This window comes from Sorex fumeus, unplaced genomic scaffold, assembly GCF_029834395.1.
Source record: "Sorex fumeus unplaced genomic scaffold, SorFum_2.1 ptg000019l, whole genome shotgun sequence".
Classification (NCBI taxonomy): Eukaryota; Metazoa; Chordata; class Mammalia; order Eulipotyphla; family Soricidae; genus Sorex; species Sorex fumeus.
In genome coordinates this window covers 17,173,835-17,245,923 of record NW_026606076.1, presented here as the reverse complement: position 1 = coordinate 17,245,923, position 72,089 = coordinate 17,173,835, and the positions used below count along the sequence as shown (strand labels likewise).

General features: G+C 46.6%; 1 pseudogene; it reads right to left on the bottom strand.

Moving 5' to 3' along the window:
• Nucleotides 1-36,749: 36,749 nt before the first annotated feature.
• LOC130021998 (zinc finger protein 420-like) lies at nt 36,750-65,257 on the bottom strand (annotated as a pseudogene).
• Nucleotides 65,258-72,089: the final 6,832 nt, after the last annotated feature.

Sequence of the window (72,089 nt, the reverse complement as noted above, 5' to 3'; positions counted from 1 at the left end):
ACTTTCAAAAGCTCCGCGCCCCCAAAAAGACTCCAACATACCTCAGCAACCGCCTTTATATCGGGGACCACAAGAAAAACAAGCTCGAGAGGCCCTTTGAGCTAGCGCGGTGCCGCGGCTCAGTGTGGGGACGGGGAGGCACAGGGAGCTCACTGGAGGCCACCCCCGTGCTGCAGCAAGACAAAATCGTCCTTCAGAGTCCTGCTTCCTCGCTAGGACCCACTTTGTCCTTCACCCACCTGAATAAGGACTCTCTGACACTGTTTCCAGGAAGAGAAGCCTCAGGAAGACCCCCGCTGTGATGTCACTTCCGGTCCTGCAAGCAGCCTAAAAGGGCCAGACTCCAGATGTGCAGGTAACCATTATCCCCACCCATGTGAATCAGTGGCTTGAGGGGGATGGATTCGCATAAGAGAGTGGAGAGGCAGCTGCTGGATTGGGAGCTCGGGTAAAAAGAAGTTCCCTGATGCTTTACTGGTCAGTCAAGTGTAAAGTCAAAGCTCTCACACACAAGGCCATCAGGAAAACTAAAACAGTGTTGATCCAGGTAAAACAGGCAGGTAGGGAGTGGGTGGGGCACAGGACAGTGAGTTTCTCAGGGAAGTAACAAATCAAGATTGGGGTGAAAGACAGCCCTGGAGAGGAACTGGCACAACCCAGACAGAGAGCAGCCACCTGAGAGGTGAACAGAAACTGGAAGAGGAAGAAAGGCTGCGAAGGACATCTGAGAGCACTTTACGCGTTAATGCTCTACCTCTGACAACACAGGAGCAATGGAAAATCACCGGCAAGGAAAGTTCGATTGGGGGGGGATTCAGAAATACATTTCAAAGCCAGAGTATGGACCAGGAGTGACTGATACAGTGGTTTAGAACTTGCACTGAACTTGGTCTACTTGAGTTCCATCCCTGGCATCCCAAATGCTTGCCGTAGCACCACCAGAAGTGTCAGGTGTGCCTCCAAAATCAAAAGTATTACTGAAAGAGTATAAGGACCCATCCTAGAATGGAGGTATATACTGATTCACAGTTAGCAAACTTCCCTGGTAAAAAGGCCTTACTTAGCCTTTTCAACAACCTAAATGATTTATAGTATCATATGACTACTAGATTATTGGGATTTTTACTACTTCCCAAAAGAAAAAGTTTCAGACTTTTTTTCCTCTCTAATATTAGTGAAGTGAGAAGTGCTCTTCTTTAACTTTTTTTTTTTTTTTTGCTTTTTGGGTTACACATGGCAATGCAAAAGGGTTACTCCTGGTTAATGCAGTCAGGAGTCACTCTTGGAGGTGCTCAAGGGGCCATGTGGGATGCTAGGAATTGAACCCAAGTCGGCCGCATGCAAGGCAAACTCCCTACCTGCTGTTCTATCTCTCCAGCCCCTATTTCATTTTTAGGTTTTTTTTTTTTTAGGAAGAATAAAGACAGCGTTAAGAAAGCAAATCACAGGGTCATTCCATGACTAACTCCCAAGAGGCCAGGGAGGAGGGCCCTGTGTGCAGGTGAGTGTCAGGGACCCTCACTGGCTCGGGCCCTGGACAGTGTGTGGGTGCCCTGAGCTCATGTGAAATGTGCTGCTGACCCCTGGGGCCTCAGGCGCCTGGATCCAGTCATCTGTGCCGTGCTCTTTCTGCCTTTCACTACCTTGGACAGTCCATCATGGAATGACCGTTTGATTTGCTCTCTTGACTCTGTTGTTATTCTTCCTCAACTGTCATTCCTCAGGGCTCCTCCTTCCAGCCAGAAGATTACCACAGGCTTCAACCTGGAATACCCTGCTCCCAGAGACAGAGACATGGATTGGTGACAAGGAAAAGGCGACAAGAGAACCCCGTGTGAACCTGACATAATGGGCCAAATTACTGAAAGGGCATGAACAGAATATCCACGCACAGCCTGTGTCGCTGAATTGACAAGTCACCCCAGATCAAAGACAAAAAAAACCCCGGAAACACATGACTTGTGTCTGAATCATGGCAGCTGCCAGGGTGCGTATAGGGCTACCACACCCTGGTGGTCCTGATGCCTGTCAGGGGTGAATCCGCAGCACAGAGCCAAGAGGACATCCTAAGCACTCTTCAGTTTCTCCTCAGCCCTTCCTACGCATATGAAAAGTCATTTTAGAGTGAAACCTTCTGTATGCCCAATATGCGGAAAGGAAAGGCCTTTACTGGATCTGCAGGCCTTACTATGCATAGGAGAATTCACACTGGGGAGAAACAATATATATATATATATATATATATATATGTATATATATATATATATATGCACACACATATGGAAGAACATGAGAAGTCCATCATCTGTCATTTAAAGGCACTTGCAGCCTTTTAAGGCATAAGAGAATTAATTCTGCAAAAAAATCTGTGGGTAAGGAATAAAGGAAAGCTTTCGTGTTCCCCTCAAGCTTTAGTAAATATAAAAGTTATATTGGATCAATCAATTCCCTAATAACAATGGCCAGGGTCAGAACATGGCCCTTAGGTAAAACAGTTTTAGTTTCGACAAGTGTGTGGTGGATTGCTACAAAAGTACAGTCCGGACGGAAATAATCCTGGTGCGTGTGAAAACTTCCTGTCACATTCTGTTAACTGGTAAATAATGAGTCGGACGGAATTAAATTTAACGTAAGTAGGTGGGGGCTATAAGATGGGAGATGCATGATGAAAGTAGACTCTAGACCGAACACGATTGCCACTCAGTGCCTCTTTTGCAAGTAAAACTTCCTGTGACATCAGTACCATAAGGGAAAGGTACTTGCTGATTATCACCTGGGCCATGGCTATGACAGTGTCCTGGCATTTGGACTTCACATTATGTTAACTGGTAAATAATGAGTTTTAGTGATAAAGCAAGGTGGAAGGAATTAAATAAAATGTAAATAGGTGGGGACTATAGGATGGGAGATGCATGCTGAAAGTAGAGTCTAGACCAAAAACGATTGCCACTCAGTGCCTCTTTTGCAAACCACAGCACCCAAAAGGAGAGAGAGAACAAAAGGGAATGCCCTGCCACAGAGGCAGAGTGGGATGGGGGGTTGGGGGATGGGAGGGATACTGGGATTAGTGGTGGTTGAGAATGGGCACTGGTGGAAGGATGGGTACTCAATCATTGTATAACTGAAACCCAGGCACAAAAATTTGTAAGTCTACAACTGTACCTCATGGTGTTTCACTAATAAAAATTAAAAAAAAATAGGTGGGGGATGGAGTAATAGCACAGTGGTAGGGTGTTTGCCTTGCTCGTGGCCGACCCGGGTTCAATTCCCAGCATCACATATGGTGCCCTGAGCAACACCAAGGGTAATTCCTGAGTGCAAAACCAGGAATAACCCCTGTGCAATGTCAGGTGTGACCCAAAAAGCAATAAAAATATTAAATAAATAGGTACGAAAATTGCATTTTGCTGGGTATTGTCAAGGCACACCATGGTTTCATTCGTCGCTGTGACTCTGGCTTGGCTCAGACATCCTGGTTTGTGGGGAAACATGGCAGAGATTAACCACGATGCTGCAGAGAACTTTTTGACTCGGTTAGACAGCCAAACCTTCATTCTTCAGGCCCTTCTGTGTTATATTTCGGGGAGCCACATCCCGCTATGCTGTCCATATATGGTGTCCAAGTCAACCGCGTGCAAGGAAGCACTTTACTTGCTGTAGCATATCTGAACTCCTTGTATTCAGGTTTCCATTAGATTTACACAAATGTTGAGGATAAATGCTTTGAGATTTTTACTTTGGAAGCAGTAAAATCCTAACAATCTAATATTCACCAGAATGGTAAACACCATGTTGATATGTGCAAAAGGCCAAGCCAGGCTGCAGAGTGACCAGTGTGGTTTGCTGGCTGTTAGCCGCTCCTTTCTGGGTGTTTGTCTATATGCTGTGTTTTATATACTTTTGTTTTGGAGGAAACCTTACAGTTCTTAAGAGTTACTTCTGATGGTTCCCATTGCCACCATTTTGGAATGTCTGGGATTGAATTAAGGTTGACCGAGTTAAAGGCAGGTGCCCAAACCACTGCTCTACCCTTCTGGCCACGTACTAGATTTTTTTTTTTCTTTTTGGGTCATACCCGGTAATGCATAAGGGTGACTTCTGGCTCTGCAATCAGGAATTACTCCTCGTGGTACTCAGGGGACCATATGGGATGCTGGGATTTGAACCCAAGTCAGCTGCATGCAAAGCAATCACCCTAGCTACTATGTTATCACTCCAGCCCTGGCCACATACTCTTGGTTTGAAATCTTGTTTCTGAAACTGCCTCCTAGGTTTTTCCTTGTAGGCAGGTGTCCACTGCTCTTGTGTTGTTAAAGGGTAGAAGCCTTTGCTTCTGTTCCAGCGTCTCTCCGGCTCTCAGGGTTGTTACTAGATCAGTTGGTCTCTGCATCTCCAGGGCTGGCTACAGAGTCACTGCTAATACAGGATTGGGGGACTTCTCCTTCTTCCAGATCTCCACTTTGTGACCCATCACTCTGGCCGCCACCTCTCCACTCCTTTATGTGAGCCCATTCCACTTGCAGTACACTTTTTTTTTCTTTTTGGGTCACACCCAGTGATGTTCAGGGGTTACTCCTGGCTCTGAACTCAGGAATTACTCCTGGCAGTGCTTGGGGGGCCATAAAGGATGTTGGGGATTGAACCTTGGTCAGCTGCATGCAAGACAAATGTCCTGTCCACTGTGCTATCGCTCTGGCCCAGCCAGCAGTACACATTTACCTGCTTTGTTCTAGTGGTTTTCTGTGCACCTAGTGGTTTTCTGTGCACCCTTTAAGGCTGCTTGCAGAAGTGGAAGTGATATCCCAGCAGGTCTTTTAGGGTGCTTGCTTCAGACACTGGATCAGGTCTCCATTTGTCACACCTGTGAAGGGAGCAGTGGCTGTCCTGCGTTGAAAGGGGTCTGTGAGGGCTGCTTTTGTGGCAGGGCACAAGTGGCCTCCCATTAGCACCTGGCGCCTCCCCATCTCGTCACTGTGAGTAGAGTGGCAACGCCAGCTTGAGGGCACTTTCACGCTTCTCTTCCAGTCATTCCTGTGGCGCAGCGGTGACTTTTTGGGGACGTGGGGCTTTGATGAGTATAGCAGGGACTGTACCGGGGCGCAGGGGTGGAGGGTGTGAGTGAGTGATCCTGGGGATCCACTGTGACCACAATCTCCTCCAGCTCCGCAAATGGGCAGTGGCAGGTGGGCGTGGGTATGAGCGAGGTGGTTACAGAGAGGGGAGGGGAAGCGGGGCAGTCTTAAACCACCCAGCACTGGGCTTCACTGGGCCCTGTCCTGGATCCTTTGACCCGACATCATTGCTGTAGAATCTCCAGATTCACTTAGAGGACCGGAGCGATAGCACCGTGGTTATAGCGTTTGCTTTGCATGTGGCCCACCCAAGTCCTATCTCCACACTCCATCAGGACGGATTCCCAAGCACAGAAACCGACGTTTCTCTACTACTGTGTTGCTAGGAATGCCCTCCTTAAAATCTGTGAGCAGGTGTTTTAAATATTTAGTTGTTCCCTCATTACGTGTGCATACATTTAAGTGTGTGATTTCTTCCTGTTGTACGTATCCCTTGATGAAGAGAATATAGCCTTCGCTGTCCCTTCTAATCTTTTTTAACCTGAAAGTAGTGTTGTCGGATACTCGTATGGCCACCCCAGCTTTTTGAAGGAGCTGTTTGCTTGCAGGATTGTTTTCTATCCTTTCACTTTGAGTCTGTATTTGCTCTTACTGTTGGGATGAGTTTCTTGTAAGCAGCAGAATGTTGGGTTCTGTCTCTGAATCCATTTTACACTCTATGTCTCTTAATTGGTGAATATAGACGGTTGACGTTGAGAGAGATTATTGTTATGGGGTATTGTGTCATCTTTTTTAGGGGTCAGTAGTGCTTGTAGGGTTTGTCTTGTCTTATAGTAGCCCCTTTAGGCCTTCTTTGAGGTTTGGTTTTGAATCTATGAAGTTCCTGAGCTGCTGTTTATCTAGAAAATAGTGTGCCATTCCTTCAAGTTTGAGTGAGAGTTTAGCCGGATAGAGTATTGTTGGTGAAGTATTCATTTCAGTGAGTTTTTTCACTATATCCCGCCATTGCCTTCGTGCTTGGAGGGTTTCCTCTGATAGGTCTGCTTTGAAGCTAAGGGGTGATTCTTTGTGTGTGATTTCCTTCTTTTACATTGCTGCTTGCAGTATTGTGTCTCAATAGGCAGCATCGATCATTCTAACTATGATATGTCTTGGAGTGTTTTTGTTAGGGTCTCTTTTGGATGGCACCATTGGGCTCCTTGAATCTGCATAGCTGCATTGTCGAGCTCTGGGAATTTTTCAGGAATGATTTGTTTAAACGTGACTTTTTTATTGAGATTGTTTCCCTCAGCTTCTGGTACTCCAAAGATTCTAATGTTGTTCCTCTTGGAATCATCTCCTAAGACTCTGATTCGCTCTCGAGCTATTTTGAGGTCTCTTGCCATTGTTGTTGCCAGTTAGCTTGTTGCAGCTGATCTTCCACCTCACTGATTCTGTCTTCAGCTGTGGTCATTCTACTGTTGAGGGCACAGCTGAGTTTTTTTTATTTCATCTAACGGAATCTTTAATTCGTGACATTTCTCTGCGTAACTTTCCAATTTCTGCTCTCCTTTCTTCCTGGATTTTCTCGATTGTCCCATCCATTGTATCTTTCATGTTCTCCTTCAATTTATTGGATATCTGTCTGACTGTTTCATTGAGTTCATTGAACATCTTCATGACTTTATATCTGAATTCTTTGTCAGAGAGTTTCCTTAGGTGAGTACTACCTACTGAGGCTTCTGGACTCTTTTCATCGTCCTCCCCACATGGTGAGAATTGTGTTGTTTCATCATTTTGGTGAGTGGGTATGGGAATTGTGATGTTACTCTAGATTTCTTGGTATGAGTAACTACCTACATTCATGTGAGCATTGGCCTGCCTAAAAGTAGACCAGGACCACTCCTACCAAAGTGACGCCCACTTCTGAAGAGGCCACTCCCCCACGGGAATGTGGTATGTGTGGGGAGGGGTAAAGGTGGGTGGAGGAGAAGACGGGCACAGAGTTGGGGATGAAGAGGAAGAGGAAGTGGCTCAGGGCTGCTTTTGTTTCAGGATCCTAGAGGACGCCTGGGTCGCTTGCACAGAGAAAGCCAAATCCCAGGTTCAAGTATTGGCAGATAAACTGACCTGGGTGGGGTAGAAGACCGTCACAGAGTTGGGGACAAAGAGGAAGAGGCTTATTTAAATTTTTTTAAAAATGAAAACTTACCTTCTTGTGGCAGATGAGGTTCAATCCTAGGCATTTCTGATGGTCCCCAGAACCTCGCAGGCCCACGCCAAACCCCCATAAAAATGAAAAATCCTCAGCAGTGGGGCTGGAGCGAATGCTCAGCGGTTAGGGTGTTTGCCTTGCACCTGGCCGACCTGGGTTCAATTTTCAGTATCCCATATGGTTTCCTGAGCACCGCCAGAAATAATTCCTGAGTGCAGAGTTAGGAGTAACCCATGTATATCGCTGTGTGTGACCCAAAAAGCAAAAAAAAAAAAAATTCTCAGCAGATTAGGTGTGTTTAGAATTTCCAGGGAAGAAAATTGACTGCTGAGGCTCTTTATTACCATTTTAAATAAAGTTCTTCCCACCCCACCCCAAGTTCCTCTGACGGCAGGTACCTTCACCCCAAACTTCTGGAGATGTTGGAGTTGGACCTGGCCTCTGCCACCCTCCTTATGGAAAACAGAGGACTTGGGACTTTCCATTTGTATATGAACCCCAAAGATCTCTTAGGGAGGGAGGAAGATACACTGTTAGAATTGCGGGGTGCTGGGGGATGGGATGATGGGGCTGGAGACCTCTAAGAACTGGTTGGTTTGAAGAGATCGTGCTGTGGGAAGGCACAGTCATCTTCTGTGCTCACTCTGGGTTCTGACTCAGGCACTATATAGGGTCACGTGAGCTTCCCTGAAAAATGTTGCGGCCATCCACAGCCCACACCCCAAAATAATTAAGCCAGAGTCACTAGCTTATCAAGTCAGCTCTGGGGGCTATGGATACGGCTCCTCTGCACAGAAATATTTTTTTTCCTGCAGAAATTCTGAGGATCTGGGAAGCTATCGCAGGTCCTGAAAGCACGTCAGTATCAGGAATATACATTTCTTAGAGAAAAGTTCCAGAGTAAGGACAGAGACGCCCCACAGCTTCCTCTCGCGGTGGATTGGTGGAAGAGTTGTGGCCGGACCTCTCCTGCCTAAAGATTTCCAGCCCTTGGGCTCGCTTTCATGTTACCCTGCGGGTCACTAGGATCCAGCAGTCCGCCTCAGGGCATGGACTGGTAGCCGAGCATCCAGGGCACTTGCCTCGCATGGGGCAACCCGGGTGTCTGGATTGAACCCAGCAGCGTGGCAAGTGCTTTGGCCTCAGTAGAATCTCTCCCTCTAACCCCCCTTTCCCAAATGGTTCCTGTCCTGGGCATCCCCACACCTTCACGGTCTTCCCGTCTTCCATGGAAGAAGGAGGTGGAAGCAAGACTCAGCTCGGTATCCCCAATTTTGGCACGAAGGAATCCTCCATGAAAGGTTATTGTTTGTGTTTTGGGAATCACATTCAGTGATATTTTGGGGTCATCCCTTCCCCTGCATTGAAGAATCACTCCTGACGGTTCTCAGGGGGAACATATGGGGTGCAGGGATAGAACCTGGATCGCACATACAAGGCAAATGCCCTACCTGTTCCGTTTTCAGTGTTTGTTCCATGGTCTTAGGCTACTCAGACCCATACTTTTATCTTATTATTATTTGTTTTCGAGCCACATGCAGTGGTACTCAGAGCTTCCCTCTGTTTCTGTGCTCGGGGATCACTACTGGCGAGTCTCAAGGATTCTCTGGGGTGCTAAGGATGGTACCGTACCCTCTAACCTATCTCTCTGATCCTCAAGGCAGAACTTTTTGGGATGGAGCCATAGCACAGCAGGTAGGGTGTTTGTCTTGCATGTGGCCAACCCAGATTGAATTCCCAGCATCCCATAATGGTCTCTCGAGCAGTGCCAGGAGTAGTTCCTGAGCTCAGAGCCAGGAGTAACTCCTGTGCATTGCTGGATGTTACCCAAAAAGAAAAAAAATATAATTAAAGTAGTTATCTCCTAATAAAGTAGGAGAGTGCTAAGGGGCTGGAAACCACCAAACTCCTTGGCAAAGCTGTTTTTTCGATGATGTTTTATCCTTTGCCTCCCTCACTAGCACCCAAGTGGAGGAGAGGGGGAGACCATGATGCTTTCTTTTGGGAGGGCAACAGCAGTGCTCAAGAAATTGATGGGGGTCACCACTGGCAATTCTTGGCCAATTGGTTGGCAGTTCATTGCAAGAAAGGTCTTGGGGATGAGGTGCTGGATGTCACCTGGGCTGTTAGATGCCAAACTTTGTTAATTTGTGTTTGGGCCACTGTAGTGGTGCTCAAGGGTTACTCCCAGCTCCATACTCAAGGATCACTCCTGCCAGGCCGGGGGAACCCAGTGGGCTGACAGCAATCCCAGGCTGATCTTGCCTTGTTTTGTTTTGGAGGGTGCTGATGGGGAGGGGCCACACCCAGTGATTCTCGGGTTACTCCTGAGTCTACACTCCTGCATTGCACCTGGCAGTGCCTGGGAGGCCATATGGGACGTTGGGGATTACTAGACCTACCCACTGTCCCTGCATCCACTGTCCCGTATTCCAGCCTGCCTTTTTTTTTTCTTTCGTATTTTTTGTGCCGTAGTGGAGTGTTTAGGATGTCCTCTTGGCTCTGTGCTGCGGATTCACCCCTGACAGGCATCAGGACCACCAGGGTGTGGTAGCCCTATACACACCCTGGCAGCTACTATGATTCAGACACAAGTCATGTGTTTCTGGTTTTTTTTGTCTTTGATCTTGGGTGCCTTTCCAATTCAGCGACACAGGCTGTACGTGGATATTTTGTTCATGCCCTTTCAGTAATTTGACCTATTATGTCAGGAACACACGGGGTTCTCTTGTCACCTTTTCCTTGTCACCAATCCATGTCTCTGTCTCTGGGAGCAGGGCATTCCAGGTTGAAGCTTGTGGTAATCTCCTGGCTGGAAGGAGGAGCCCTGAGGAATGACAGTTGAGGAAGAATAACAACAGAGTCAAGAGAGCAAATCAAACGGTCATTCCATGATGGACTGTCGAAGGTAGTGAAAGGCAGAGAGAGCACGGCACAGACGACTGGATCCAGGCGCCCGAGGCACCAGGGGTCAGCAGCACATTTCACATGAGCTCAGGGAACCCACACACTGTCCAGGGTCCGAGCCAGTGAGGGTCCCTGACAATCACCTGCACACACGGCTCTCCTCCCTGGCCTCTTGGGAGTTAGTCATGGAATGATCCTGTGATTTGCTTTCTTAACGCTGTCTTTATTCTTCCTTAAAAAAAAAACAACAACTAAAAATGAAATAGGGGCTGGAGAGATAGAACAGCGGGTATGGCGTTTGCCTTGCATGCGGCCGACTTGGGTTCAATTCCTAGCATCCCACATGGCCCCTTGAGCACCTCCAAGAGTAACTCCTGACTGCATTAACCAGGAGTAACCCCTGTGCATTGCCATGTGTAACCCAAAAAGCAAAAAAGTGCAAAGACCTGGAGAAGTCAGAATAGTGAGCACCAGAGAGGAGTACCTCCTCCCACCCCTGAGCTCGGACCAGCCAAACCCTTGGGTAGAGGCTCACAATCCCACCTCAGGGAGACCGTGGCAGAAGCTCCTGTCTCCGCTAGGGATGCAAATTTTGCTGGCATCTGTGCTGAACTTCAGGATAGGAGCTAGGGCCCAGGCTGCAGGGGTGGAAACGGCAGCCTTCTCTGACTCCAAAATTCCTCCCTAGATACCACAGGAAAGTCCCTACAGGCCCAGCTAGGGGCTGACTCTGAGCCCAGCAGCTCCCGAAAACCAGCGCCCCCTGCAGGCTCGCAGAAGTGCTACCCCTTGAGAACTATAGCCTGGAATGTGTCTTTTCCACTGGGAAAGACACAGGGACTTAGAGTGGACAAATGTTCAGCCACTCTCTTGCAGGGTGGACAGAACCTGAGCCTGAGCACTCTGTCCCAGGAACCGAGATCACTTCTGGGTACAGTTGGGTCAGAGACACAGCCCTGCTCTTTACCACTGGACCTGAGCCCTTATAGGTCCTGATTCACTCTAACCCTAAAATGGCACATCTGCGTGAGCATCAGCCAACACTTGCTCCTGTCCTGCAAGAATACATTAGAAAACCGCTCAAACAGTCGGTTATACAGCAAAATAATTCAAATAACCAGGGCATTTACTAAGGACCATAATATGAACTGTCAGGAATTAAAACCTGAGCACTGTAGATTATGAACAAAAATACTGCAACAAAAAGGCAAATTCGAAGCACAAGAAACAATCAGAATTCATGTGCAAAATAAGAGGGAAGAACATTTAAATAGTCAAATAGCAGGACCTTAAAACTTTGTTTTTCTGCTCTTCCTCTTCACCCTCCAAGCTGTCCTGGTCTTCTTCCCCACCCAGTCTTTACTACCCCCCTAAAACCGGTTCCGGTGGGGGCGTCGCCTCTTCTGAAGTGGGCGTGCCTTTGTTAGAAATGGACGTGACCTGATTTTAGGCAGGCGGCCCCTTAAGAAGCTGCAGGTATTTTAGACATACCAAGAAACCTAGTACCCATACCTACACAACAACATGAAGAAACAACGCAAATTCCCACTACATGCGGAGGACGATGAAAAGAGTCCAGAAGCCTCTGTAGGTGCGACACACCGAAGGGAACTCTCTGACAAAGAATTCAGATATGAAGTCATGAAGATGTTCAATGAACTCAATGAAACAGTCAGACAGATATCCAGTAAATTAAAGGAGGACATGAAAGAAACACTCGAGAAAATACAGGAAGAAATGAGAGTAGAAATTAGAAAGCTACGCACAGAAATGTCACGAATTAAAGATTCCGTAGATTAAATAAAAAACTCAGTCTGTTCCCTCAATAGTAGAATAACCCACTGATTCTGAGGAGAGAATCATTGAGTTGGAAGATCAGCTGCACCAAGTCAACAGGCAACAACAAACAATGGCAAGGGACCTCAAAATAGCTCTAGAGTGAATCAGAGTCCTGGGAGACGATTCCAAGAGGAACAACATTAGAATTATTGGAGTATCAGAAGCTTAGGGAAACAATCCCAATGAAAAAGCCACGGTTAAACAAATCATTGCTGAAAAATTCCCAGAGCTCGACAATGCAGCCATTCAGGTTCAAGGAGCCCGAAGGGTGCCAGCTAAAAGAGACCTTAACAAAAATACTACAAGACATATCATAGTCAGAATGATCAATGCTGCCAATAGAGACACAATACTGCAAGCAGCAAGGTCAAAGAAGGAAATCACATACAAAGGAGCATTCCTCAGATTCACGGCAGACCTATCAGAGGAAACCCTCCAAGCCCAAAGGCAATAGGGGGATACAGTGAAAAAACTCACTGAAATGCGTCACCAGGAATACTCTATCTGGCTAAACTCTCACTCAAAATTGAAGGAACAGTACACTATTTTCTAGATAAATAGCAGCTCCAGAACTTCATAGACTCAAAACCAAACCTAAAAGAAGGGCTAAAGGGGCTATTATAAGACAATACAAACCCTATAAGCACAACTGACCCTTACAGAAAGATGATACAAAAGCCCACAAAAATAATATCTCTCAATATCAACAGTCTAAATTCACCAATTAAAAGACACAGAGTGGGAAAATGGATTCAGAGACAAAACCCAACATTCTGCTGCCTACAAGAAACTCATCTCAACAGTAATAGCAAACACAGACTCGAAGTGAAAGGATGGAAAACAATCCTGCAAGCAAACAGCTCCCTTAAAAAGCTGGGGTGATCATACAAGTATCCGACAACATTAATTTCAGGCTGAAAAAGATTAGAAAGGACAGCGAAAGCTATTTTCTCTTCATCAAGGGATATGTACAACAGGAAGAAATCACACTCTTAAATGTATATGCATCTAATGAGGGAACAGCTAAATATTTAAAACAACTGCTAATCGATTTTAAGGAGGACATTGCTAGCAACACAACAGTAGTTGGAGACTTCAACATTGCCTTATCACCTCTGGATAGATCAACAAGAACAAAACTCAGCAAGGAAACATTGGCTTTGAAAGAAGAAATAGAAGAGAAAGGGCTTATAGACCTCTACAGGGCTTTACACCCCCCAAAAAAAGAATACACATTCTTCTCCAGTGCGCACAGAGCATTTTCCAAAACAGACCATGTGCTAGGCCACAAAACATACCTCAATAGAATCAGGAAGATAGAATTAGTATCAACAATCTTTTAAGACCACAATGAGCTGAGGATAGAAATGAATCACACACAGACACGGAGAACCAAATCAAACACCTGGAAATTAAACAACTCAATGCTGAACAATGAGTGGGTAAGGAAGGAAGTCAAGGACGAAATCAAAAGATACCTGGGAGTGGCTGGAGAGATAGCACAGCGGGTAGGGCGTTAACCTTGCATGCGGCCAACCTGGTTTCGACTCCCAGCATCCCATATGGTCCCCTGAGCACTGCCAGGAGAAACTGCTGAGTGCAGAGCCAGGAGTAACCCCTGTAGATCTCCAGGTGTGACCCAAAAAGCAAAAAAAAAAAAAAAAGGATACTTGGAAACAAATGAGAATGAAGACATGAGCTACCAGAACTCATGGGATACAGCTAAAGCTGTATTAAGGGGAAAATTCATAGATCTGAAAGCATTTTTTTAGAACAGAAGTAGGATGCACATAAACAACTTGATTTCACAGTTCAAGATCTTATAAAAGATCAACAGAATGAGCCCAAATCAGGCAGAAGGAAAGAGATCATAAAACTGAGAGCAGAAATCAACGACATGGAAACTAAAGAAACAATCCAAAAGATCAATGAAACCAAGCGCTAGTTCTTCGAGAAAATAAACAAGATAGATAAACCACTAGCAACACTCACAAAGAAAGAGAGAGAGAACCCTAATAAATCGAATCAGAAATAAGAATGCGGATATCACAACAGAAACCAAAGAAATTCAAAAGATCATCAGGGACAACTTTGAAAGTCTATATGCCACAAAACAAGAGAACCTAGAAGAAATGGATAAATGTCTGGATTCCTATAATCTCCCAAAGCAGAATCAAGAAGATCTAAAGTACCTGAATAGACCTACGAATATCAAGGAAATTGAAACTGTAATCAAAAGTCTTCCCCAAAACAAAAGCCCAGGTCCAGATAGATTCACTAGCGATTTTTTCCAAACATTTAAAGTGGACCTATTTATTGCCAGTTATTCTCAAGGTTTTCAGGAAATTGAAGAAACAGAAACTCTCCCGAACAGTTTCAATGAAGTCCATATCTCTCTCATACCAAAAGGAAACAAAGACAGCATAAGAAAAGAAAACTACAGGCCGATATCACTGATGAACAAGGATGCGAAGATTCTCAACAAAATACTAGCAAATAGAATTCAACAATTCATCAAAAAGATCATACACCATGACCAAGTGGGATTCATCCTGGGGATGCAAGGATAGTTTAACATTGGAAATCAATCAACGTAATCTATCATAACAACAAAAGAAAAGATAAAAATCATATGATCATATCAATAGATCAGAGAAAGCATTTGACAAGATCCAGCAGCCGTTTATGATGAAAACCCTCACCAAAATGGGGATAGAGTGGACTTTCGTCAATATAGTTAAAGCCATCTACCACAAGCCTACAGCAAGCATCATCCTCAATGGGGAAAAACTGAGAACCTTTCCTCTAAGATCAGGGATGAGATAAGGATGCCCACTCTCTCCAATATTGTTCAATATAGTACTGGAAGTACTTGCAATAGCGATTAGGGAAGAAAAAGATATTAAGGGCATTCAGGTAAGAAAGGAAGAAATCAAGCTCTCACTAGAGAACCCTAAAGCCTCTACCAAGAAATTCCTAGAAACAAAAGACTTCTATAGTAAAGTTGCAGGCTATAAAATCAATACCCAAAAGTCCATGGCTTTCCTATACGCAAATAGTGAGCGAGAAGAAAGTGACATAAAGAAAACAATCCCGAACACAATTGTGCCCCAGAAAATCAAGTATCTAGGAATCAGCTTAACTAAGGAAGTAAAGGACCTGTACAAAGAAAACTACAAAATGCTACTTCAGGAAATAAAAGAGGACACGAGGAAATGGAAAAATATCCTCTATTCATGGATCAGGAGAATTAATATTGCCAAAATGGCAATACTTCCCAAAGCACTGTACAAATTCAATGTGATCTCTATTACAATACGCATGACATTCTTCAAAGAAATGGAGCAAACACTCCTAAAATTTATATGGAACAATAAGCCCCCACGGATAGCTAAAACAGTTCTTGGGAAAAAGAAAATGGGAGGAATCAATCTCCCTAACTTCAAACTCTACTGCAAAGCAGTAATAATTAAAACACCATCGTACTGGAACAAAGGCAGAGCTGCAGACCAATGGAAGAGGGTTGAATATACTGACATCTCCCCCCAAGCATATGATCATCTAATCTTTAATAAGGGCCAGGAAAAATGAAGTGGAGCAAGGAAAGCATCTTTAACAAATTTTGTTGGCAAAACTGGACGGCTACATGCAAAAAAGTGGGCTCAGATCTCTGCCTAACACCATGTACAAAAGTAAGATCAAGATGGATTAAATACCTCAACATCAGACCGGAATCCATAAGGTACATTGAAGACAAAGTTGACAAAACCCTCCATGACATTGAAGCTAATGGTATCTTCAAACAGTATCACAGCACTGGCCAAGCAAGTGAAAACAGAGATAGACAAATGGGACTATCTTAAACTAAGAAGCTTCTGCACCTCAAAAGAAACAGTGACCAAAGTACAAGACAGTCTACAGAATGGGAAAGGATATTTGCCAAATACACATCCCACAAGGGGTTGATATCAAGGATATACAAAGTACTGGTTAAACTTCACAAGAAGAAAACATCCAACCCCATCAAAAAATGGGGCAACAAAATGAACAGAAACTTTCTCAAAGAAGAAATCCGAATGGCTAAAAGGCATATGAGAAAATGCTCCACATCATTAATCATCCAGGAGATGCAACAAAACAACAATGAGATTTCATTTCAATCATTTCACACCACAGAGACTGGCCCACATAGAAAACAAAAAAACAACTGGTGTTGGCCCAGACGTGGCGAGAAAGGGACTCTCCTTCACTGCTGGTGGGAATGCTGACTGGTTCAGCCCTTTTTGAAAACAGTATGGACAATTCTCAAAAATTTAGAAATTGAGCTCCCATTTGAGCCATCAATACCACTCCTGAAAATATAGCCCAGAGAGGCAAAAAATTATAGTTGAGGGGCTGGAGCAATAGCACAGCAGGTAGGGCGTTTGCCTTGCACGCGACCGACCCGGGTTCAATTCCCAGCATCCCATATGGTCCCCTGAGCACTGCCAGGAGTAATTCATGAGTGAATGAGCCAGGAGTAGCTCTTGTGCATTGGCAGGTGTGACCCAAAAACCTATATATATATATATATATATATATATATATATATATATATAGTCGAAGTGACATCTGCACTTGTTTGTTCATTGCAGCATTGTTTACAAGACCTAGAATCTGGAAAACACCTGAGTGTCCGAGAACAGATGACTGGTTAAAGAAACCTTGGTACATCTACACAATGGAGTACTATGTAGCTGTTAGAAAGGAAGTGTCACGGTCCTCCCGTTATTTGTTAATTTACTCGAGTGGGCCCAGTAACGTCTCCATTGTGAGACTTGTTGTTACTGTGTTTGGCATATCAAATACGTCACGGGTAGCTTGCCAGGCTTTGCTGTGTGGGCAAGATACTCTCGGTAGTTTGCCAGGCTCTCAAAGAGGGGCGGAGAAATCAAACCTGAGTTGGCTGGGGTGGCTGCATGCAAGGCAAACGCCCTACCGCTGTGCTATCGCTCCAGTCCGTTAGAAAGGATGAAGTCATGAAATTTACATACAAGTGGTACTACATGGAAAGTATCATGCTAAGCAAAATGAGTCAGAAAGAGAGGGACAGACATAGAAGATTGCATTCATTTGGGGAACATAAAGTAACAAAATAGGAGGCTAACTCCCAAGAATATCCAAGATAAATACCAGAAGGTTTACTCCATGGCGTGGAGGCCAGCCGCACACTCTAGGTATAAAGGCAGCTCAGATAGAGATGGGAGCACCAAACAAAGGGTGTTGGGAAGATCCACCAACGATGGGAGAGGCATGCTGAAAGTAGACTATAGACTGAACATGATTGCCACTCAATGCCTATTTTGTAAACCACAGCACCCAAAAGGAGAGAGAGAACAAAAGGGAATGACCTGCTACAGAGGCAGGGTGGGATGGGGGGATGGGGGCGTGAGAGGGATACTGGGATTAGTTGTGGTGGAGAATGGGCACTGGTGGAGGGATGGGTACTCAATCACTGTATACCTGAAACCCAAAAATTTGTAAGTCTACAACTGTACCTCATAGTGTTTCACTAATAAAAATTATAAAAAAATAACTTTGTATTTCTGCCATGGTTTTCCATGAATTATTATTCTCTTTTTCTGCGATCACACGTTTTCTGCGTGCATGTGGGTGTGTCTGTGTGGGTGTGTGTGAATGTTTTTCTTCTTTGAGTCAGAACCAGCAATGCTCAGGTAATATTCCTAGCTCTGCACTCAGGTTTCACTCCCGGCAGGTTTGGGGACCAGTGGGATTCAAGATACAGAACTTGGGTTGGCTGTGTGCAAGGCAAGCACTCTACCTGCCGTACTTTTGCTCCACCCCTTTCTATGTAAGTTTCTTCCAAAAATACCAAGTTTCATGAACACAGCTCTCCCTCTCCAACCAAAAAAAAGTCTTCTTTCAAAAAATAAACATTTAAAACTCCTTTACCTCAGGGAGAGATGAAGGGTGCTTTGCAGCCTGATGTGAGGGAGCTGAGATTCCTGATGTGGAAAAAGAAACAACAGTGTTGAGTTTGGACAGGCAGTAATGTGAGTTGGGCATTTGACTAGATGAACCGATCAATCCTCTGCATCCCATATGGTCCCCAACAGCGCCAGGGATAATACCTGAAATTAGAGGCTAGAGTAAGTCCTGAGCATCTCCGGATGTGGCCCCCCCCCCTCAAAAAAAAAAAAAAGAAAAAACAGCTCCCCAAGTACATTTTCATTGGAAAACCCCTGGCACCTGAAGGTCCCTTACCCCCCATCCCCTTCATGACACTGGCTATCACAGCTGACAATGAAGATGACCAGCAACAGGTCTCTTGCCATTAGGTGGAGGGGCTTCAGATCTGCCCCTCAAATCTGGAGATTCTACGTAAGATTAGTGCCGACGGTTCAAATATGGAACTACTGAGAGTTTTGGGATGGCCAAGCCCCCAGCTGAGTCCCACATTCACCCTCTGTTACTCCATCCCAGAGCTGGAGACGACGGTGACCATAGAGGCTCTCCAGCATCAAGCACTCACAGCTGCGAACCCTGATACAGCCCCCACTGCTCCCCAAACGCTCCATGTCCCCCTAAAGACTCCACCACACCTCAGAAACCGACTGAATACCGTGGAACAGTGAAAAAAACAGTGCAACAGTGCCCCCCAAGCTGGCTCGGCCCCTCAGCTCACAGTGTGGAAACGGGAAGCCGCGTGGTGCTCACAGGAGGCTGCTTGAGTACTGCCACAAAATCCGCCTTCAGAGTCCCCCTTCCAGGATGGGGCACAAATTTACTTGTCCTTTGCCAAGTGAGCAACAGCCCCAGTGCCTGTGTCAGGGACGGATAATGAACCATGGCATCACTTATGACATCACTTCCGTTTTCATAAGGTGCCTTAAAGAGCCAGAGTCTAGGCACTGAGATCCTTTTTGATACCCAAGTGAATCTGTGCTGCAAGGGGGATGGACTAAAAAAAAGGCGTGGAGAGGCAAATGCTGGAGTGGTCAGTCACACACTAAGGGGCTTGAGGGTAAGAAGTCCCCTGATCCTGCAGTTGTCACCAAACATTGAACCAATGATATCTAGACACACAATGCTGCCCTGACTCTTGCCAAATGATCCCTGAGCTCAGAGACAATAGTGAACTCTGAACACCGTAGGCTGTGGTGAAAAATGTAACACAAAAAAGACAAATTCTACCAAAGGGGTAAAATGATGTGCAAAGACAAATTATAGAGTGAAGAGTCAAATTTCTGTTCCTTAAAATCCTCTATTCTTGATATTTCCCTACTACAGAAACTCAGTTTCTCCTCAATCCCTATTTTTCTTTCTCCATTTTGCATCTTTCTTAACTGTACGTACATATATATGTGTCTTTGTGTGATTTTTGTTTGGAGGGCACATCTGGCAGACTCAGGGCTTATTCCTAGCTGTATACTCAGGAATCACTCTTGTACGGACCATATGGGATGCAGGGATGCAGGGTACCTAGGTCGATTTCTTGGATGGTTAAGTGCTTACTCGCTGACTCTGGCCCTAAGTAAATGTGCTCCTAGCACACCCAGGGTGATCCCTGAGCAAATGTCCTTATCCCTGAAAAAACAAAACTATCTTGCTTAAAAGAACACAGCCCTTTCCCTTGTTGGATTAGAGTTCTAAACAATTTAGGATTAACATTGATCCATCATTTCTCCTCTGCTACAAGGAGCTTAGGCTTATTGAGTAACATCCATCCCAATGCTTCTGAATCACTCCCATTTCCTTAGCATTCATTTTTAATTTCCAGGTGCTTCTGCTTCCTCTATGCATTAATCACCCATTTCCCCTAACCAGAACCTGTGAATTGTAAAGTCAGATTCTTCAGAGAGATTTGGATTTTGTATTCGTAAGTAAAATTTTGACTTTCCCTTTCCTTTATTTCCTCTGCAGTTTACTTTAGACAAATGTCCTTTTTGCTCCTGGACAAGGACCGGTGCAGGGAAGATTGTGCTGGGAGGATCTTGCATAGACAAAGGAAGACAATATTATGCTTTTGTGACTTCAGAGTTAATTGACTCCAGATACTATATACTCCTGGGCATTGTCATATTTATGAGACTTAAGCCTCAGCTGGCCTATGTTCCTAGCACATCAAAAGCAAGAGACTGGATGGAACCAGGATAGCTCTGAGCTACCCTGGCATTGAAAAGGGACAGGTAAGCACCATAAGAAATTCTGTCATTGAGGTAGACAGGTAGATAGGGAAAGGCCCTTGACAATGAAACTTGGATTAACAAAATTTCATGGAAGAATTCTAGGACTGATCCACCTTGTGGATACAGAAAACAAAGACCTGATACGACCATCAGCAGACCCTGAGGATATTGGCCCCCTCCCCATGAAGTTTCTCTTTTCAAAAACCTGGGCCCTCTTCCTTAATCTGATTAACTTTAGTGATTCAGCCCAAAGAAGACCATCACCACTCCCAACCTCCCTGGTAACCTCCTAGGTAACGGGACTTTTACCTAAGAAGAAGCCCCACATGGGGGAAGGTTGGAGAAACCCTATAAAGGCCACCTTGAACAAAGGAAGGGCACGCATATGTTGCCGAGTCCATGTGCTTCTTCCGCCCACGTGGCCTAGCACATTTGTTGCCCGCATCTCCCCTCTTCAGATGTGTACTTTCATGCTTTCATGTCTAATGCTAGGATGTGTTTAGGGGCTCTCTCTGCTCTTGGAGAAGCCCGTGTTGTCTCTTGAGTATGTCACTCTCTCCCTCTCTCTCCCTCCACACCTAAAAATCCTCTAAATAAAATCTATTTATTTCCCTGCTTGTCTATTCCTGAAATTCCTTTCTGTGAGGTGAGATAAGAACCCAGTAACCCTGGGTCCCGGGTAGCAGAGGCGGTTGGAGAGAAAGTAACCGCCTTTCTCCTCCCCAATTCGCATAAGTCTCCCGTGGGGCCCACCAACATCATCATGGCCCAAACATAAGCAACTGGATAAGGATCATTCTGGGGTTAGGAAGGACTAAACTGTTCTGGGGAGTGTAGTCTGAGAGCTATAGGAAATATCCCCAATAGAGACACCCTATAAACTGTGTCCATTCAAAATGAACAGAAAGAGTAAGTGTAAATTTAAGATGACTGTTTCAATGAATATGGACTAAGCGAAGAAAAAATATGTCCTTAAGAGACAATTCTGCCCTTGAGCTGAACTCTCCTTCCAAGTCAGATTTTTATGCTAGAAGTTTTCCCCTTCCTTTGATTGTACAACCACATCTCTGCCTATTTGCTAACCCTGACGCTGTGGGATGGGTTGGAGAATAAAGGCTGTGGGAGACGGGTGAGGAGAGGGAATGAGGAGCAGTGGGAGAGTGGTATAGGTGCACAGGAGAATAGAATAAAGAGCAACTGATCACTGTGAGTCCACAAAGTAAAATGTGGGGGTGCAGTGAGGTGTTGGTGGTCCAGCACTGCCTCCTCACCTCCTTAGCTCCTCTCAACAGAGACAGAGAGACAGGGAGACAGGAAACCACAGCCTGATGGTGAAAATTGCCCTTTTAATGCAGAACAGCTACCATATTTATAGAACATCTGAGGGGGCATGAGGTATGGACATAGGAGTGACTGATCATTTACGCAGAAAAATATTTGGCAGAAGGAATTCTCAGGGAGAGATTCACTCAAAGAGACACTCTGTCTCCCAGGGACATCTGCATTGCTTTTATCTTTTCCTCTAGTTGTATAAGTTATCAATACTTGCAGTTGTATGGATAAACATAGTAAGAGACAAGGATCCCAACACTTACTTCTCTGGGCTCTGAGAGCAAGCAAGGCTTTTACTGTAAATCCCAGACTAAGTCCTCAGGCCAGTTCAACTTGTCCTTCCCCAAGGGGATCCTGTCTCTAAAGTTGTAACAGTTTGCATCAAGACCATGCATTTCTGCTTTCTAGAATATTCATTTCGAAGCCAGGGTAGTTTTGCCACTTGCCCCGGGTCCATCCCAGTCCCACGGCTGGTCTTCCCTTTTGGGGGCATTAGGAACTACAGCGAATGTAGCCTGAGTCAAGTAATTATGACCAAGCAATTATGGTCAGGAGTAGATATACTTCAGAATCCATCAACTCCCAAATATTAGGAGTATAGCATTGATGGCCTTTCTCTGTTTAACCAAAGAACATTCTGTATAGTCAAGACATAAAAAAGCTATAGAGGAAATTGAAAAGCAGGTACAAATACAGAGCACTTCAACTACAAAGCAGTACAAATACCAAGCTGAGAATTAAAAGAAAGTTATTGCTTATAAGTAATCAAGACTGACTTGGGGAACTGCAACAACGTGTGGTAAAATACAAAGAAAAGGTTAAAGATAAACTTTAACTAAATTAGGGATGTTAGCAAGGACATGATAAGCTTCTCTGGGATTAGGAAAAGGGGCAATTCATAGATGAAACCTAAAATACTCTGTGTCAATATCCAGCAGATCACCAAGAGCCTGGCCCCTTTCCCTTCTTCAATCCTCTGTCTCCCTTCACCCACCAGGGTGGGAAGACCAATCATGGCCACCAAATGCATGCAGCACATGCCCACACATTATTTGAACACAACTCTCAGTACTCAGGTAACAGCTGCATTTTGCCCTGATCAGGGAGAGATTAAGAATCAGGGTGCAATTTTCAACTTGATTTTAGGGTACAGAAATTCTACATGCTAGAAAAAAACAACGTGGAGTTAGAGATGGTAAACTGGGAGGGGCGCTTCCCTTGCAGACACAGATTGATACTCTGCATCTCATGTGACCCCCTAAAGATGAAAAAAAATCAATTGCAGAGTGCTGTTACTGAAGTTAAGCCCGGAGCTTCCACAGATGTCCTCAAAATAAAATAAAAAATAGCCCAAAAGTAAATTTTCATTTGCAAACCGAAACCTCTACTAGGACCACGGCCCCAGGATGGCCCTGGATATCAAGGCTACTAATGACTAGTGACCGAGGGCTACAGTGTCATTTGCCATTAGGGAGCTGCCCCCACCAGCCGCTCAAAAATGAACAGTCCTTTTATAGTTTTGGAGGCACCACTGGCAATATGGACGAGAAACTTCTGACTCTGTGCTCAGGAAACTGTCCTGGTGGAGCTCAGAGATCGAACTTGGATGGGCCAGATGCAAAGCAAATGCCCTAACCGCTGTGCTATTTCTCTGGTCCGCTATGTGAATCTGCAGGTGTTGCAGCAGTGAGGTCGGGGCCAAAGAGTCCAGGACAGGGCCCAGCGCAGTCCCGTGCTAGGAGGGTCAGGACGGCCCAGCCCGACGCTCTGCAGCCCCCTGCTCAGCCCCGTGGCCACCCACCACTGCCCTACCGGGGAGCCAAAGGCTTTTTTGGCTGCAGGGGATCCCAGAATCACGCACTCACACCCCCGACCCCTGCGCCCAGGCACAGCCCCCACTGCACTCACCAGAGCTCCGCATCCCCCACCAGACAAGCCTGAGCTTGAGAGTAGATGGTCTCCAGATAATATTACCTCCTGGACATCTGCTCTTTTGACTGAAGCCTCAGTTGCCCTTACTTCCTCGATCCCCAAAAGAAGGATCCAATGAGGGACTAGATGGACCCAGGGCAAGTGGTGAGCTAGCTACCCTGGCATCGAAATGGGCCTGGACAAACTACCATAATGCTTATTTATAAGAGCCTGGTCATGGAAAAATTCTGTCATGAATTAAAAAGTAATAACTAGAATTGGACGCTCCTGGGATTAGGAGTGATTGATCCGGCCTGAGCACTGTAATCTAATCTGTGGTGAGAAGTCCCCAGGAGAGTCACCCACAAACCTAAAAGTGTTTATTACTGTGTCCATACAGAATGATAATCATTAGGAAGTAAAACGAAATATGTCAATTAAGTTGCTGGAGAGGAGGAACACACCTTAAGGGCTGCTTTTCCTTCGTGGGCTGCAGGTGATGGGGAAGTCTGGAAAACCATGTTTCATTGCGCTTCCCGTTGGGAGGCGGGAATTCGGGTCGTGGTGAGAGAAGAAAATGAGCAGCTTCAGGGAGACAGGGGGAATGAAGGACACTGAGAAAAGGGATGGTCCTCCTCCACCCAGATCCCCTATCTTCCAGTATGTAGGTGTTACACCCAGCAACTGCCCCCAGTGCTGTGTAATCCCATCAATGGCCAAGACCCAGAGACTATAAAACCCTGCTCCTGGAAGAGAACAGCACAGTTTCCTGCCTCCGCATCTGGCTGTCTTACTGGGGTCTCTTGGAGGAGGGTGTGTTGAGTTTCCCTCCCCAATATGCAACGGGACATAGACTCACCCACTCCAGCACTGCGAAAAATGATACATGAACTCAGAACCAAAAGTAACTCCTGAGCATTGAGTGCTGCTTTGGTCAAAAAAAGTACACTAAACTAAATAATAAAGACATTTCTGGGGCCAGAACGATGGTACAGCAGGTAGGGAGTTTGCTTCCATGCGGCCAACCCAGGTTCGATTCTCAAAATATAATATTGTCCCCCAGCACTGCCAGGAGTGATTCTTGAATGCAAAGCCTGAGTAAACCCTGAGCATCACTGGGTGTGACCCTAAAAATACAAAACAGAGAAATTTCTGTGGAAAGAGATTGAAGACACAGTATAGCAGATGAGGTGCTTGTCTTGCACTCGGCCAAGCCAAGGTTGAATCCTGGCATACCCTACGGTGCCCTGAGCCCAGGCAGGAGTGATCCCTGAGTGCAAAGGCAGGAGAAGTAACTGAGTCTTGCAGTTGTACTTCCTACAGACTAAATCATTATTTCATTTAAACGCATAAAGGTGTGGTGGCCAATAGTGATCCTAAATTGCATTATTAGAGGGTTTAGGGCACATTCTGGAATTGCCCGAGCTACTTCCTGCTAAGATGGCATATTTGGTTGCAAGACCCACCGAAGCACCACCCTGATGCACCCCTCCAGACCGCAACCTGAATTGGCTTAAAGCTCCACACCTTGGGGCCTGAGTGACAGCATAGACAAATGAGAATTTCTTTTGAAGGTGACCAACCTAGGGTTAATTCTGGGCATCCCTTATGGTTCCTAGCACCACTAGGAGTGCTTGCTGGATTTAGAGCCAGGAGTAACCATAATGCCTCCCTGGGTGTGACCCAAAATGCAAAATAATTAAATAAAAAGGAAAGAGAAGCTCCCCACCTCCCTGAACTCCCAGAACCCACTGAATGCACAAGAACCAGTGAAAATCAAAGGCTCTGCCAAATGCTTTTGAGCCCCAAGCACATAAAGACCATGCCCAGCCCCTCCCCCCATCCAGCCCGGCCACCCCCCAAGAATGACAGGACAGAAGGAAGGGTGTTTTTTCCTTCATGCTACTGACCCAGATATGGGGTACCCTAAGCAACGCCAGGAGTGACCCCTGAACACTGCCAGGTGGGGCTCAACACCCCCCACAAGGAAAAAGAATGCGCCCCCAGGTCCCTTTGATGAGGGAATCCCATGCTTTATCCCTACTCCACAATCCGCCTAAGGAATGAAAATGGGCCAGTAACTGGATGTCCCGGGGACACTGCTGGGATGATCCACCCACCCCTGTGACTGACCAGGTGCTGGTCATCGCCCCCAAACTAAATTAACACTGAGGTGCCCTCACCCGCCCCATCAGGTCTGGGGGAGACTGAGGCTCCCTCTATCTCTGATGCTTTCTGCTTTTTGAGGGGCCCGAGCGATGGGTCAGCAGGGAGGGCTCTGGCCTCGCATCCCGACAACCGGAAGGGTCCTCGGATCCCCAGGGAGGGGGTCCTGAGCACCATCGGGTAAGGGTCTAAAACACATAAAATAAAATTAAAACTTTTTTTTCACTTTTGCTTGTTCGGTTATTGTCCTTGTTTCTGGAACTTTCAGAACGACCTTCGCGCTTCCAATTCGTTTTTCTCCTCGACCACGTGCTTCCTCTGCCCACCCAACTTGGATTTTTGGGGGGCCTGGGGGGCTTTGCCCAGGGGTTACTCCGGACTCTGGGCTCACTCGGCTCACTCCAGGCTGGTCCCGGGACGCTGTGGGGTGTCGGGATCGAACCCGGGCGGCCGCTTTCCCCCCTTATGCATCTTTCTAAGTAAGTTCTCCTCAGTAAAAACGACTTGTTTCCCTCAAATTCAATTTATAAACAAGATAAACCTCTCGGCAGGAGCGCTCAGTGTGTCCCGGGTGAGGGGCCGCCACCCCGGGCCACTGCCTCGGAGCGTCTGCGCCGCCCACAAGGCGGAGACCGCGGAGGTTCAGGCGCTCAGAGCGACCACCCAGGCGGGCCGCGGGGGAATCGACCTTCCGGGACCCCACTACCCCGTTGGGTTCCCCCTCACCCGCTCCTCACCTTCCTCAAACCACGAGAGACCCGCCTGTGCTTCCGCACAGACCGCCAAGCCCAGCAGATAAAGGGCGCGGATTTTGTGACGTCACCTGCACGTTTGCCCAGAGCCTTAAAGGGCCAGGCTTCAAATATTCCTGACCAGGTAATTCCCTGCTCAGAAAAGTTCATTTTTTCTCGTTTCCAACATTCCATATGGTCCCCCAAGAACAGCCAGGAGTAATCTCTGAGTGCAGAGCCAGGAGTAACTCCTGTGCATCTCTGGGTTTGACCAAAAAAAAAAAAAGAAAAGAAAACAAAAAGAGTGACACTGATAATTGTGATCCAGGGGTGGTTTTTGTACCCATTCACTTAGTTCCTATTTAATCAGTTTTCACCTGGATTCCACCATCAAGACCCATTATTTACAGGAAAGAGAGCAATAGCACAGTGGGAAGGGCATTCTCCTTGCATGCGGCTGACCCAGGTTCGATTCCCAGCATCCCATATGGTCCCCCAAGCATAGCCAGGAGTGATTCCTGAGTGCAAAGCCAGGAGTAACCCCTGAGCATCTCCGGGTGTGACCGAAAAAGGAAAAAAAGAAAAAAAGATCCATTATTTACAGGTTAACATACACATCAAGTCCAAGTGCTGGGACACTGGCATAGGAAGTAGTAATCATTAGTATTATTATTATAGTTTGCTATATAAGGTAACTCAGGAGGTTAATTCAGGTTCATAAGGAACTCAGGCCTTAGTAGGCATATGAAAATACACAGTGGCAAGAACTCTTAAGAGTGTACAGAATGGGAAGATCTTTGTGTTTCCCTGAATTGCAATCATTAGCAATTCCCTTTCCCTCATAGTACTGAAGTCACTAGTTGAATTTGAACTTGAGAACTGTAACATAAAGAATGAACTAGGAGTGTATATTAAAGACATCAAAAGGTTGAAGCCGAGTGTTTGCCATAGGATCCCCCAAGCACCACCCTCCAAGAGTAATTCCTGAGTGCATATTCAGGAGAAACCCCTGAGCATCACCCAGGTGGGACACAAAAATGAAAAAAAATGCTCAAACGGCTAGCTGTGAGGAACCCAGAGCAAATGGAGGCATTGTGTATCCCACCCAAGACCTGGGGGAGATTGAATGATGCATTCAAGGTAAATTGAAATTCAGATTTTAGGGACTGCTGGGCGTTTGTCCTGCACTGGATGACAGGATGTGATCCATTTCCCTGCCAGGCCCACCTGGAGTGATCCTACCTGTGGAGCCAGAAGTAACTCCTGGGCATTTTTGGTTGTGCCTTACCCCCACCCCTACAAAATAGTACTTGTTTTGTGTATTGAACAGAAAGCGCTATGTCAGGGGGATCAGGTTTATGAATGACAGATGTGAGCGATTTCAGTGATTCATGTGATCAAGGCTTTCTGTGACTGTAGGTGGTTTTTCTGGGCTCACCTCCAGTATCACATGGTCCCCTAGTAACACAGAGAGTAATCAGCTACCTTTCCAGCACTGGGGGCCTTAGGATTTGCATCTTTTGGGAGGGATACACAGTCAGCAGTGCTCAGGGCTTATTTATTCCTGCCTTTGCACTCAGGAATCACTCCTCTGGGGCCAGGGTTGAGGGCTCCTAACATCCTAAAGTCCAGCACCTCCTAATGGTTTGGAGGGAATTGATGTAGGCATACAGGCAGATAGGGAAGGTCCCCCCTCCCAAGACAAAGGCAGTAAATTTCCTGGGAATAGCTCTGAACTTGTGAAGGCCAACCTTGCAGAAAACAGGAACTAAGCCTGATCACGCCCTCACCTATGTCCAGCAACAGACACAGAGAAGCTCCTGCAGAAACAAAAGGCCAGAAAAGGTATTTCAAAGAAAATCATCACCACTCCCAACCTGCCTAGGCAACCTCCTTAGCAACGGGACTTTGACCGAGGTAAAAGCCTAGATTGGATTCCCTTCTGTTCGAGGGAGACCTCTCATTGGCTTTCCCAGACATTTGCGGGAGCAGGGCAAGTGGGGGGTCCCGAGTGTGGGAACCAAATTTGGACTCCAGAAGGATGTGGGGCCCACCACCACTGCTTCTATCCCCCTACCCCAAATTATATAGTCAGATCAGGATGTGTGGACCAGGTGGGGTGGGGTGAGGGTTGGGGGATGACCCCAGACCTCAATGGGGGAGCACCCCAATGCTGCTGCTTCATTCTCAAGGGATCCGTGTGCCAAGAGGAGGCCGCCTCTGGTGGATTCAACTCTCCTACACCCGCAAAGGGCTGGAGGGGATGAGAGAGTCCAGCATCTTCCGGCCCTGCCTGTGTCCGACTGGGCCTTGGGTCAGAGAATAAACTGGGGATCTGTGTCCGGGTGTCCCTGCTGCCTGGGGCTCGACCCACTCACTCTATGTGTGGAGGCACTTCCAGTGGGCAGTACTCCAGAGCCAGCTACTCGAGAGCGAACAGGGTGGCACAGGAGAGGCTTGCCTTCCCGCAGTACGATGTGTCCAACCAACTCAGTTCTAAAGGTCTCCAGACCCCATGTCCACGTATCACAGCACCCCGCATTGCTGAGGGTGCCATCTTCCGTCCTGAGTTTTGAGGTTCCTACACACATGAGAATTCCCATGCCTTCTGTTCTCCATGGAGGAGGGTGGCAGAGGCCAAATTCAACTCCAGCATCTCCAGATGTCTGGGGTGAAGGTAACAGCCATCTGAGGAACTAGGGTTTGTTAAGAAGAATTTTAATTAACACAGTAATAATGAGCCTAAGACTGGGCAATCTCCTTCCCTGGAAAATCTAAATACATCACTTCTGCCAAGGATTTTTTTTTTTTTTTTGCTTTTTGGGTAGCATCCAGCAATGCTCATGGGTCACTCCAGGCTCTGCACTCAGAAATTACTCCTGGTGGTACTGGGGGAACCATATGGGATGACCAGGATTGGACCTGGGTTGGCTGTATGCAAGGCAAACATCCTACCAGCTATAATATACTTCTGGCTCTGAGGGATTTGGGGGGGCTGCTTTTGTGTGTAACCACAGGGTTCTGGGGACCATTGAGTACCTGGGATTGAACCTGGTCGGTTACAAGCAGGGTGAGATTATTTTGTCGTTGTTCTATTCACTTTGAACAAGAAAAGTTATGAGCCGTCTTTGCCCTGTCTGTGACCCAACTCTTTGAAAGGTTTCCAGTTATAGTCAACCCCACGTGCCATCACCCCACGTTCTGAGGATGCCCTGACCATCTTCTACAAAGAAAAGGGGTCAGGGATACAGCAAGATACAGCTCAGAACCCACCAAGTTAGGGTGGGGGAATCTGCCATCACAGGACTGAGGCTGTTTTGGTTTGATTTGGTTTGTCCATGGTTTGGGGCCCCAACACCAGCCATGCTCAGAGATTCTCCTGGCTCTCCACTCAGGAATCACTCCGGCATGATGATGGGGTTGTATGGAGAGCCAAAGAGAGAACCAGGGACCTCGACTGCAAGCCAAGAGCAATAACCGCTCTGCTCCCGCTGCAGCGACCCAAGCGGCTTACCTGATTAATGACCCTAGACCTAACACTGAAGCAAAGAAAAGAATTGGAAATCTTAAGTGTGGGAAAGGACGGCCTGCGGCAATTCCGCAAAGCGCCACGAAGTGTCGCTGTGGGCATTTCCGTCCCTCCCCAGGTCTGTTTCTCTTAAGAATTTTCCACCCTTGGGTTTGCTTCAGTGATAAGTATGGGATAATTAAAGATCAAGCAAGTCGCTTCCACAGGTGCTGCTGTACGATAACCGCGTGAGTGCTTTCTTTCACTAGAGTAACCTGGGTTCGATTCAAGCCTTCAGATCTTGTGAGGTACATATATGAATCTTCTTGGGGGATCGAGTGGGTTGCTCATGCTTTGTCTCTGGACCAGGAGGGGTGCAGAGGATTGAACCTGACGTGGAAAGAGCAAGGCAAAGTCATTTATTTTCATTTGTTGTTCTCTTCACTGAGCTAGAAAACTTCTGAAGCCACTTCGCTATGTCTGTGACTAAGCAATTGAGAAATATTTCCTGTTATGGGCAACCCACACCCCAGCACCCCACATTCTGAGGGAGCCCAAACCTCTACTACAAGGAAGAGGCAGCATGGATACAGCAAAATGCAGCTCAGAAACCCCCACGATGGGGTGAGGGAATCCCCCCATAAGGGACCGGGGCTGTTTTGGTTGTATTTGGTTTCTTCATAGTTTGGGGGACACAAATCCAGCAACAGCAGAGGTTCTCCTGATGTTGCATTCAGGAATCCGGCATGATGCTGGGGCTGTATGGAGAGCCAGAGAAAGAACCGGGTCCTGTGACCGCAAGCCAAGAGCACTAACCGCTCTGCTTCCGCTGCAGGGCCCAAGTGGCTTGCTTGATCCTTAATGACCCTATTCCTAACATTGAAGCAAAGAAATGGAGGGGAGATCTAAAGTGTTGGAAAGGTGGGCCACGGCAGTTCTGGCGATACACGACGAGATGGCGCTGTGGGCGTTTCTGTCCCTCTCCGGGATGGGTTCTCTGTTTTTGTTTGTTTGTTTGTTTCATTTTTATTAGTGAATCACAATGAGGTACAGTTGTAGACTTACAAATTTTTGTGCTCCTATTTCAGCTATACAATTATCGAGTACCCATCCCTCCACCAATGCCCATTCTCCACCACCACTGATCTCACTTAATCCCTCCCATTCCCATCCCCCCCCCATCCCACCCTGCCTCTGTGGCAGGGCACTCCCTTTTGTTCTCTCTCTCCTTTTGGGTGCTGTGGTTTGCAAAAGAGGCATTGAGTGGCAATCATGTTCAGTCTATAGTTAACCCTCAGCATGCATCTCCCATCCTGGGAGGATCCTCCCAACACTTTATTTGGTGCTCCCTTCTCTATCTGAGCTGCCTTTTTCCCGAGCGTGTGCAGCTGGCCTCCATGCCATGGAGTAAACCTCCTCGCGCTTGTCTCAGCTATTTTGGGTGTTAGTCTGAAAGAAAGGGACAGGCATAGAAAGACTGCATGCATCTGGGGAACAAAAAGTAATAAAACGTGTTCGTGTCTCTAAGAATTTGCCACCCTTGAGTTTGCTTCAGTGTTCAGTATGGGATAATAAAGGATCAAGCAAGCCTCTTCCACAGGTGCAGCAGTAGGAAGGAAAGCCTGTGGTTGCTTGTCTTTCACTTGAGTAATCTGGGTTCGATTCCAGCCTTCAGATCTTTGTTGGGTGGATAGCTGAATCGCCTTGGGGGTCGAGTGGGTTGCCCTAGCTTTGTCTCTAAATCTGGAGAGGTGCAGAGGATTGAACTGAACCTTTAATGAGCAAGGCAAGGTTATTTTCGTATATTTTTTGTTCTTTTCTCTCTGTACAAAAAAAACTTCTGAACATACCCTGTGATGCCTATGACTGAGCCCTTTGAGGGTTCCTGTTATGGGCAACCAACAACCCATCACCCAACATTATGAGGGGACACGAACCCTCTTCAACACCAACGTGGGGAATGGAATAATATACAGTTCTGACACCTTCAAGTCGGGGTGAGGGAATTCGCAATCAAGGAACTGAAGCTCTGTGTTTTACTTTTTTCTTGTTTGTTCCTTTATGGTTGTGGCCACACCAGGATATGCTCAGGGCCTTCTCCTGGCTCTGCACTCAGTAATCACTATGGACATGACTGAAGAACCATCTAGGAAGCCTATGAATATACCTGGGTCCTATGGATGCAAGGCAAAACCACTATCAGCTCAGCTCCTGTTGCAGCGGCCCAAGATGCGTGCTGGATCCTTAATGACCCCATTTAAGCAAAAAGAAGGGCTGAAAATCTTAAACGTTGGAAAATTTGGACCACACAAGTTATGCTGAAATGCCACAAGATGGAGTTGCGGGTGTTTCCGTCCCTCTCCAAGCCCGTTTCTCTAAGAATTTTCCACCCTTAAGTTTGCTTCTGTGTTAAGTATAGGGTAATTAAAGATCAAGCACGGAGCTTCAAAGGGGCGTGGTAGGAGCGCCTTGAGGTTGCTAGTCTTTCACACAGATGACAAGCATTTGATTTCCATCTTCAGATCTTGTGGGGTACATATATGAATCACCTTAGGGGTCGAGTATGCTGCTCAATCTTTGCCTGGACCAGGACGGGTGCAGAGGATTGACCCTGATGTGTACAGAGCAAGGCAAGCCTGCAAGGCTGGAGCCATAGCACAGCGGGTAGGGCGTTTGCCTTGCATGCGACCAACATGGCCAACCCGAGTATGATTCCTCCACCCCTCTCGGCAAGCTACCGAGAGTATCTTGCCCACACAGCAAAGCCTGCAAAGCTACTCGTGATGTATTCGATATGCCAAACATAGTAACAACTCTCACAATGTTACCGGCCCTTTTGAAGAAATCGATGAAAAATGGGAGGAAAGTGACAGTGACAGTCTGAGGTGAAAAACATCTGAAGCCACTTTGTTATGTCTGTGACAAAACCATTTAGAAATATTTCCTGCTATGGGCAACCCACACCTCATCAACCCACTGTCTGAGGGTACCCAACCCTCTTCTATGAGGAAGAAACAGTATGGATACAGCAAGATACAGCTGAGAAACGCCCACATTGGGGTGAGGGAATCCTTCAATAAGGGACTGAGGCTGTTTTGGTTTTATTTGGTTTGTTCATGGTTTGGGGGGCACAAATCCAGCAACGTGCAGAGGTTCTCCTGGCTCTGCACTCAGGAAGCACTCGGGCTTGATCGTGGGGCTGTATGGAGAGCCAAAGAGTGTGAGAGCTTTCTTTCACTTGGGTAACCTGGGTTCTATTCCAGTCTTCATATATTGTGGGGTACATAACTGGACTCACTATAAACAGTGCTCCTCTCCCACAGTCCAGGGGCTTCTCTCATGGGGCGGTTTGTGTCCTTGGACTGAGCAGAACAGTCTCTGCGTATCTTGTCCCAGGGGAGCGCTTGTTTGCAGCGTGGGCGCTCACTTCCGACTGGTAACCAACAGAAGACATCTCACCTGTCTTGGCATCCTCATGGGGCTGAAGGCATAACTGCTCACTTGAGATTTTGCCACAGTGTGCATGACCAGAAGAATTCCACCTGGGCTTTTGCTCCTCGAAGAAAAGTAGAGAAGGATTCCAATTACTGTGCTGTGCCTGATAGTCTTCTCGTCAAAACATTCTAGACCTGCAGGTTGGTTTCTAACATTTACCCGACTCGCTTACAATTCTGACACGTGGATGGATTTTCCAGGCAACGACCTGACATTTCAGCAAGGTCGACAAGCAAAATAGACCGACGGGAGGTCACATAGCTGTGTAATTTTTTTTTCCAACTCAAAGAACAGACACAGTAAGTGGAAATAACTCCCTCTGCAGAAAATTGAATCACCAGTTTAGAGTGAAAATAAAAGGGGCCCGAAACTGGGTTTGGCACTAGCTTAGTGTGGAGCTTAGTGGAATAGATTAGTGGGATACATGTGCAAAGGCAATGATGCATCCCCACATAGCCAAGACAGACCTTTGAAAATATCTCATATGAAGCAGATTCCTCGCGAGGATCAATGAGTTTTCTGTTATCTTGTTCTATTTACTTAGGTGGGGAGAGGGTCACACCAGCATTGCTCAGGGATTCCTGCTGCTGGGACTCTCGGGGCCGAGAGAGATAACCACGAAAAAACCGCCTTTCTTCAAACACTCTTGAACTTATTCGCCATGGCTTGGAACATGCCTCAGGCAACCACAAGCGAACGTCCGAGCTGGCAAAGCAATGCTGAGAAGCCATCAAGGATGACCTCAAAGACAGGAGAACAGCGATGTTGGTAGATGCGGCAGAAGCCAGGAAAAGCATTCGTAATGCCCGCCTGTTCTTCACCAACTACAAGACCAAGATGACTACCCTCCGACATCCTGATGGATCTATCACATCTTTCAGAAGGGCAATGGAGAAGATTATTCATGACTTCTACTCAGATCTCTTTAATAGCCACATCCACTTGCCCACATACCACATTGTGCACGATTGACATATCGTTCCCAATGTTCTCCCTTCCAAAATTCAACACGCCATCTCGTCGGTAAAGAAACAAAGAGCACCTGGCCCAGACAAGATCAGACCTGAACAACTGAAGAACTTACCATCAGTACTCATCGATACACTGGCTCGGCGCTTCACACGCTACCTGCTAAATGCAAGGTTCCATCTCAATGGAAAACCAGCAGGACTGTACTACTATATAAGAAGGGAGACATCCACGACATTGGCAACTATTGCCCAATCTGCCTATTGTCTGTCATCTACAAACTTTTCACTAGAGTCATCCTGAATAGGATTAGCAGAACACTAGATGAAGAACAACCATGTGAACAAGCCGGGTTCCGAAAAGGATTCAGTACCATCTACCATATCCACAATAATACTAAGCTCATTGAGGTTTCTGAGGAGTTCAAGATGCTGCTCTGTCTAACGGTCATTGATTTAAAGAAGGCCTTTGATTCTGTTGAGACGGAAGCAGTCATAGAAGCCCAAGCCAATCAGGGTGTACAAACTCAATACATCAGGATCCTCCGTGAGCTCTATTACGGATTCACTACCAGGATCTCACCATTCTACAAAGAAATAATCATCCATGTCAAGAGAGGGGTTCGGTAGGGTGATACCATTTCACCAAAACTCTTCAGTGTCACCCTCGAGAACATCATGCGACAACTGGAATGGGAAGGATTGGGAGTGAAGATAGATGGTCGGCAACTACAACACCTCCGCTTTGCTGATGACATCGTTCTAATAACACCAAATATCAGCCAAGCGGCACAAATGCTGACCTACTACGACCGTGAGTCTGGAAAGGTCGTACTACAGCTGAATCTTACGAAGACAATGTTTATGAGAAACAGCCTCGTTCCTGACGCTCCATTCGCTCTCAATGGAACCACCATCTCCGAATGCAACAGTTATATATACCTAGTTCGAGAAATCAACATGATGACTGTCCTGGCACCTGAGTTGAGCAGGAGGAAGAGAGCGGCTTAGAATACCTTCAAGAGCGTTGACGAAATAACTAAGAGGACAAAGAACCTCCAGCTACGAGTACATCTCTTCAATTCCACTTCTTCCTGCATTAACATATGACTCAGAGACCTGGGCCCTATGAAAACAGGATGAGAACGCTACTCGGGTCTCTCAAAGAGGAATTGAAAGAGCTATGCTTGGAATATCACGCATCACTCAAATGAGAGATGAATCCGTAGTTCTGATCTCCATCAACGGTCAAGATTCAGGGACGATGTCTCATCTGCCAAGGCATCAAAAATCAGATGGGCTGGACACGTAATGAGGTTTACAGAAAACCACTGGCCTCGAGCCATTACTGACTGGATTTCACGAGACATCAAATGACTGCGTGGACGCCCACTTACAAGATGGTCAGACTTCTTCGTCAAGACCCTGAATAATCGGGTTGAGGCTCTGCATTTTCCTAGAACGAACAGATGCCATTGGGCTACACTAGCGCACAGCAGGCATGCATGGCAATGTTACTGGCACCCACTCGAATAAATCGATGAATAAAGGGGGATCAAGTGATATACTTTTTTAGGTTTTAGAATTACTGCTTTTATGCAGCAACACGGTTGTAACTAGAAGATACCATCTTGAGTGAAGTTAGCCAGAAAAAGAAACCAATACAGAATGATGTTCACTCATCTGTGGAATACCGAACACTAGGTGTGGAAATGTAATGTAAAGGGGCTGCTTAAATCATGCCTGATTCCAGTGTTTAGAGAGAAGCCGGACAAAGAAGGAAAGAAATTTGGGGCGGAGGAAAACCAGAAGTTTACAGGGATCAGGGATTCATTTATGCCATTGACATGAGTGAGGGGTATAGCCATTTACCCAAAACACAGATGCAACAGAACTGAAAACAAGAGATCTAAGCTATAACCACTGAAACCTAGTAATGTGCCTGTCCAGATGACAGGCGGGGGTAGAGTGGGGACTGGGGTGGGGAGCTGAATACGGGAACACGGGTGGAGGGAAGCTGATGCAGGGATCGGTGTTCAATTATTGTATGCCTAAACACAACTATCAATAACTTTGAAAATCCTGGCACTTTAATGAAAACTTTAAAAAACAATACAATAAAAAACATTTCCAGATTTCAGCACCCACTGAGGTTAAAGTCCCTCTAGTGCCAGCATTAGGCTCCGATATTTTTCCTGTGATGCTGAGACCACAGATGTGGTTGTGGGGATGGAGCCAGACCCCACCTTTCAAGTCGCATGCTCGGTCCACTGAGCACTCCAATGGCATAATAGGCTTACTTCCCTCTTAACTGCACTTTTTTTTTTAACACACTTGACCATCATGTCCAAAGGAAACTTGCTTGACTGATTTGTCATGTTCTGTCCTTAGAGACTGTTATTAAGGGATCAAACCATCCAGTATGAACTTTACATGTTTATATGTTTATTAAGGTGTGAGGGGTACATTAAGCCCTTCCCACATTCCTGACATATATGCCGTTTGTCTCCAATATGAACTCTCACATACTGAGTAAGAGAACAGCACCAAATGAAGGCCTTCCCAAAAGACTGACAATGATAAAGCTTCCCTCCACTGTGAATATTCCTGTACTTAGCAAGGATTCAGAATGGCAGAAGGCCTTCCCACATTCCTCGCATATAAAAGGTTTTTCACCGGCGTGAATGCTCCTATGTACACTAAATCTGAGGATTCTCAAAAAGCCTTTCCACATTTCTTACATGCATACGGTTTCTCTCCAGTGTGTATTCTCCTATGTACATTAAGAATTGAGGACATATAGAGGCCTTCCCACATTCCTTAAACATGCAGTTTCTCTCCAGTGAATTCTCCTATGTACACTAAGGCTTGAGGCTTCAGCAAAGACCTTCCCACATTCCTTACATAGATACGGTTTCTCTCCACTGTGAATTCTCCTATGTACAGTCAATTGTGAGGATGAAGTAAAGGCCTTTCCGCACTCCAGACATATCTAAGACTTCTCTCCATTATGAATTCTCATGTGTAGAGTAAGGGAAGAGAACCGTGTGAATGCCTTCCCACATGTCTGACACTGATGAGGTTTCTCTCTGAGATGAATTTTCATATGTGCAGTAAGTCTTGAGGCTCTAGCAAAGGCCTTTCCACATTCCTTACATATATACGGTTTCTCTCCAGTGTGAATTCTCCTATGTACACTAAAGTTTGAGGATTCAGCAAAGGACTTCCCACATTCCTTACATATATACGGTTTCTCTCCAGTGTGAATTCTCCTATGTACAGTAAGTTTTGAGGATGTAGCAAAGGCCTTCCCACATTCCTTACATATATACGGTTTCTCTCCAGTGTGAATTCTCCTATGTACACTAAGACTTGAGGCTACAGCAAAGGTCTTCCCACATTCCTTACATATATATGGTTTCACTCTAGTGTGGATTTTCCTATGTACACTAAGTTTTGAGGCTACAGCAAAGGCTTTCCCACATTCCTTACATATATACGGTTTCTCTCCAGTGTGAATTTTCCTATGTTCATAAAATGTGGAGGCCCAAGCAAAGGCCTTTCCACATTCCTTACATATATACGGTTTCTCTCCAGTGTGATTTCTCCTATGTACACTAAGTCTTGCGGATTCAGCAAAGGCCTTCCCACATTCCTTACATATATACGGTTTCTCTCCAGTGTGAATTCTTCTATGTACAGTAAGTTTTGAGGCTCTAGTAAATGCCTTTCCACATTCCTTACATATATATGTTTTGTCTCCAGTGTGAATTATCCTATGTGCACTAAGACTTGAGGCTACAGCAAAGGTCTTCCCACATTCCTTACATATATATGGTTTCTCTCCAGTGTGAATTCTCCTATGTACACTGAGGCCTGAGGCTTGAGTAAAGGCCTTTCCACATTCCTTACATATATATGGTTTCTCTCTAGTGTGAATACTTCTATGTATACTGAGGCCTGAGAATCAAGTAAAGGCATTACCACACTCCTGACATATATAAGGCTTCTCTCCACTATGAGTTTTCCTATGTCTATTAAGACTAGAGGTCTGAATAAAGGTCTTCCCACATGTCTGACATTCATGAGGTTTCTCTCCTGTATGAATTCTCCTATGCATAATAAGATGTGATGATTGATCGAAGGCCTTCCCGCATGCTTCACATGCAAAAGGTTTCGCTCCTGAATTTATATTCATATGGTCATGATGGAGTAACCCTTGACTCACACTTTGCTCTCGGGGCTGACTTTTATGGCAATTCTGTCCACTGTGGTTTTCTAAGGGAACACTACAGTGCTGAGAACATGGGGAGGCTCCCCCACATTCCTTACACGTATATGGGTTCTGCTCAAGGTGACTGTCGTTGAGGGTATGTTGCTGTGAGGGACTCAGTATAAACAGTGCACCTCTCCCTAGCAGGTGCACCATTGGGGAATTTTTTGCCTGTGAACTGAGAATAACACACTCCAAGGAACTTTTTCCAGGAGAGGGCTTCTTCTGAGTGAGGTAGCTCTCACCATTCTGATCACCCTCAGAAGACATCCCGCCTGTGTCGGCATCCTCATGGGGTTGAGGGCAGGATTGCTCACACAAGACATTATCGAACAGTGCAGGATCAGAGACATTCCACTTGGGGTGGCAGCTTTCCTGTAGAACAACAGAGGATTCTAATTATTGACTTATTCACTGAGTCTTCCTGTCAAAAAACTGAGCCCTTCAGATGTGGTTTCACACATATGCACCACACAAATGCAATTTCTGACATATGAATAGTTTTACTATAGACTAACTTCATGTTACTGTAAGTTGGATGCACAAAATTGATGGATGCAGAGTCAGTAAATTCTGTCACTTCCTCCACTTTAAATTAATGAAGGAATACAAATGGAAAGAATTCCTTCTATAGAAAACGGACGCATCCATTTCAAGAGAAAATGAAATAGATCCACATGTGGGTTTGGTTAAATCACAGGGTAGAATCTGTGATGCAGGGGTGAAGACAACGCTGCATCGTCACACAGCTGAAAAAGACCACGAGGCCATTGCAAAGCACTTACCACAAGTGATGCCTTTCCGGATCAATGAAGTTTTTTGTTCTTTCTGTTTTGCAGTTTCTATTTATTGGGGGTTGTGTGGGTGGAGGGGCACACCATGCAGTGTCTAGGATCAGTTCTGTGGTCTATGGTGTCTATAAGGCGTGCTGGGTAAAGACCATCCATCCCTGAGCAAAGCAAGTATATTTCTCACTGCACCTTCTCTAGGGCGCACAAATTAGCTTTCTAAACAATTACCAATGTCAAGCAAATCAAAATTCACAGTATTTTTCTACATGGTTGATTTCAGCACCTAGTGAAGCTAAGAGTCCTCTACTCCAAGCATCAGGCTTTGGAATTCTTCCCTGCCACTCCCAGCCTTCCACCTTAACAATCACATACTTGGTCCACTCCTGCTGGCATAACAATATTTATTCTGAATTAGCGAATCTTACCAACTCACTCGTACTTGCTGACCCCATTCCCAAATCAACGTGCTGTAATGCCAAATCCTGAAGTCGCGGTTTCCGTTCTGAAACTGAACAAAACATGCAATTCAAGCACTTGTCAAAAAATGTAGCAAAATGATGCGATGTAGTTAAGAGTACATCTCTGTGGTTCTCAAAGTCCAAAGAGTCCCACACTAAAGAAAAGATTCGGATAGTGGAAAACTGTGAGGATCTTGGCAATTGTACACTAGGTTTTGTTTTTGTTTTTGAGCAGACCTGGTAATGTTCAGGGAAACAGGTTATTGAACAAATTATTGAACAGGTCACCTTCAGGCACTGCAAGGCACTCCCTGCTGTACTATCGTTCAGATCCAAACTAGCTCTGTTTTGGTCTTTCTTACTCGAAAGCCATGGAAGCAAATTACAGGATCATTCTGTGACGGACTGTCCAGGGGAATGAAGAGCAGCGTGAGTGCAACACAGACCCAAGGATCCAGGAGACCAAGGCCCCGGTCTCAGCAGCGTGTTTCCTACATACTCAGCACACCCATACACTGCACAGGGACTGAGCCAGGAAAGGTCCTCAGAAACTCACCCACACACACGCCTCTCCTCCCCAACCTCAGGGCTCCTTTTTCCAGCCAGGAGATCACCACAGGCTTCATCCCAGAGTGCCCTGCCCCGACAGAGACAGAGGCATGGATAAGTGACAGGGAATAGGTGAAAGGTAAATCCCCATGTTTTCCTGATATAACTGGGCAAATATCTGAAAGCCATGAACAGAATGTTCATTTCCAAAATGCCACATATTTCTAGTTATTCAAGAGGTAAGATCCAAGAAAATACCACAAATACTCTAGACCTGGCCTTGTGTATGGCCGACAGGGGTTTGATCAGCACAGTATATTGTTGGTTTTTTCCCTGTTTGGGGTCTCACCTGGCAATGCTAAGGGGTGACTCTTGACTCTGTATTCAGAAATCAATGCTGCAGGTGCTCGGGGATGACATGAGATGCCGGGGATTTAACCCACATGCGCCGCTTGCAAGAAAATCACTTTCCTCTCTGTACTGTATCTCTAGGCCCAGCACCACATGGAGTTTCCTGCGCCCCTCATGACCTCATCACGGATTTCAGTAAAACTAAGTGTATAATAAATCTGGAAATGGCCAAGGGTGGCAAGAGACCCTTATTTTTTTAAGCTAAAACATGTATCCAGACGGGGGTACGGTGCGGCCAGTAGGTCAATTTGTACCTGTCAGGCAAGTGCATCAGCAGGCTGATGGCGCCTTCAGACTTCCAGATACTCAAAAATTGCTGCTGTGCCTTTGGCCAGACCCCAAAAACTTGGGGCAAAGTTTACCAAGAATGTAAACGGCCAAAAGTTAGGTATGTGGGAAACACACCCACAAACCACCTCCGGCTCAGCTATATAATTGGAGGCAAGGTCTCTTTGGTTTCTGATTTAACTGCTTAATGGTCATGTTCCCAGAGACTCAGAAACGAATCTCAGAACCCAGCAGCTTTAGGCAGAAATGTGTTCAGTACATGCAGTAGGCTACCAGTGCTGGGCCAACCCAGGTGAGGATAGGTTTCGTGCCTTGGCCTGTTCCCCCTGTAGGCCCAGTGGCCGCTATCCTTCAGAGGCCACTGGATAGTCAGATTTGGGCCCCCAGTGACGAGACACACAGGGCTTCATGGGATGGGGGTGGAGCCGGGCTTTTCCTCCCCACTCCAACAAGACCCCAAGTCATATCCCACAAACGGCCTCTCTGGCTCCTGATCAAGCTGCTTAACGGCCAGGATCCTAGAGATTCGGAAACAAATCTCAATACCCAGTGGCTTTTGGTTGTAATGCGTCCAGACTCCACAGTACGTTACTGTGGCCGGGCCACCTCAGGGAAAAAAGGGTGTTGTACCTCCGCATGCTCCCTCTTGGTGGTGTGGTGGCTGTCATCCTCCAGAGGCCATTGGACAGTCAGGCTTGGGCCCGCAGTGACGAAACTTGTTGGGCCTCACGGGATGAGGGGGCAGCCGGGCCTGTCCTCCCCACCCCAATGAGACCACAAGTCATCGCCCACGAACGACCTCTCTGGATCCTGATCAAGCTGTTAAACGGGCTTGATCCCAAAGACTCAGAAACAAATCTCGAAACCCAGCAGCTTTTGGCAGAAATGTGTCCAGACCCCGCAGTAGATTACTGTCGCTGGGCCACCCCAGGGGTGGGGGAAGAGTGCTGTCCCTCCGCCTGTTTCCTTCTGGTGGCTCGGTGGCCGTCATCCTCCAGAGGTCACTGGAGAGTCAGGCTTGGACCCACAGTGACGAAACTTGTTGGGTCTCATGGGATGGGGTGGAGCCGAGCCTATCCTCCTCACCCCCACAAGACCCCAAGTCATCGCCCATGAATGGCCTCTCTGGCTTCTCAACAAGCTGCTCAACGGCCATGATCCCAGAGACTCAGGAGCATATCTCGAAACTCAGTGGCTTTTCACAGAACTCCCTCCAGATTTAAGTGTTAAAATTTCATAATTTCAAAACCACATGGCCCTACTGCAGCCACGCAACATCATATGTTATTCATAACCAGCAATAGAACACAAATTGTCTATTGTTGCCTCTTCAGCAGATCAGAGAGTTGGGGTCAAATCTCAAATAGTAATGGTGGGTCTGGTGTCAAAATATTGAATATGATCAAAGTAGAGAGAGAGTAATGTGGAAATCATCTGCCCCACAGGTAGGGGGAGGGTGTGGGATGGGGGTATACTGCGGTTTTTGGTGGTGGAAAATGGGCACTGGTGAAGGTACGGGTGTTTCATCGTATGACCAAGACTTAGACCCAAAAGCTTTGTAACTGCTCTCACAGTGATTCAATAAATAAAATTATAAACAATGAAAAAAAAAGTAAGGTGGAGTTCATGCACAATTCAATCAGCTAATCAGTGGCTGAATAAGTATCAGTACTCCTACAAAAAAATGTATCCAGAAAGAGAGCATAGTAGGAGTTTCTCACGGCCAATCCAGTTGTGATACCCGATATCATCTAGGGTCCTCAGGCTAGACAGGAGTGATCACTGAGTGCAGAGTACAGGAGCAAACCCTAAGTCCTGCTGAAATCTCACAAGAACCATTAGAAGTAAATGCAAGTTCTGAAATCGGGCAGCGTCTAATGAGTTGAGAGATGAGATATCAAATCCGCTGTGTTGGGAGAGAGATAGTACAGCACATAGGACAGAAGCGCTGCGCACACATGTGGGTTTGATCCCAGGCAGCCCAGCTGGTCTTGGAGCAAGGTCAGGTGTGGATCCTGAATACACAGGCAGGAATAATCCCTAATCCCTAAGGAAAAAAGAAAATGCAAAAACCGTTGAGTGACTGTTGCAAAAGTACTGGGGGTGAGGCACCAACAGTTTAAGTTGCCAAGAGGTTTCAGTCCACGGTACCCCATAGCCCCTGAGACTCTCAGGAGTCATCCTTTAACACAGAGCCAGGAGAACTGTGGACTGTGCCCCCAAACAAAGGCAACAGCAAAACCAATTAAACACACAAAAGTTCGTGTAGTATACAAAGTAAATTGATTCACCAATGGATGGATCTATTTAAAGGGACCTGAGGGAAAACCGGGCAGATAGGGATTTTCCCATTGACACAGTCGAAACGGGTTGATGTGAATCAACCCATAGGGTCCGGCTACCCCACAAGAGTAATTCCTGAGGACAAAACTGATAGTAAGCCCTGAGTATGCACAGGTGAACCCTAAAAAAAAGAGGGAGGGAAGAGCTACTGCACAGCTGTCCAATATCCCAGCCCGTCACAGAGCTACTGTTGGACACACAGCTGCCGCCCAACCCCAGGGAGCCCACGCAGGTCTGTTCAAACACGGTTGGCTCCACACTGCTCTCACCGACAGCCTGTAGATGTTGGTAGGTCTCCAGCATCACGTCCCTGTACAGCTTCCGTTGAGAGGCTTCCAGGCATGACCATTCCTCCAGTGTGAAGTTCACAGCCACATCATTGAAGGTCACGACATCCTGAATCAGCACATGGAGAGGGTGGTAGTCAGAGTCTATCTTAGCCTCATTCCCACTACTGTGAGGCCAGGACCGAGGGTCCTATATTATCGCTGGGCCTCCCCCTCTGAATAAAACAGCCTCCATGCACACGAATTGCTGACGGGCCCCAGAAATTGCATAAGGCACCTGGATCTGCTAAAGTGGGAGGACATTATACAGAAGGTTCTTGGATGTATCTGCCTTTCCTGGTAACCCCAGGGCCAATTCGAGCACCACTGGTCCAGTGAGCACTGTAGAGAGGAACACCTGAACACAGACTTGTATGATCCAAAAGACTATCTCTGGGTGTAGCAAAAACCACTGCACGCTCACTGCTGCACCCCCACAGCACATGACCACTAGGATTGAGAACTCGACAGTCCATATAGAAAACTACTCACAGCAGTGCATGGCATGTGTGCCTGTAGGTACTCACTGCTCAGGACATCCCCAAATCCTGGTCAAAGAAGGTAGAATTTTCTTGACCCCAACATCTCTACTGGCCTCAGAGATCCTTGGCTCTTTCTCCTTGGGATCACCGCATGCCCAGAAATCCACACACAAGATGATGTGAACGTAAGACTATATGACCTAACAGGTAGTGTCTCCAAAGTAGGAAGGACAAAACAGGAGAAAAGCAAGTCTGGGTGCCCAAGTCACTGTAGTTGCCAGGGAGAAAACGGGGCCAGCACACCCCAGGGTGCTCTGAGGCCGGTCAGTTTTAAATCCAGAGCCCAGAGTCAAGAGGACAGCTCATGACAAAAACAATGCAAAAGAAACCGAAGCAGCAGGTTGGCGTAACAAGACAGCTGTTCCGGGGGCAGCACGTAGGACTGGTGATCCCCAACATCCCATATGTTCCCACAAGCACTGTCCGGGGCAATGCCAGAGGGCAGCACAAGGAATGATTGCGAGAATCCTTGCTCTGCCACACCAATAAAACAGAAAACCCAAGATGAAACCTTTGGATCTCCAGCATCCCATTGGTCACCTAGACCTGTCAGGAATGAGCATTGAGCACTGAGCTTTGAGTACTCCTCATGCACCACTGGTTCGGCCCCAAAGCCAAATAAAACAAAATAAACATACACAAAAGCAGCTTCAAATAGCAGAATGGGATGGTCCGATCAGAAGTCTCATCTTGGAATCCATTCAAATGAAACTCAAAACAGATGGCCCAGAAGCCTGGGCACTCCTGGTACTACCTCATGTCATTCTATCTGTCTACTACTACCTGGGGACATTTTATCAGAATCCGCGTCACCATCTTCTCCTGTCACTGTTGTTCTGAGGATCAGCAGGAGGCTCCGTGCAAAGACCTGGAGAAGTCAGAACAGTGAGCACCAGAGAGCAGCACTTCCTCCCACTCCTGAGCTCAGACCAGCCACACCCTCGGGCACAGCCTTACAATTCCACCTCTGGGAGACAATGGCAGAAGCTCCTGTCTCAGCTGGGGATGCAAATTTTGTTCGCATCTGTGCTGCACTTTAGGAGAGGAGCCTGGGCCAAGGCTACAGGGGAGGAAAAGACAGCCTTCTCTGATCCCCGGATTCCTCTCTGGCTCCCACAGGAAAGTCCCTGTAGGCCCTTTGAGGGGCCAACTCTCAGCCCAGGAGCTCCCGAATAGTAGTGCCCCCCTGCAGACTGACAGCAGTGCTGCTCCGTGGGAACCGTAGCCAGGAATGTGGCTACACCATGTGACCTAGAGTGAACAAACCTTCGACACTCTCTTGCAGGCTACACTCGAACATGCACCTGGGCACTCTGTCCTGGGGACCTCAGTATTTACCACAATGGCAGGTGTCGTCTGCTCAGAGAGAGATGAAGAATCAGGGGTGCTTTGCAGCTTGATGTGAGGGACCTGAAATTCATGAACCAGAAAAAGATACATCGGTATTGTGGTTAGAAGGCAATAATGCGAACTGGGTGCTTGACTAGATGAACCGATCAATCCTCTGTATCCGATATGGCCCCCAGCAGCGCCAGGGGTAAAACCTGAGCTTAGAGACTCAAGTAACTCATGAGCATCTCCGCGTATGTGCTCTCTCCACCCTAAAATATAAAGAACCAAAAATAGCCCCCTAAATACATTTTCATTGGCAAACCTCAGCCACCTGCAGCCCACCCCCCCCACATACCCTGCATGAATGCGGCTATCACGGCAGACAATGAAGGTGACCAGCAACAGGTCTCCTGCCATTAGGTGGAGGGGCTGAAGCTCTGCCCCTCGAATCTGGAGATTCTACAGAAGCGAGCTTAGGACAGATGGTTCAAACATGGGACTGCTGGGACGGTTGGAATAGTCAAGCCCTCGGATGATTCTCCCATTCACCACTGTTGCCCCATCCCAGAGCTGGAGACGATCGTGGCCAAAGAGGCACGCCAGAATCATGAACTCACAACTGTCACTCCTGAACCCTGAGACAGCCCCCACTGCACCCCCAAAGCTCTGCGTCCCCCTAAAACCTCCATCACACCTGACGATCCACATGGATGTTGGCAAACAAGTGAAAAACCAGTCCAAAATTGCCCCCAAGTTGGCTCGGCCCCTCGACTCAGAGTGTGGAAATGGGAAGGCACAGGGTACTCACAGGAGGTTGCTCGAGTCCTGCAACTAAATCCTTCTTCAGACTCCCCCTTCCAGGATGGGGTGCAAATTTACTTTCCCTTTGCCAAGGGAGCAACAGCCCCAGTGTCTGAGTCAGGGAAGGAAAATGAACCATGGCATTTATGACATCATTTATGACATCACTTCCGTTTCCATTAGGTACCTTAAAGAGCCAGAGTCTAGACTCTGAGAACCTTTTTGCCACCCAGGTGAATCTGTGGACTCGAATAAAGGAGTGGAGAGGCAAATGCTGGACTGGTCGGTCACACACTGGGGGATTGGGGGTGAGGAGAAGTCCCCTGATCCTGCATTGTCACCTAACATCGGACCAATGATATCTAAACACAAACTGTTACCCTGACTCTTGTCAAATGATCCCTGAGGTCAGAGACAAGAGTAAACACTGAGCACTGTAGGCTGTGGTGAAAAATATAACAAGACAAAAGGCAAATTCTACTGAAGGGGGGAAAAATGATGTACAAAGACAAATTTGAGATTGAAACATTAAAAGAGTCAAATTTCTGGTCCTTAAAAATCCCCAATTCTTGGGGCTGGAGAGATAGCACAGCGGGAAGGGCGTTTGCCTTGCACACGGCCAACCCGGGTTCGATTCCCAGCATCCCATATGGTCCCCTGAGTATTGTCAGTAGTAACGCCTGAGTGAAAAGCCAGAAGTAATCCCTGTGCATCGCCAGGTGTGACCCAAAAAAAAATCCCTATTTTTGATCTATCCCTGCTACAGAAACTCAGTTTCTCCTGAATCCCTATTGTTCTTTCACCATTGTTTTTGTATATATGTGTGACTTGTGATATATATATATATATATATATATATATATATGTGTGTGACTTGTGTATATATATAGTGTGACTTGTGTGATTTTTGTTTCGGGGCCACAACTGGCAGATTCAGGGCTTACTCCTAGCTCTACACACAGGAATCACCCTGGTACAGACCATATGGTATGCAGGGATAGAACCTGGGTCAATTGCTTGGATGCTTAAGTCCTTACTCACTGTACTATGGCTCCGGCCCTAAGTAAATGTGCTCCTAGCACACCCAGTGGGATTCCTGAGCAAATGTACTTACTCCTGGAAAACCAAAACTTTCTTGCTTAAAAAAACAAAACCCTTTACCCTGGTTGGATTCTAATTCTAAACAATTTAGGTTTAACATTGGTTCATCATTTCTCCTCTGCTACAAGGAGCTTAGGCTTACTGAGTAAAATGTTAAAGATGTTAAAGATTAACTTTAACTAAATTAGGGATGTTAGCAAGGACGTGATAAGCTTCTCTGTGAGGAGCAAAAGGGGCAATTCACAGATGAAGCCTAAGACACTTTGGGTTAATATCCAGCAGATCACCAAGAGCCTGGCCCCTGTTTCCTTCTTCGATCCTCTGTCACCCTTCACCGGCCAGGGTGGGGAGACCAATCATAGCCACCAAAGGCACGCAGCGCATGTCCAGACATTATTTGAACACAACTCTCAGTACTCAGTGTAATATCCGAGTTTTGCCTGATCAGGGAGAGAAGAAGAGTCGGGGTGCAATTTTCAAGTTGATTTTAGGATACAGAAATTCTCCATTAGAAAAAAACAACAATGTGGAGTAACAGATAGTAAGCTGGGAGGGGCGCTTCCCATGCTGACCCAGATTTATATTCGGCATCTCACATGACCCATAAAGAACTTAAAAAAAAAAAAAAGAATTCCAGAGTGCTGCTGCTCAAGGAAGCCCTGAGATTCCACATATGTGCCCAAAATACAACCAAAAATAGCCCCAAAATAAATTTTCATTTGGAAACCGCAACCACCCCAAGAACCACGCCCAAGGGATGGTCAGGAAATCAAGGCTACTAATGAATAGGGACCGAGGGCTACAGTGTCATATGCCATTAGGGAGCTGCCCTTCTGCCCCTCAAAATGAACAGTCCTTTTATAGTTTTGAGGCATGACTTGCGATATGGACGAGAAACTTGACTCTGCGCTGAGGCACCCGTCCTGGTCGAGGTTGGAGGTCGATCTTGGGTGGGCCAGGTGCAAAGCAAACACCCTAACCGCTGTGTTATCTCTCCGATCCTCTAAGTGAATCTGTAGCTTCTATAGCAGTGAGGTCCGGGCCAAAGCATCCAGTACAGGGCCCAGCACATCCCCGAGCTGGGAGGATAGGGACGGCCCAGCCCCCCCACCCACTCAGCCCAGCGCCCACCTGCCACTGCCCCACGCCGGAGCTGCAGGGGATCCACAGAACCAGGCACTCCCACCCGCGACCCCTGCGCCCCGGCACAGCCCCCACTGCACTCACCAAAGCTCCACGTCCCCCACAAAACCCTGACAGGCTCAGGAACCACCTGGATATTGGTTGAAAAATGAGCTTGAAAGTGTCCTTAGAGCTGGCTTGGCCCTGCCCCTCAGTGCAGACACCGGGAGGCATGGTGAGGGGCATTCATGGGAGGTCACTAGTGTCCTGCCAGGAAAAAGGCCTTCACAGACCCCTTCCACTGGGGACAGCCTTTTCTCCCTTCATCTGCATAACAAAGGGACGCCAATCCAGCAGCATCTGGCATGCAGACACTTAAGTGCCCTGCAGTGATGTCACTTCTGCTTCTGCAAGCAGCCTTAAAGGGCCAGACACCAGCTCCGCAGAGAACAACTAGGAAAAAGCAGGTAAATGTGTAAGGCTGGTTGGCTGGAGCGAAAGCACAGTGGATAGGGTGTTTGCCTTGTACACAGTTGACCCAGGTTCAATCATCTGGATTCTATATGGTCCCATTTTGGTGTATAAGAGATTGTTAGGATTTTACTGCTTCCAAAGTGTAAGTCTCAAAATATTTACCCTCAATGTTTGTGTAAATCAAATGGAAAACTGAATACAATGAGTGGAGATATGCTACAGAGAGTGAAGTGCTTCTTGGCATGTGGCTGACCTGGACACAAATTATGGACAGCACAGCGGGATGTGGCTCCCAGAACATAACACATAAGCGCCTGAAGAATGGAGATTTGGCTGTCTATCCAACATCAAATGGTTCACCGCAGCATCCTGGTTGAACTCTGCCATGATCCCCTGCAAACCAGGGCCTCTGAGCCAAGTCAGAGTCACAGCAAAGAATGAAACCATGGTGGGCCTTGACAGTACCCAGCAAAATACAATATTAGTACCTATTTACTTCTTATTTAATTCCTTCCACCTTGCTTTATCACTAAGAATCATTATTTACCAGTTAACATATTGTGAAGTCCACATGCCAGGACATTGTCATAACCATGGTGCAGGTGATAATCAGCAAGTACCTTTCACTTATGGTACTATTATCACAGGAAGCTTTCAGACATAACAGGATTATTTCCTTCCTTACTGTACTTTTGTATCAATCCCCCACCCACTTGTTGAAACTAAAATTGTTTTACCTCAGGGTCCTGTTCTGACACCGGCCATTGTTATCATTGAAGTGACTGATCCAGCATAACTTTTATATTTACTAAAGCTTGAGGGAATATGAAGGCCTTCCTATATTCCTTACCTACAGGATTTTCTCCAGGATTCTCTTTAAAGCCACAGGTGCAAATAATGCACTTTCCACGTTCTTACATAAATAATTATATTCTTACATATATAAATATGTATATTTATATTTAGATTCTCTCCAGTGTGAATTCTCCTATGCAAAAGGCCCGAGAATCCAGGATAGTCCTTCCCACACTCATGACAGATATAAGTTTTCACTGCAAAATGACTTTTCACATGCGCAGTAAGGGTTGAAGCCAAACTGAAGACCTTTCCACATTCCTTACACTTATGAGGTTTCTCTCCACTGTGAATTTTCATGTTCAGAAAGCTATGCCAATTGCATCAAAATCTTCCTGCAGTCTTTTGCAGTCATTTTATATATAATGCCTCAATCCAGGATATTTTCTCACACAGCAAAGCTTGAGGATTGAGTAAAAATCTTCCCACACCCCTACCTATGTTTACTTCGAGTATGACTTTTCCTATGTTTAAAAAAGAGTTAGGGGAAAGTGAAGGCTTTGCCAACATCTTTACAAACATAAGGTTTGTCTCCAGTATGAAAATTTCAGTGTCTCAGAGGGATTGTGAAATAAGCAAAGGCCTTGCCACTCTCTCTCTCTCTCTCTCTCTCTCTCTCTCTCTCTCTCTCTCTATATATATATATATATATATATATATATATATTCACTGCAATGTGCGTTTTCTTATGGACAAAAAAGTTTGAATAGTAAGTGAAGACCCTCCCACAGTAGTGACACGATTAGTGTTTCATTCCGCTGTATGAACTTTCCTATGCTCAGAAAGACCTGAGAAGAAATGAAAGGCCTTTCCACCTACCTCACATATATAAGGGTTTTCTATGAAACAGAAATTATGAAAACTAAGACTTCAGGAATAAGCAAAGGCCTTCGTACATTGCTCACAAGTATAAGTTATCTCTCCAGCGTGAGTTTTTCTGTGTACTAAGGCTTGTGGAATAAGCAAAGACTTTCACTCTGTATATGCATATGGTTTCTTTCCAGTGTGACTTTTTCTGTGCATACTAAGATGTTTGAGTCAGAGAAAGGCCACAGCGCATTCCTTGCATGCATACGGACTCTGCAATATGAAATCTCCTGTTTATAAGGTATGAGGATGCATTGAAGGCCTTCCCACAGTCCTTACACTTAAACGGTTTGTCTCCTGTGTGGATGTTCACATAGTCCCACCGGGGTCATGCTGGACTCAAAAGTTTGTCCTCAGTGCTTACATTTCTGGGGATTCCGTCCAATATGGGCTTCTATGGGAAAGTGATGGTGCTGAGGACATGGGAAGACTGATCTTCTGATCACCCTCAGAACACATTCCACCTGTTTCGGCCTCTCTGTGGGGATGAGGGCCAAATTGCTCACTTGAGCCTTTATCACAGTGTGCAGTAAGAGCCAATCCACCAGGGCTGGCTGCTTCCATGTAAAAGAACAGAGAAAGATTCCAATTATTAGTCTATGCTGCAGGGGGCCCCGGTAACCACTGTCCGGCCCGCGGAGGTGGCCCGAGGATTGATCCGATGGTGCAAGGAGGGACCAACCGAGTGAACACGAGACACAAGAGACAGAGTACAGTTTAGAAATAGAAAAAGAGAGAAAAAGGGACAGGATTTATTGAGGGATACAGGCTGTTTATATAGGGTCTGGGCAGCTCAGTCAGGAGCAGAAGCAATATAACCATATATGGTCAGGTCAGCAACAAGAGCTTTACCTAGCATTCAAGGTAGAGATTTGCACATCAAAGGGTCTTGTGGCAGTAGGTGCATCCTGAGCTTTACATTTGTATATCAAAGGGTCTTAGGGAGTAGATGCATCCTGGAGGTTGCTATAGATAAGGCCAGATAAGCTGTCAGCCTGATGTGTGGCTATAGATCAGGTATCCCTGAGATCAGGAAGTCCTGGGAGACTGTCACTAATGTATGTCCCAAGCAGTTCCTAACATGGGAACCATGGTCAGGGTCTATGAGAGGGCTCTTGGCTTCCCACACTATGCCATGAGAGTTTTCATGTCAAAAGAAATCAAGCTCTGCAGGTAGGTAGCTGGTAGGGTACGGGACAATGAGTTTCTTGTGGAAGTAATAAATCCAGATGGGGATGAAAGCAACGACTCCAAAGACAAGCCTGGGGATTCAGAGAGGAACTGGCCTAGTAGAAACCCAGAGAGTTGGAGACATGGAACAGGAGCAAGGGCTGGTAAGAACATCAGAGAGCAAGGTCCAGCAAACGCTCTACCCCTTGACAACACGTGAGCAGTGGACTCTAAGCTACAAAGAAAACCCCAGGAGGAACGTTCAGAAACATGATTTCAAACTGAGAGTATCAGGATAGTACAGTGTGTTGCATGCAGTCAATCTAGGTACAATGTCCAGAATTCCAAAGGGTCCCCTGAGGACCATCTGACTAATAGATGGATGGAATTTTGCTCTATCCAATCATAAATGTTTCCTTTTTTACCTCTAATCTTAATAAAGTGACATGGGTGGGACCTAAGAATGTGACCAACCTTGTGAGTAATCACAGATAAATGGAATGGTCTGCTGGGATGTGGGGAGCTTGGGACCTGAACCATATTCCCACTTATGAAAAATTTTATCAACGCGCCCCTTTCATCCTTTCAAATGACATTCTGTGTACAGTTGCGTGTATCTAAACTCTTCAATTGACACCAGAGCAACTGTAGATCTGGGTAGGGTGTTGCTTGCACATGGCCAACCTAGGTTCAATCCCCAGGATCCTGTCGAGTTTCCAGGAGCACCATCAGAAATAATACCTGAGTGCAGAGCCAGGAGAAACCACTGAGGATCACCAGGTATTGTAGGATAATGATGGTCTGCAATTGCTCCCTGGCAGGTGAGAGCTTGTGTTTGTTGATAGCCCATAATCTTTCAACTACCTTTGTCTACTGATCAGACTTTGACTTGTAAATATTGTCTTTCTCTTCTCCTTAATGTCTTTTGCATGGTTAGCTATTTCAGAGCAATTACTTTTTGTATGGATACAGGAAGACAGTTACAAAGACAAGCCTGAGCTTGAGAGTTGATGGTCTCCAGATAATATTACCTCCTGGTCATCTGCTCTCTTGACTAAAGCCTCAATTGCCCTTACTTCCTCGATCCCCAAAAGAAGGGTACAATGAGGGACTAGATGAACCCAGAGCAAGTGGTGAGATAGCTACCCTGGCATCGAAATGGGCCTGGCCAAAGTACCATAATGCTTATTTATAAGAGTCTAGTCATGGACAAATTATGTCATGAATAAAAAAGTAATGATTAGACTTGGACACTCCTGGGATTAGGAGTGATTGATCCAGCCTGAGCACTGGAGTCTGAATCTGTGGTGAGAAGTCCCCAGGAGAGTCACCAACAAGCCTAAAAATGTCTATTACTGTGTCCATACAGAATGGTAATCATTAGGAAGTAAAACGAAATATGTCAATTAAGTTGCTGGTCTAAGGAGAGGAGTAACACACCTTAAGGGCTGCTTTTCCTTTGTGGGTTGTAGGTGATTGGGAAGTCCGGAAAACCATTTTTCATTGCGCTTCACGTAGGGAGGCATGGATTGGGGTCGTGGTGAGAGAAGAAAAAGAGCAGCTTCAGGGAAACAGGGGGAATGAAGGACACTGAGAAAAGGGATGGTCCTCCTCCACCCAGATCCCCTATCTTCCAGTATGTAGGTGTTACACCCAGCAACTGCCCCCGGCGCTGTGTAATCCCATCAATGGCCAAGACCCAGATACTATAAAACCCTGCTCCTGGAAGAGAACAGCGCAGTCTCCTGCCTCCGCATCTGGCTGTCTTACTGGGGCGCTTTGGAGGAGGGTGTGTTGAGTTTCCCTCCCCACCCCGAGCAGAGCCCCAGCAGATGAAGACCTCTGGTTCGAGCCACAGCCCCACAAGTTCGGACGAGCCCTCACGCATGAAGGAACCAGCAGAGGAACCCAGGTGTGCAGGACCTGGGGCTTAGATTTCCAAGCTTCTCGTATTGGGACTGGGCCTCCTCCACCCAGATCTCCCATCTTCCAGTATGTAGGCGTTACACCCACTAACTGTCCCTGGTGCTGTGTAATCCCATCAATGGCCAAGACCCAAAGACTATAAAATCATGCTCTGGGAAGTGCGCGGACACATGAAATCTTATTATCTAGTCTTACTCTGGAAAAACTGGCAGGCTACCAGAAGTATCCTTCCCACATCGCAGAGTCTGGCAAACTCCTCATGGTATATTCAATATGCCAAAAACCAGTAACATTGATGCTTCTCATTCTCCTGACCCTGAAAGAGCCTCAACTCTGGCACTTCTTAGAACCTCAGGGATAGAAAGGAGTCATTACTGGGGCCTGCTTGAGTCAATCGATGAACAATAAGATGACAATGATACAGTGAGAGAAGAAGAGGCACAGAGTTAGAGGACACGGTTGCGACTTAGAGAGAAGGCTGAGAGCTGAGAGTAAGAGTGGCTGGGGAGATTAGAGAGGAGTCACAGAGAGCATTGGAGAGTGAGTTAGAGAGATGGTTGGATAGAGCTGGGAGAGACAAGAGACTGAATAAACTGCAACTACTCGGCGACCAGCCTGGTCCTCATTCTACTTCCATTGGTCCAAAGAAAAAGCTGTCCAGGGTGGAGAAGTGGCTCGAGAGCACCAAATCTGGACAGTGAGAGAGAGCCGCCAGGAGAGACCGGGAACATCTGTGAACGTGTAAATTCTGTTCAAACCCCCACTTCTCATATGGTCTCCCAAGCCCTCCTGGAGTGACTCCTGATTGCAGAGTCAGGAGTAAGCCCAGAGCACTTCTGGCTGTGATCCGAAAACTGTAGGGGGGCTGGAGCGATAGCACAGCAGATAGGGTGTTTACCTTGGACACGACCAACCCAGGTTTGATTTCCAGCATCCCAAATGGTCCCCCAAGAACCGCCAGGAGTAATTCCTGAATGCATGAGCCAAGAATAACCCCTGTGCATCACTGGGAGTGACCCAAAAACAAAAACAAAAAAAAAAGTGAATTGTGTAGTTAATCAGAAAAAAGAACACAACTTTCTCGATTTAGCAAAGAAGCATGTTTATGATGGCTACAGAGATAGCACAGACCACAAGTTGCTTGACTGGCACATAGCTGAGCAAAGTTCAATCTCTATCATCTCACAGGGTCCCAAAACCTAGCATTATCAATGAGAACAGAGCCGGGGTAAACTCTAATCTCCATTGGGTATAGTCAACCAAAAATAAATCAATAAATTTAGGTGCCAGAACTATAGTATGGTAGGGTACTGGCCTCGTACACGACTGACCTGTATACACTGGCACCACACTGAGTATCATTTGGTACCTTTTGGCAGCAACCACAGGATATGTCCACATATATATATATATATATATATATATATATATGTACACACATATATACGTGTGTATATCTATATCTATATCTACATCTATATATGTAATTTGTTCACAAGTCCACCTCCACCAACCAATATTTTAGAATGCAGATTTGGATTTTGCTACAGGTGGCAGAAATTTGACCTTACCTGAGTGGTGCTTGGAATCCTGCATTGTACAAGAAACTGTACCATGGCAGACTGCTTGCAAGGACAGGTCCTGCATTCCTGGCCTATCTCTGACTGCAGGAATTCAAATTCTATATAAAAAATGTGAACCTTGTGAGAAAGATACAGGCAGGGGAAAGGGATGAGACCCAGCTGGTAGATAGAGGTCAGGGCATAGTTGCTGGCACCTGGGGCCTCCTGGTGCAAACCTGAGCCAGAAGTACAGGCTGCAATTTCAAAGGTTTGCAGCGGCCCGAAAGAGCTGACAGTGAGTGGCAGGGCACTTGTCATGAACGCAAAAGACTTAACTTCACAACCTGAATTGCCAAGGAGTGATCCCGGAGCACTGCTGGGTTTGGCAAAATCCCACATAGGCTATCCTCCTCCTGCCCAAGTAAAGGCAGTCAGGAGTTAACTGCCAACAGAAGAGGTGTGAAATCTAGTAATACATTCTGAACCGTCAGTCCTCTGGGTTTGTTGTTTTGTTTTGGGACCACATCCAGAAATTCTCAGAGCTTACAGGCCAGGTTTTCAGACTATGATTTTACTTCTATGAGTACGTGATTTGATAAAAGAAAAAGGGGATGAAAAATTATACTTGGAGCCACAGTGATAGTACAGTTGGCAGGGCATATGTTCTGTCCCCGGCATCACATACAGTCCCCCAAGCACTCCCAGGGGTGATTCCTGAGTGCCAAGCCAGAAATAACACCTGAGCATTACTGCTGTGTCCCAAAAAGAAAAAAGAGAAAAAGATAAATTTAGCCCAAACGGATTTTAAAGTCCATAAGTTTGCTTAGAGCCTCCATCTCCTTCATTTTCCCCTAACAGCTATCTGTTGAAAGGGCTCAAGAAATTTCACATGTAAGAACTTTAAATGAAGGTATAAACAGGAGAGAGCACACCAGACTGAAGCATATGCCAGCCACCTGGAAGCCCAGAGGGCCTTCCCTGGTATCCAGTGTCCTTTAGTCCACTGAGAACAGAGAAGGGCACAGACCTCAAGTATTACCAGGTGTGGCCCCAAATCTCACCTCATCTGTTCCACAAGTAGTGAGATACACCCATGGAAAGGAGCGCAGAGGGCTGATCACCTGATTTACTTTTGGGGGACATGGCATGTCTTCCCCTACACCTCAAACACACAGACACAAGAGAGGGAGAGTCTCAGACTATCTCCAAGTTTTTAGCAAATGGAGCATTGGGGGGGGCGGAGAGACAGGAGAAACACTCCAACCCCAAAAAAGATGCTCAAAGAATGCTCATGTGTCAAGACAATTTCTGAAGTGGGAGGGTTGGAGTCATACCTAGTGATGCTCAGGGAACAATATCACCTAGTGATTTTGTGGCAGGGATAACTCTGGTCACTGCAAGAAAGACAAACGCCCTCCTGGTTGTACTACTGCACCAACCCCTAAGAGTGAGACATTTAGAACCTATTGCAGCTGGTCCCAGGAAAACCTTTTTCTGCAAGTACTCACTTGAACAGTAGGGCACACCCCTGGTCTTGGAGATATGGACAGTGGAGATGCTTGGAATCTGGAAAGGTGACGAAAAAATTATTTTTTCTGAGGAAATATGATCACATACGGTTAGCAAAGCTAATAAGTTGATAGGGTGCTTTTCTTTAAAGCAGCTAAGCCGGGGTCAATATGCAACAGGACATAGGTTCACCCACTCCAGCACTGCTAAAAATGATACATGAACTGAGAACCAAGAGTAACCCCTGAGCACTGAGTGTTGCTGTGGCCAAAAAAAGTACAATAAATTAAAGACATTTCTGGGGCCGGAATAATGGTACAGCAGGTAGGGAGTTTGCCTTCCATGCGGCCAACCCGGGTTCAAATTCCATAATCCCATATGGTCCCCCAGCACTGCCAGGAGTGATTCCTGAAGCATGAATAAACCCTGAGCATCACTGGGTGTGACCCTAAAAATCCAAAAAAAAAAAAAAAGAAATTTCTGTGTAAAGAGCCTGGCACGCTACCCATGATATATTCAATACGCCAAACACAGTAACAACAAAGTCTCCAATGGAGAAGTTACTGGGCCCACTTGAGCAAATCGATGAACAACGGGAGGACAGTGACAGTGACAGTGACAGCGACAGTGGGTAAAGAAACTGGAGACACAGTATAGAAGGTGAGGTGCTTGTCTTGCATTCGGCCAAACCAAGTTTGAATCCTGGCATCCCATACGGTGCCCCGAGCCCAGCAGGAATGATCCCTGAGTGCAAAGGCAGGAGAAGTAACTGAGTCTTGCAGTTGTACTTCCTACAGACTAAATAATTAATTCATTTAAATGAATAGGCCCTCCTGTTGTTCATCGATTTGCTCGAGCAGGCCCAGTAACGTCTCCACTGGAGATTTTGTTGTTACTGTGTTTGGCATATCGAATACATCACGGCTGGCTTGCCAGGCTCTGCCGTGTGGGAGATATACTCTCGGTAGCTTGCCGGGCTCTCCGAGAGGGGCGGAAGAATCGAACTCGGGTCGGCCATGTTGGCTGCGTGCAAGGCAAACGCCCTACCACTGTACTGTCGCTCCAGCCCTGAATAATGGCCAATAGTGATTCTAAATTGCGTTAGTAGAGGGTTAAGGGAACACTCTGGAAGTGCCCAAGCTACTTTCTGCTAAGACTGCATATTTGGTTGCAAGACCCACCATAGCACCACCCTGATGCACCCCTCCAGACCGCAACCTGAGCTGGCTTAAAGCTCCACACCTTGGGGCCTGTTGACAGCATAGACAAATGAGCATTTCTTTTGAAGGTGGCCAACCTGGGTTTAATTCTGGGCATCCGTTATGGTTCTTAGCAACACTAGGAGTGCTTGCTGAATTTAGAGCCAGGAGTAACCATAATGCCTTGCTGGGTGTGACCCCAATTGCAAAACAAATAAATAAAAAGGAAAGAGAAGCTCCGCACCTTCCTGCACTCCCAGAACCCACCGAATGCACCAGTGAAAATCAAAGGCTCTGCCAAATGCTTTTGAGCCCCAAGCATATAAAGATTATGCCCAGGGGGCTGGAGCGATAGCACAGCGGGTAGGGCATTTTCCTTGCACGCAGCCGACCTGGATTCGATTCCCAGCATCCCATATGGTCCCCTGAGCACCGCCAGGAGTAACTCCTGAGTGCAGAGCCAGGAGTAACCCCTGTGCATCACCAGGTGTGACCCCAAACGCAAAAAAAAAATAAATAAATAAAGAATATGCCGAGCCCCTCCCCCCATCCAACCCCGCCACCCCCCCAAGAATGACAGGACAGAGGGGAGGGTGTTTTTTTCCTTCAAGCTGCTGACCCAGATATGGGGTACCCTCAGCAACCCCAGGATTGAACCCCGAACACTGCCAGGTGGGGCTCAACACCCCCCAAGATGAAAAAGAATGTGCCTCCACGTCCCTTTGATGAGGGAATCCCATGCTTTACCTACTCCACAATCAGCCTAAGGAATGAAAGGGGACCAGTAACGGGATGTCCTGGGGACACTGCTGGGATGATCCACCCACCCCTGTGACTGACCAGGTGCTGGTCGTCGCCCTGAAACTAAATTAACGCTGAGGTGCCCTCACACGCCTCATCAGATCTGGGGGAGACTGAGGCTCCCTCTAGCTCTGACACTTTCTGCTTTGTGAGGGCCCCGAGTGATGGGTCAGCAGGGAGGGTGCTGGCCTCGCGTCCCGACACCCCAAAGGGTCCTCGGATCCCCGGGGGGGGGGAGTCCTGAGTGCCACCGGGTAAGGGTCTAAAACACATGAAAAAAATTAAAACTTATTTTCCACTTTTGCTTGTTCGGTTATTGTCCTTGTTTCTGGAGCTTTCAGAAGGACCTTAGTGCTTCAAATTCGTTTATCTCCTCGATCACGTGCTTCCTATACCCAACCACCTTTTCTTTGGGGGCTGGAGGGGCTATGCCCAGGGGTTACTCCGGGCTCTGGGCTCACTCCAAGCTGGTACCGGGACGCTGGGGGGATGGAACCTGGCCAGCCACGGCCAACCCTTACGCATCTTTCTAAGTAAGTAATCCTCAGTAACGACTCTGTTTCCCTCAAAATCAATTTATAAACAAGTTAAAGTTTTCGGCAGGAGCACTTGGTGCGTCCCGGGTGAGGGGCCACCACCCCGGGCCACCGCCACGGAGCGAACCCACCGCCAACAAGGTGGAGACCACGGAGGTTCAGGGTGCTCAGAGCGACCACTTGGCGGGCGGCAGGGAAACCGTCCTTCCTGGACCCCCCTGCTTCCCCTGGGTGCCCCCTCACCCACTCCTCACCTTCCACAACCACGAGACCGGCCGGCACTTCAGCACAGAACCCGAAGCCCAGTGGATAAAGGATCCGGATTTTGTTACGTCACATGCACATTCGCCCAGAGCCTTAAAGCGCCAAGCTTCAAATATTCCTGACCAGGTACTTGCCTGGTCAGAAAGGCTCATTTTTCCTCTTTTCTGGGATAGGATCAGGTGATCCAGACATCTAGGGGTTGCCAGGTCTGGGACAGATGGAGAGTGATGAGCTGAACAGATAACATGTCGAGCAGAGTCATTGTATTTACGAAGGAAATAACATTAACAAACATACTTTGCAAACAGCCACCAAGACCATCTCTCTGAGTCCCAACGTTCATATATATATATATATTCATTTACAACCCTCAGCCACATGGTAGAAATAGCTCCCCAGGATTCTTCCTGGCAGGTGCCAATGAAAAAGATGGGCTTCAACAGGGTCCTTACCATTGGGGGCTGAGGAGCTGCCCCTCAAAGTGATCTGGCAGTTCTACATACACATGTCTACACTGAAAGCTGCGAGACAGGGCCTGGTACAGCCCCTGGTTGAGAATGTTGGGATGGTCAAGACTTCTTCCATCAGCAGGTCCAGCATCCTCAAGACCCACAAGCCCCCATGTTCAGCTCCGCACCCAGGCCATGCTGCCCCATAGCAGAGCTGGAGAGGAAGATGTCCCCAAGCTCACACCCGAGACTCATGTGCCACGATAAATCCTCCCAATGCAACCAGCAAAGCTCTACATTCTCCTAAAGCCTCTGGAGCAAGGCAGACCCCCGGAACCCACTGGATATGGATGGGGGGGGAGAGTGAAAAACAACCACAAAAGTGTCCCAAAAGCTGGCACAATCCCGGTGGTCACATTACAGGCACTGGAGGTGAGAGGTGCTCATGTTCTGTCACTAATTGTCCTTCAGTGCCCCTCTTCGACTGAAGTATAACTTTGTCCTTTAAAATCATGCCCAGAGGAGGCCTGATCCACTTGACATCATTAGGAAGTAAAGGTGCACATGTAAGACTCCCATCTGTGACATCATCCATTTCACCAAGGAGCCTTAAAGTGCCAGGTTCCAAGTGCAGACCGACCATTATGGCAGCCCAGGTGAATCAGTGCAGGGGGCATTATTTCTTATAAAGGAGAGGAGAAGCAAGTGCTGGAGGGGCTGGTCACAGAGATCAGGGCAGCGAGTTAAGTCAAAGACTCTTGGTCCTGTACTGGTCAAACATGGAACCAATGCTTCCACACACAAGTCCGTCATAAAAACAAAAGCAGGTTGAATCAAAGTAAAACAGGAACAGGCAAGTAGGTTGTGAATGGCTCCTGGGACAATGAGTTTCTCTGGGAAGTCATTAATCAAGATTGGTGCAGGGAATCTGAAGCCAGCCTTGAAGATGTAGAGGAACTGGCCTAGCAGCAACCCAGGGAGCTGGAGAGACTCTGGACAGGATCAAAGGATGGGAAGAACATCAGAGCGCACTGTACAGTGAACACTCTACCCCTTGAAAACTTGTGAGCAGAGAACTCTCACTTATAAAGAAACTCCAGGATGCAGCTTTAGAAACATATTTTCAACCAGGAGGAAAGGGGTTAGTACTGTGGGAAAGAGTTAGTTCTATGGGGAAAGAGGTTAGTACTGTGGCTTAATGCTTGTATTAAACATGGTTTTCCTGAGTTCCATTCCTGGCATCCAAAACAACACAAACTCCTAAGAACTGCCAAGTATGGCATGAATTACATAAAACATACTTCAATAAATAAATCCCATGTATAGACCAACCCTAAAAACGGAGACGCATAGGAGCTTATGGGCACCACAGCATACCAGAATATTTTGTAGACTTTGTCTTTTGGACAGACCAAAAATGGTTTCAATCATTCCGGTGGCTAGTAAGGTTGAGATTATACCACTTGCAAACGCAAGGTTTTGTCATCTTTTCTCTTAATATAACTGAAATGAGGAGAGTGGAATCCAGGAATGTGACCACCCTTTATAGTTAATCATCACAGCTGATGTTTTTGCCTGCTGAGATGGGAGTTTGGGCACTCTGCCAGGTTCCCACCATTTGTAAAATATTTTGATCAAGCGGCCCGTTTCATCCTTTCATGCAACCATCAGAACTCTTTCTGTGCACAGTCAAGTCCATTTCAACTATCTCTAATCCACCCTATTAAAAAACAATGACAAGGCCATTATCCTAAACTTTTCAGAAATATTTATCCTCAATGCTTAGGGAAATCTAATAAAAATCTGAATACTAGGAGCACAGAGTTGATACAGCAGGAAGGTGCTTGATTGCACAAGACTGATCAGGATTCAAAGTCCAGATCCCCATAAGGATACCTATGTCCTCCTTCGCAGGTATGGATGAGCTCAGAGCCAAGAGAACGGCCTGAGCAAAGCGCTCCTCAAAATATAACAGAGGAAGGCCTGAAGTGTGGAGGTTTGCCTCTTTTTCCATTCCAAAGGATTCACTGAGATATTCTGGTTGGTCTCTATCATTGTTGGGATCGGGAGTTCCCTAACCCTGGGAGGCGCGGAGAGACCAGATAGACACAATTGTAGACGTTGAGGAGTAAAAACGGGGTTTATTTAGACCAGCATGCTGGGGCTCCGCAGCATACCCCAAAAATGGGCAGTGGCTGAGAGCCCCGAACTTCTTCAAAGGGGATCTTATATAGGCCTTCACTGGCCGTTACAGCAAAGCCCGCGCATTTCATAGCCAATAGATTTGTAACAACATATACTTTCTTAACCAATCCATTTAAAAGTACCTCACTCCTTAGCCTATAGATTCAAAGATCAGCATTTACGTACATCGATTGTCAGCACAAGCAAGGTTATAGCTGGAATCATTAAGCCTTAGGTAATCTCCCTTGACCATCCACATTTTGAGTAACCCAAGTCTGCAGGGTGCTTTATTGAGACAATACATTCCAGGAAAGGGCAATTTCCCCCAACCACCTCCATCCTGAGTTATCCTTTACCCAAATCTGCAGGGTGCTTTACTGAGACAATACATTTCAGAGACAGTAAATACACCTGAATCCTGTCACACTTGGTTTAGAAAAGAAGTTATGCCCTGTTCACTTTCCAAGTCCCCTCTCCCCCAGGTGCAAAGCAGCCAAGCAGTTTTACAGGAAGCAATGTTGCAAGTTAGCTAAAGTACACAAAAATTTGATGCCCTAATATGGATTCTTTCATCATAAACCCCCCCAACCAGTGTCTCTGCCTCAAGCCAGAGTCTAAGCAAAAATGAAACACTGGGCTGGAGTGATAGCACAGCATGTAGGGAGTTCGCATTGCTCATAGCCAGCCTGAGTTATATTTCCAGCATTCCATAGGGTCCCCCAAGAACCACCAGGAGTAATCCCTGGGTACAGAGCCACGAGTAACCACTGTGAATCTCTGGGTTTTACCAAAAAAACAAACAGCAAACCAAAAAAGCAAAAAGAGTGACACTGCTAGCTGTGATTGAGGGGTGGTTTTGTACCCATTTACTTAGTTCCTATTTAATCAGTTTTCACCTGGATTCCATCAGCAAGACCCATTATTTACAGGGTCTAGAGCAATAACACAGCAGGTAGGGCATTTGCCTTGCATGCAGCTGACCCAGGTTCGATTACTAGCATCCCATATGGTCCCCCGAGCACAACCAGGAATGATTCCTGAGTGCAAACCCAGGAGTAATCCCTGATCATCCCCGGGTGTGATCCAAAAAGAAAAAAAAAGAAAAAAAGGACCAATTATTTACAGGTTAACATACACATCAAGTCCAAGTGCTGGGACACTGGCATAGGAAATAGTAATCATTTCTATTATTATTATGGTTTGCTATATAAGGTAACTCAGGAGGTTAATTCAGGTTCACCAGAACTCAGACCTCATAGGCGTATGAAAATACACAGTGACAAGAAGTCTTAAGAGTGTACAGAATGGGAAGATCTTTGTGTTTCCCTGAATTGCAATCATCAGCAATTCCCTTTCCCTCATAGTACTTAAGTCACAAGTTTAATTTGAACTTGAGAAATGTAATATAAAGAATGACATAGGAGTGTATATTTAAGAGATCAAAAGGTGGAAACTGAGTGTTTGCCATAGGATCCCCCAAGCACCACATTCCCAGAGTAATTCCTGAGTGCATATTCAGGAGAAACCCCTGAGTATCACCCAGGTGGGACACAAAAAATGAAAAAAAAATCAAAGGGCAAGCCATGAAGAACCCAGAGATAATGGATGCATTGTGTATCTGACCCAAGGCCTAGGGGAGATTAAATGATGTATTCAAGGTAAATTGAAATTCAGATTTTGGGAATTTCTGGGCGTTTGTCTTGCAGGGGATGACCTGGTTATGATCCCTTCCCCTCCCAGGCCCACCTGCAGTGATCCTGCCTGTGCAGCCAGAAGTAACTCCTGGGCGTTTTATGTTGTGCATTACCTCCCCCCCTACAAAAAAGTACTTGTTTTGTGTATTGAACAGAAAGTGCTATGTCAGGAGCATCAGGTTTATGAATGACAGATGTGAGTGATTTCAATGATCCCTGTGATCAAGGCTTTCTCTGTCTGTAGATGTTTTTTTGGGCTTACCTCCAGTACCACAGGGTCTCCGGTACCACTGGGAGTAGTTACTGTAAGGTCCCTAGGGACCCTGAGGGAGATTCCAGAGTTAAAACTCTACAAATTAGTAATTCTCACTTTCCTGCCCCCTCCCTAGCAGAGCTTTAGAGTGAAACCATTCCTTATTGGAATGCAAATTCTGAAACCATTTGTTGACTGTTCCCTGTTGGGATGTAAATTCAGGAACCATTTGTTGAGCCTTCCTTATCTATTACCTCTGTTAGGAACTTTATCTACCTCCACTGGAATGCATGGCTGAGAATCAAAGGAAGCCAGGTGATAACCAAATGTCCCAGTTACCAGATGCCCACTAGCCACAATGCCTATGTACTTAAACCCTGATCTTTGAATCTATAGGCTAAGGAGTGATGTACTTTTAAATGGATTGGTTAAGAAAGTATATGTTGTTACAAATCTATTGGCTATGAAATGCGCAGGCTTTGCTGTAATGGCCACTGAAGGCCTATATAAGATCCCCTTTGAAGAAGTTTGGGGTTTTGCCTCACCTAACTGACCTGCTTGTCTGTGTAGGTGGTTTGACCCTGGCTAGCCAGTCTTACAATAAAACTTGCTTGATGTTTGCAGTCTCTGGAGTCTCTTTGTCCTTAAAGGGAGATCACGATCCGTGCCCTAACACTCCAAACTGTCCCACCTGGAGACTGGCCAGTAGCCTGGGGAGGGTCCCTCCGCTCCCCCCATCTTTTCTCTGGTCCATTACCTGGACCAGGTTGGTCTTCCTCACGTGGTCCCAGGTTTCAATGCTCATGACCTTCACCTCCATGTCCACCTGACCGGTCTCCAGGGGGATGAGCATATAGGGAACCATCTTGGACGCCCTGCACAGAGCTTCCTTGTGGGGGAATTCCACTCTGACCTGGGCACAGGGGCGGGGTGGTGGTTGGGGTTCGTGTCCATCCTCCCTGCTTCCCTGAGGATCCCCAGAGCAAAGATACTTCTTCGTGCTGTGTGACCTCAGGGAAGCTGCTGCACCTCCCTGGGCCTTCATTTTCTCCTCTCTACATGTGTCATTGCAGGGACTGGGAGATAATACAGGAGTGGGGTTTCAAGCTTGGTATGTGTTGGTTCAATCCCCAGCACCACACAGAGACTCAAATCCCCAGAAATGGCTGAGTCCTCTAAAGACCCTTTTGGGTGTCTGCCCAGGCTGGCCCAGTTGACCTCCAGTACTTCATCCTCGAGACCTTGCAATGAACTGCCACCCAGTTGGCCAGGAATTGCCAGTGGGGACCCCGGTCGACTTCTTGAGCACTGCTGTTGCCCTCCCAACAGAAAGCATCATGGTCGCCCTCTCTCCTCCACTTGGGTGCTTGGGAGGGAAGCAAAGGAGAAAACATCATCGAAAAAACAGCTTTGCCAATGAGTTCGGTGGTTTCCAGCTCCTTAGCACTCTCCCACTTTAATTTTTTAGTAAATTTTTTTCTTTGCTTTTTGGGTCACATCCAGCAATGCACAGGAGTTACTCCTGACTCCGAGCTCAGGAATTTCTCCTGACAGTGCTTGAAGGACCATATGGGATGCTGGGAATTGAATCTGGGTTGGCTGCATGCAAGGCAATCACCCTACCTGCTGTGCTATCGCTCCATCCCCAAAAGTTCTGCCTTGAGGGTCAGAGAGATAGGTTAGAGGGTAGGGAACCATCCCTAGCACCCCAGAGGATCCTAGGACCTCACCAGTAGTGATCTCCAAGCACAGAACCAGAGGGAAGCTCTGAGCACCGCTGCATGTGGCTCCAAACTAAGTAATAATAAGATAAAAGCTTGGGTCTGAGTAGATGCTCAAAGGGCTGAAGCACATTTTGCATGTCAGAGCCCCAGGTTCAGCCCCTGGTACCACATGGTCCCCTGAGTCCTACCAAGGGCAACCCTTGGGGCTGGAGCAATAGCACAGCAGGTAGGGTGTTTGCCTTGCACGCAGCTGACTCTGCTTCGATTTCCAGTATCCCATATGGTCCCCTGACCACCGCCAGGAGTGATTACTGAGTGCAGAGCCAGATGTAACACATGAGCATTGCCGGGTGTGACCCAAAAAGAAAAAAAAAAATCCAGACCCTACAAAGGTCAACCCTTTAGCACCAAGTCAGGAAGAGTCACGTGTATCTGAGAATAACCCTAAAACCAAATAGGAATTTGAATAATAATCATAATAATAAAAGGAGAAGATATGCCAAGGCCAAAAATAAAAAAGAGCAGGTCAGGGGGCTTGCTTGCTCTTCCGAGCCTGTTCTCTCCACATTTTCCCATGAACCCAGATCTCTCCCTCTTTCTCTCCTGGGCATGTTCTGTCCTGGGGCCACACTGGGTGTGTGTGTGCTTAGGGCTTCTTTCTAACTCTGCAATCAGGGATTATTACTCTTAGCATTGCTGGGAAACCATGCGGGATGCCGGGGATCAAACCCAGGTTGCCAGAGACAAGGCAAATGCCCTCCCTGCTACAGCATCCTTGAACTGAGGCTGAATCCCAGATGATGAGGGAGTTGAACATGGGGACCCTCCCACCAGCACCGTGGGGTCTCAGCTGGGCAGGTGGCAGGAGTGCCAGAATGGGACCTCTCTTTGCATCTCCCCACTGATTTGTGCCTCTTTTCCTGGAGCTCAATTCTCCCTGGGAGCCCCCAACAGGGAGGATAAAGAGAGGATTCAGCCCTTGTTCTTGGGGGGCCTTTGCACTCTGGGAATGCTCATGAGTGAGGGCTCCCCTGAGCTTGCGTGATCGTGAACCTGTTTATGTTTTAGGGCCCTAGGGGGCTACCGGGTGATCTCAGAGCCTCGGGAGACCCCAGCGTGCCAGTGATTATGGCCTCGACTCCACATTCAGTGTTGTCCCGATTTCTGAATGAGGGGCAGTGGGAGACTGGTATAGGTAAGCAGGGGAACAGAATAAAGAGCAACAGATCACTGAGAGTTCACGAAGTAAAATGTGCGGGTGCTGTGAAGCATTGGCGGTCCAGAGCCGCCTCCTCACTTCCCCAGGCTTTTCCAACAGAGAGAGAGAAAGAGAGATGGGGAACCACAGACTGATGGTGAAAATGGCCCATTTAATGCAGAATAGCTACCATACTTATAGAACATCTGAAGGTGGAGGTTAAGGTAAGGACATAGGTGTGGCTGGTAAATATGTACTGTTGGCTGGGCCAGAGCGATAGCACAGTGGACAGGACATTTGTCTTGCAGCTGATCCAGATTCAATCCCAGCATCCTTTATGGTCCACCAAGCACTGCCAGGAGTAGTTCCTGAGTGCAGAGACAGGAGTAACCCCTGAGCATCACTGGGTGGGACCCAAAAAGAAAAAAAAAAGAGTGTAATGCAAGTGGAATAGGCTCACATAAAGGAGTGAAAAGGTGGTGGCTAGAGTGATCGGTCACAAAGTAGGGGTCTGGAGGAAGGAGAAGTTCCCCAATCCAGTATTTGCAGTGACTCTGTAGCCAGCCCTGGAGATGCAGAGACCAACTGATCTAGTAACAACCCTGAGAGCCGGAGAGACACTGGAACAGGAGTAAAGGCTTCTACCCCTTAACAAAACAAGAGCAGAGGACACTTGTCTACAAGGAAAACCCTAGGAGGTAGTTTCAGAAACAAGATTTCAAACCAAGAGTATGTGGCCAGGGGCTAGAATGAGATAGCATATTAGGTAGGGCGCTTTTTCTTGCACGCAGCTGACTTGGGTTCGATTCCCAGCATGCCACATGGTACCCTGAGCACTACCAGGATTAATTCCTGATTGCAGAGCAGGAGTAACCCCTATACATCACCGGTTGTGACCCCCAAAAGAAAAAAAAAAAAGAGTACGTGGCCAGGATAGTGCAGTGGATTGAGCACCTGCCTTGAACTCGTTCAACCTGAGTTCAGTCCCTGACATCCCCAATGGTGGCATGGGAACCATGAGGAGTAACTCTTAAGAACTGTCAGGTTTCCCCCAAAACAAAAGTATATAAAACACAGCATATTGACCAACCCCCAGAGAGGAGGGGCTAACAGGCAGCAAACCACACTGGTCACTCTGCAACCTGGCGTGGCCTTTTGCACTTATCTACATGGTGTTTACCATTCTGGTAAATATTACATTATTAGGATTTTAATGCTTCCAAAGTAAAAATCTCAAAACATTTATCCTCAATGTTTGTGTAAATCGAATGGAAACCTGAATACAAAGAATGCAGATATGCTACAGCAAGTAAAGAGATTCCTTGCACGTGGCTAACCTGGACACCAAATATAGACAGCACAGCGGGATGTGACTCCCCAAAATATAACTCAAAAGGGCCTGAAGATCGGAGATTTGACTATATAACCGAAGTCAAAAAGTTCTCCACAGGATCGTAGTTAATCTCTACCATCACTTAATCACTTAACTTCCCGTTAGTCGTCGATTTGCTCGAGCGGGCGCCAGTAACGTCTCCATTTGTCCCTGTCGCGTGCTAGTGTAGCCCAATGGCATCTGTTCGCTCCGGGAACATGAAGGGCCTCAAACCGATCGTTCATGATCTTCAGGAAGAAGTCTGACCATCTGGTAGGTGGGCGGCCACGCGGTCTCTTGACATCCCGTGGAATCCAATCAGTAACAACTCTAGTCCAACGGTCGTCTTTAAATCTCATTATGTGACCAGCCCATCTGATTTTCGACACCTTGGCAAATGAGACAGCGTCCCTGATCCTTGATCATCGACGGATGTCAGAACTCCGGATTCTTTCTCTCAATTGAGTGAAACGTGATATTCCAAGCATAGCTCTTTCTATTCTTCTTTGGGAGACCTGAATGGCGTTCTCATCTTGTTTGCGTAGGGCCCAGGTCTCTGAGGCATATGTTAATGCAGGAAGAACAGTGGAATCAAAGAGATGTGCCCGGAGCCGGAGGTTCTTCGTCCTCTTAGCTATTTCTTCGACGTTCTTGAAGGCGTTCCAAGCCGCTCTCTTCCTCCTGCGCAGCTCGGGTGCCAGGTCATTTCTCATGTTGACCTCTCGACCTAGGTAGACATAGCTGTTGCATTCGGAGATGGTCTTTTCATTGCGAGTGAATGGGGCGTCAGGAACAAGGCTGTTTCTCATAAACATTGTCTTCGTAAGATTCAGCTGTAGTCCTACCTTTCCACACTCACGGTCAAAGTCGGCCAGCATTTGTGCCGCTTGGCTGATGTTTGGTGTTATTAAAACAATATCATCAGCAAAGCGGAGGTGGTGTAATTGCCGGCCATCTATCTTCACTCCCATTTCTTCCCATTCCAGTCGTCGCATGATGTTCTCGAGGGTGGCACTGAAGAGTTTCGGTGAAATGATATCACCCTGCCGCACCCCTCTCTTGACATCAATCTCTACCATGATCCCTGCAAACCAGGGTCTCTGGGCCAAGCCAGAATCACAGCAACAAATAAAACCAAGGTGAGCCTTGACAGTACCCAGCAAAATGCAATTTTTGTATCTATTTATTTATTTATTTATTTTGCTTTTGGGGTCACACCTGGCGACGCACAGGGGTTACTCTTGGCTCTGCACTCAGGAATTACCCTTGGTAGTGCTCAGGGTACCATATGGGATGCTGGGAATTGGACCCGGGTTGGCCACGTGCAAGGTAAACTCTCTACCCACTGCGATATTACTCCAGCCCACAACTATTTTTTTCCTAATTTTTATTAGTGAAACACCATGAGGTACAGTTGTAGACTTACAAATTTTTGTGCCTGGGTTTCAGTTATACAGTGATCGAGTATACATTGCCCATTCTCCACCACCACCAATCTCAGTATCCCTCCCACCCCGCCACCCCCCATCCCACCCTGCCTCTGTGGTAGGGCATTCCCTTATTTTCTCTCTCTCCTTTTGGGTGTTGACGTTTGCAAAAGAGGCATTGAGTGGCAATCATGTTCAGTCTAGTGTCTACTCTCAGCATGCATCTCTCATCCTCTAGCCCCCACGTATTTACGTTTTATTTAATTCCTTCCACCTCGATTTATCACTAAGATTCATTATTTACCAGTTCACATATTGTGAAGGCCAAATGCCAGGACATTGTCATAGCCTCGGTCCAGGTGATAATCAGCAAGTACCTTTCCCTTATGGTACTAATGTCACAGGAAGCTTTCACACGCACCAGGATTATTTCCTTCCGGACTGTACTTTTGTAGCAATCCCCCACCCACTTGTCGAAACTAAAATTGTTTTACCTAAGGGCCATGTTGTGACCCAGGCCATTGTTATTAGGGAATTGATAATTTACTAAGGCTTGAGGGGAACACAAAAGCCTTCCTATATTCCTTACTCACAGGATTTTTTGCAGTATTAATTCTCTTATATACCTTTAGAGGCTGCAGGTGCGAATGATGGACTTCCCATGTTCTTAAATGTATATGTGTGTGTGTGTGTGTGTGTGTGTGTGTGTGTGTGTGTATATGTGTGTGTGTGTGTGTTTGTGTGTGTGTATAGTTTCTCCCCAGTGTGTGTATATATATAGTTTCTCCCCAGTGTGAATTCTCCTATGCACAGTAAGGCCTGCAGATACAGTAAAGGCTTTTCCTTTCCGCACTCCTGGCATATATAAGGTTTCACTCTAAAATGACTTTTCATATGTGTAGTAAGGGCTAAAGGACAAACTGATTACTTTCCTACATTCCTTAAACTTATGAGGTTTCTCTTCAGTGTGAATTTTACTGTTCAGAAAGTTATGCTAATTGCATGAAAATCTTCCTGCAGTCCTTACATACGTAAGGCCTCAACCCTGGAAAAATGTTTTTTACGCAAAGAAAAGTGTGTGAATTGAGTTAAGATCTTCCCACTCCCTAATATACGTTTTTTTCGAGTATGAGTTTTCCTATGTTTAATAAGGAGTTAAGGGGAAGTGAAGACGTTGCCAAAGTCTTTACAAACATAAGGTTTATGTCCAGTATGAAATTTTCTGTGCCTCAAAACGCTTGCAGAATAAGCAAAGGCCTTGCCACACTCCTTACACAAAAATGGATTCACTGCAGTGTGGGTTTTCTTGTGGACTAAAAAGTTTGAGCATAGATTGAAAACCCGTGCTGGAGCGATAGAAAAGCGGGTAGGGCATTTGCCTTGCATGCAGCTGACCCATGTCCGATTCCGAGCATCCCATATGGTCCCCTGAGCACTGCCAGGAGTAACTCCTGAGTGCAGATCTAGGAATGACCCAAAAAGAAAAAAAATAGAAAGTGAAGACCCTCCCACAGTCGTGACATGGATGTTTCATTCCTGTATAAACTTTCCTATGCTCAGAAAGAACCTGAGAATAAATGAAACGTCTTCCCTCCTACCTCACATATATGAATAGATTCAGTGCTCCCTCCTGAAACAACTCTAGAGACAGTCAGCCCTGAAGGTCTATGCGATCCTGTCCCTGCATCATACCATCTTGTCACTTTCCTCCTCCCTGTGGACAGTGGGTAGGGTTAGATATGCCAGACACAGTAACAACAAAGTCTCCAATGGAGACGTTACTGGGCCCGCTCGAGCAAATCGACGATGAACGGGAGGGCCTTTACTTTAGGGCTGGAGCGATAGCACAGCAGGTAGGGCGTTCGCCTTACAAGTGGCCAACATGGCCGACCTGAGTTCGATTCCTCCGCCCCTCTCGGAGAGCCCGGCAAGCTACCAAGAGTATTCAATATGCCAGACACAGTAACAACAAAGTC